At 48.3% G+C, this 55,135-nt stretch overlaps 1 protein-coding gene, 1 long non-coding RNA gene and 2 pseudogenes across 4 annotated transcripts; 1 reads left to right on the top strand and 3 right to left on the bottom strand.

Moving 5' to 3' along the window:
- Positions 1-4,581: 4,581 nt before the first annotated feature.
- Positions 4,582-20,388, bottom strand: LOC144339713 (uncharacterized). Its single transcript, XR_013415070.1, has 3 exons — positions 20,258-20,388; positions 5,509-5,718; positions 4,582-5,246 (listed from the first exon to the last, which is right to left on the bottom strand). It is a non-coding gene; the product is annotated as an uncharacterized LOC144339713 (long non-coding RNA).
- Positions 20,389-24,181: 3,793 nt separating this feature from the next.
- Positions 24,182-24,933, bottom strand: LOC100424772 (gap junction gamma-3 protein pseudogene; annotated as a pseudogene).
- Positions 24,934-29,707: 4,774 nt separating this feature from the next.
- On the bottom strand, positions 29,708-34,874 carry LOC144340187 (zinc-alpha-2-glycoprotein-like; annotated as a pseudogene).
- Positions 33,519-53,483, top strand: AZGP1 (alpha-2-glycoprotein 1, zinc-binding). 3 transcript variants are annotated; one of them, XM_077995098.1, is made up of 6 exons: positions 33,519-33,634; positions 42,323-42,430; positions 44,178-44,368; positions 47,989-48,249; positions 51,779-52,054; positions 52,925-53,480. In XM_077995098.1, exons 3-6 carry the CDS (start codon positions 44,293-44,295, stop codon positions 53,206-53,208), a joined length of 897 nt encoding a protein of 298 aa, XP_077851224.1. In that variant the 5' UTR covers positions 33,519-33,634; positions 42,323-42,430; positions 44,178-44,292; the 3' UTR covers positions 53,209-53,480.
- Positions 53,484-55,135: the final 1,652 nt, after the last annotated feature.

Raw genomic sequence — 55,135 nt, 5'->3', positions numbered from 1 at the left:
TCCTGGGAGGGAGGGTCTCCTGTCCCTCCAACTTGGAAGGAGTGGGGGCGCCATGTGTTCCCAGCTCCCTCCAGCTCCGTGGAGTGCTGCGGTCCCAGCTGTGGCTCCCCCATTGCAGCCAGCATCATGGCAGTGGCCACTCCAGGTGGGGTGCTGCTGCTATCACTTCCAGTTGGGAGGTCACAGAAGGCTTGGAAAGGGATAGAGCAGGCTCTGCTCATCCTAGAGAGTTATTTCTGCATGCAATTTCCTCCTTGCCACAGTCTGATAATGAAAGAGAAATGTCCAAAATATGTATTTGAAAAAGTCTCACAGGAAGAGACAAGGGCCCTTTGTAGGAAACTAAGGAATATGTTCCATTTATCCTCAAAAGACAATAGCTTGTAATTTTCATTCCCATAGGTGAACCATCTTCATGGACATTTCAGTGTTGCCTAATAAGAATTTAAAAATATATTGCCGGGTGCGGTGGCTCACGCCTGTAATCCCTGCACTTTGGGAGGCCGAGGTGGGCAGACCACGAGGTCAGGAGATCGAGACCATCCTGGCTAACACGGTGAAACCCCGTCTCTACTAAAAATACAAAAAAAAAAAAATATATATATATATATATATATATATATAAAAGCTGGGCGTGGTGGTGGGTGCCTGTAGTCCCAGCTACTCAGGAGGCTGAGGCAGGGGAATGGCGTGAACCTGAGAGGCGGAGCTTGCAGTGAGCCAAGATTGCGCCACTGCTCTCCAGCCTGGGTGACAGAGCAAGACTCCGTCTCAAAAAAAAAAAAAAAAAAAAAAAAAAAAAAAAAAAATTAAAATATCAATAAGAGAGAAGATTCAGATTGGATGTGGTGGCTCACGTCTATAATCCCAGCACTTTGGGAGGCCGAGGTCGGGAGGTCACCAGAGTTCAAGAGGTCAAGACCAGCCTAGCCAACATACTGAAGTTCCATCTCTACTACAAATACAAAAAATTAGCTGGGCATGGTGGTGTGCACCTGTAACCCCAGGTACTCGAGAGACTGAGACAGGAGAATCACTTGAACCCAGGAGGTGGAGGCTGCAGTGAGCTGAGATTATGCCACTGTACTCCAGTCTGGGTAACAGAGCAGGACTCTGTCTTAAAATAAAAAACAATAGAGAGAAGATTCAGGAAAGAAGGGATATTGACTCTCTCTCTCTCTCCAGATATATAGATATATATATATATATTTGAGACAGGGTCTTACTCTGTCTCCCAGGCTGGAGTGCAGTGGTCACAGCTCACTGCAGCCTTGAACTTTTGGACTCAAGTGATCCTTCTGCCTCAGCCTCCTGAGTAGCAGGGACTACAGCCATGCGCCACTACACTTGGCTAATTTTAAAATTTTCTGTAGATACGGGGTCTCACTATGTTGCCCAGGCTAATCTTGAACTCCTAGGCTCAAGCAATCCTCCCATCTCAACCTCCCAATGTGCTGAGATTACAGGTGAGAGGCACTGTGCCTGGCTGACAATCTCTGAATGTACATAGCTTGGAGATCCAGGTGAACAGAGAACACAAACTCCCACTCCTTCAGCCAGATCTTATGTACTCTACCTTTTGAAATAAACATTCCCACTGCCCCTAAGCATGGTGCCCATACTTAGTTGTTGGGTAGGAATAAATCTGATTACATGACAAATATAATCACTTTATTGGGCAGTCTCAATTCAGAGATGCTCATACATGAAATAGTTTTTTATTTTTCACCCATGATTGCTCCCCTCTGTATTGTTGAATCTCCCATTTCCCTGGGTAATGCATTTTTTTTTGAGACGGAATTTCACTCTTGTCACCCAGGCTGGAGTGCAATGATGCAATCTCAGCTCACTGCAACCTCCACCTCCCGGTTCAGGCAATTCTCCTGCCTCAGCCTCCTGAGTAGCTGGGATGACAGACGCCCACCACCATTCCCGGCTAATTTTTTTGTATTTTTAGTAGAGACGGGGTTTCCCCATGTTGGTCAGGCTGGTCTCGAACTCCCGACCTCAGATTGGTGATCGACCTGCCTCGGCCTCCCAAAGTGCTGGGATTACAGGTGTGAGCCATTGAGCCCCGCCAGGTAATGGATTTTTAAATGACACCTGGAGAACATTCCATATTTCCTAGCTACTATTAGTTAAGATTCTGCCCAGTTTCAAACCCAAGTCTTAGGCCAGGCATGGTGGCTCACACCTATAATCCCAGCACTTTGGGAGGCTGAGGCGGGCGGATCACCTGAGGTCAGGAGTTCAGGACCAGCCTGACCAACAAGGAGAAATCCCATCTCTACTAAAAATACAAAATTAGCCGGGCGTGGTGGCACATGCCTGTAATCCCAGCTACTCAGGAGGCTGTAGTAGGATAATCACTTGAACCCGGGAGGCGGAGGTTGCAGTGAGCCAAGATTGCACCATTGCACTCCAGCCTGGGCAATAAGAGCGAAACTCTGTCTAAAAATAAAAAAATAAAAAAATAAAACCCAAGTCTTATATCTGATTCCCAAGGTCCCATTTTGCTGAGTTTTCTTCTTCTTCTTCTTTTTTTTTTTTTTTTTTTTTGAGACAGAGTTTTTGCTTTTGTTGCCTAGGCTGGAATGCAATGGCATGATCTCGGCTCACTGCAACCTCTGCCTTCCAGGTTCAAGCGATTCTCCTGCCTCAGCCTCCCAAGTAGCTGGGATTACAGGTGTGTGCCACCACGCCTGGCTAGTTTTTGTAATTTTAGTAGAGACGGGATTTCGCCATGTTAGCCAGGCTGGTGTCGAACTCCTGACCTCCAGTGATCCACCCGCCTCGGACTCCCAAAGTGCTGGGATTACAGGCATGAGTCACCATGCCCGGCCTGAGTTTTCTTCTTTACTGTCGGCTAGGGCTGTGCTGGCGAACCTGCTGTGGGAAGGGTACTGTGATCTGTGCTTTTCCTCCTCTCCTTCCCTCTCCCTGTGGTGGCAGGAGTGAGTGATCTGACTCTCGGAGACACTTTCCCCCTCTATTTTCCTGTTGGAAGCTGTGGCTTCTCTGTTGTGTTGAGCAAAGTGGACGGACAGGGAAAGGGTCAAAAATCTCTTACTTATCTGGCTATGAGTCTGTTCTCTCTGTTGGTTGTTATTCTTCCCTCGGTAACACAGTGTTCCAGCTACTTAAGCTGCAAAACAAATTATTCAACAATTTTGTGGGTGAAAGCAATGAAAACATTGTTTATTTTGCTCCTAAATCTTCCATTTGGCGAAGGGATCCGCATGGATGGCTCATCTATGCTCCACCCAGCTCCTCTGGGGGGGCCTCGAAGGTTGGACCACCTGAAGGCTCTCCAGCTCCTAAGATTGGTGATTGGTCTGGCTGTCAGCTGAGATCTTAGCTGGGGCTGTGGATCCAAACACGTGCAAGTGGTCTCTTCATGTGGTCTGGGCTTCCTCACAGGATGGTGGCTGGGATCCAAGGACAAGTATCCAGCGAGAGAGGAGAAAGGGAAGGAAGGAAAGAAGGAAGGAAGGAAGGAAGGAAGGAAGGAAGGAAGGAAGGAAGGAAGAGGGAGGGAAGAAGGAAAGGAAGGAAGGAAGGAAGGGAGGGAGGGAGGGAGGGAAAGAAGAAAAGAAAGGGAGGGAGGGAGTGAAGGAAGGGACAGCCATGTTGGCCAGGTTGGTCTCGAACTCCTGACCTCAGGTGATTCACCCACCTTGGCCTCCCTAAAGTGCTGGGATTACAGGCATGAGCCACGGTGCCCAGCCAGATGACACCTTTTGATAGGAAGTGGTGTGGTTCTGGAATTGCATGTGAGACCAAAAACACTGCCATGGTCACTTTTGGAAAACACAGTCTTACTGCTACTGTGTGTCAGCCACACAAACGTTGGCTTGTGGAGTTCAGGGATGAAACCCTCAGGGGGCCTTGGGGGCCTGCTTACTACTCAGTCCCCTGTCCCGGTCGATCTGCCTTCTGCCCCTAGCAGGGCACTGCACAACCTCCTTTTGTGGGGATTCTTGGGTGGGGGCACCAGTTGGACCGCTCAAGCCCAGTTCCCTGCTTCTGGGTCCATTTGATCTGTGAGAAACTCAGGCACCTTTGGCCACTCAAATGGCTGGAACGTGGACCTCCTCCGGTGCCACTGCCCCTCCCTGGCCACCTTCCCCTCTGAGTGGATTGTTGAATCACCCACCACCTGCCTAGGCGGGAGAGTCTCCTATTTTAAAAAATGCTCAACTAGAGGTTGAGTTTATTTATTTATTTCATTTTTTCCGGAGTCTCGCTCTGTCGCCAGGCTGGCGTGCAATGGCGTGATCTCGGCTCACTGCAATCTCTGCCTCCCAGGTTCAAGTGATTCTCTTGCTTCAGCCTCCTGAGTAGCTGGGACTACAGGTGCGTGCCACCACACCTAGCTGATTTTTGTATTTTTAGTAGAGATAGGGTTTCACCATGTTGGCCAGGATGGTCTTGATCTCCTGACCTTGTGATTTGCCTGCCTCGGCCTCCCAAAGTTCTGGGATTACAGGTGTGAGCCACTGTGCCCGGTCGAGGATGAGGTTTTTTGTAGATATGGGGTCTTCCCAGTGACTGGGACTCCTGCCCACCTTGCCCCAGGTCTTTTTTTTTTTTTTTTTTAAGATGGAGTCTCCCTCTGTTGTGCAGGCTGGAGTGCAGTAGTGCAACCTCAGCTCACTCCAACCTCTGCTTCCCGGTTCAAACGATTCTCCTGCCTCAGCCTCCCCAGTAGCTGGGATTACAGGTGCCCACCACTACGCCCAGCTAATTTTTTGTATTTTCAGTAGATATGGGGTTTCACCATGTTGGCCAGGCTGGTCTTGAACTCCTGGCCTCAAGTGGTCTGCCCACCTTGGCCTCCCAAAGTGCTGGGATTACAGACGAGAGCCACCGCACCCAGCCTCTGTCCCTAGGTTTTGAAGACATTCTCACTTGTCTTCATGGTGAGGGGTGAGGGAACCAGTCATGGAGGAGGAGAGGGAAGCCCCCACCAATAGGCAGAAGGCATTTGACTTCTACAAAGTCCTGTCTCTCCTTCTTGCTGCTTTCATCCAGACTTAAGGAGCAGAGAAACTGGCTGAGCAAGCAAAGCACGCAAGCATTTCTGCCTGTCACGTAGGTGGCATCTGGGATCTTTGATGTGCCGTGCTGTGGGCCGGGAGTGTCCTCCTGAAGTTTTTCCTTCTTTGTTCTCAGCTTTGGACTCCAGCCATGGACAACAGAGTCCTAGCCCATGTCCAGTCACACGACTGCAAAAGCACCTGCATCTGAATAAGGATGTTTATGAGAACCTTCGTGCCTAATCAAATAAAATCAAAAGAAACCACCCCCCCACCACCAGCCTTGTGGCCTCATTCCCAAGTCAGCCCAAGCCATATCCTTCCTAGCTATGGTGTATAGTAGAGGGGTGCAGGACTCAGATGGCCTTGGTTCTCATCTTGTCTGTACCATGTACTCTTGGTCTAGTTACTTGAACTTTTGGAGCCTCAGTTTCTCTGTGTGTAAAATGAGGATTCAAACAACACCTACCTCATTGGGTTGTCATGAGGCTTGCATGATGGAGTTGATTCATGTGAATCAGCAGTCGCCGAACCTGATGTTGGACACAGATGAATTTAGGGCTCTGGGCTGTTGACGGACCCTTGGGCTTGAGTGGCATGTGTGGCTCCATCCTGAAGCTCTTTTCCGGCAGTGCTGAGGTGGGAGGAGGGACTTGACTCTGCAGGTGGGGCTTGGACGCTGGACCAAATTGAGAATTAGCTAAAATGGGGCCAGGGTAGAAGTGGCTTTCCATAAGACATGCCCACCAGTGTGCCATGTCAGTTTACCATTGCAATGGCAACACCCGGGAGTTACCACCCCTTTCCATGACAATGAGCTGACAACCTAGAAGTTCCTACCCCTTCCCTAGTAATTTCTGCACTAACTGCTCCTTAATCTACGTGAAATTAAAAGTAGATAGGCCAGGTGTGGTGGCTCCCACCTGTAATCCCAGCACTTTGGGAGGCCGAGATAGGTGGATCAGTTGAGGTCAGGAGTTTGAGACCAGCCTGGCCAACATGGCAAAAGCTTGTCTCTACTAAAAAAATACAAAAACTTAGATTGGTGTGATGGTGTGCACCTGTAATCCCAGCTACTAGTGGGGCTGAGGCAGGAAAATTGCTTGAACCTGGGGGGCGGAGGTTGCAGTGAGTGGAGATGGTGCCGCTGCACTCCAGCCTGGGCGACAGAGTGACAGTCTCAAAAACAAAAACAAAAGTAGGTATAAATATGACTGCAAAACTGTCCTGAGATACTATTCCCTGCTCTGCAGGAGCAGTCACGGAGCTATAACACCCCCAACGCTGTAACACTGCCTCTTCCATAAAGCAATTTTCTTCCCCCTCTGGCTTGCCCTTGGATTTTTTTCCTGGGCAAAGCCAAGAAACCTTGTGGGCTAAGCCCCATTTTGGGACTCGCCTACTTTTCATCAGGGCCAATAAGAGGGCATCCTCTGTCTACAGTACACAAAGTGTAAATGCATCAGATCAATCTGATTCGACTTTTACGTAACAAAATTGTGATTTGTTTTTCAGTTGCCACGGACCCCTAGGTGAAAGTTAGGTAACCTGAGCATGTCCAGATGAATCAAGCATGCAACCACACGGCGGAACCTAAGTGCTCGAACTGAAGAGGGGACTGAATTAAGAAGTGAACATCACATGGCAGGATCCAGGATCCAATCAGATTGAGTGCTGGCATCATCCCAAGACAGGACACAGTCAGATCACACCTCCTGGCATCACCTCATTTCAAGAGCCAATCACTCTCATTACCCTATGCTTATAAACCTGACTTATGAGGCCGGGCACGGTGGCTCATGCTTGTAATCCCAGCACCTTGGGAGGCTGAGGCGGGCGGATCACGAGGTCAGGAGATAGAGACCGTCCTGGCTAACATGGTGAAACCCCGTCTCTACTAAATATAAAAAAAATTAGCATGGTGTGGTGGCATGCACCTGTAGTCCCAGCTACCCAGGAGGCTGAGGCAGGAGAACCTGGGAGGTGGAGGTTGCAGTGAGCTGAGATAGCACCACTGCACTCCAGCCTGGGCAACAAGAGCAAAAACTCTCTCTCAAAAAAAAAAAAAAAAAAAAAAAAAAAAGCCACACTCTATAGATTTTGCATGACTCTCTGAAATCCTGGGATTCCATTTAGGATGCAATGCTCAAGCTTCTGTGATCCCTGGGGTTTCCATCACATGCAAACTGGGTCATTTCTAGAAGGGCCTCCCCAGTTTTGCCATTGGTACAGGACAAATGTAAGAGGACAGAGAACACACAGTGTGGGGACACATCTCAGAGTTGGGCTGGAATCTGGACAGCAGTTGGATCAACTTGAAACTTCCTCTAAACATCTGAATAGTTTATAAAGGAAAAGAACTGTCATTGCTCCAAGGGGCATATGGCATAAGGCAGCGCAGGGTGGATGTGCAAACATATCCAGGCAGCCCAGGGCGGTGGCCAGAAAGTAAGCTGTCATTTACCTGCAACATGATCCTTCCAGCATCTGGTTCCAGGAGTCACTGTCTGATTTTAATGATCTATGGTGGATCAGGTGCGTGGCTCATGCCTGTTATCCCAGCACTTTGGGAGGTTGAGGCAGGTTGATCACTTGAGGCCAGGAGTTTGAGACCAGCCTGGCCAACATGGTGAAACCCCATCTCTACTAAAAATATAAAAATCAGCCGGGTGTGGTGGTGCATGCCTTTATTCCCAGCCACTCCGGAGGCGGAGGAATGAGAATCGGTTAAGCCCAGGAGGCAGACGTTGCAGTGAGCCAAGATCGTGCCACTGTACACTGTACTCCAGCCTGGGCAACAGAGAGAGACTCTGTCTCAAAAAAAAACCAAAACAACCCCCCCCACCCAAAAAAAAAAAAAAAAAGGCAAAAACCAATCCGTGGTGGTACTGAATGTAGAGAGAGAAGAGAGCCAGTGTGGTTGTTCATGTCTATAATCCGAGCTACTCGGGAGGCTGAGGTGGGAGGATGGCTTGAGCCCAGGAGTTTGACACCAGCTTGGGCAACACAGTGAGACTCCATCTCAAAAACAAACAAACAAACAAACAAACAAAAACAAAAACAAAAAAGCAGTGACTGTAGAGAGAGAATAAAGAAGGATATGGGGCCGGGCGCAGTGGCTCAAGCCTGTAATCCCAGCACTTCCGGAGGCCCAGGCCAGTGGATCACAAGGTCAGGAGATCGAGACCATCCTGGCTAACACGGTGAAACCCTGTCTGTACTAAAAAAACAAAAAAAATTAGCCAGGCAAGGTGGCTGGCGCCTGTAGTCCCAGCTACTCTGGAGACTGAAGCAGGAGAATGGCGTGAACCCGGGAGGCGGAGCTTGTGAGCTCACTGGAGTGCAGTGAGCCGAGATCGGGCCACTGCACTCGGCCTGGGCGACAGAGCAAGACTCCGTCTCAAAAAAAAAAAAAAAAAAAAAAAAAAAAAAGAGAATAAAGAAGGATAAAGGAGAGGGCTACTTAAAATGTTTGGGTGGGGGGAAGAGAAGTTAGGGCTTCAAAGTAGAAAGAATACTGAAAACTTACAAATAACACTTTATCAGGAAGGTAATGAAAGGTCTGAATGTAGGTTGGTTAAAAGCATGATAGCAGGAAGAATCCAGGCACATTGAAGATGAAGACAGAAAAAACAAAACAGTCCCGTTTAGCGGTTAAGGCAGGAAATGCACACAGATCCTATGGGAAGGTGAAGTTAACTTGTAAACGAGACTCTATATGAAGGTACCTCTATATACATGTGTGTAAAACTATTTTAAAAGCTGCAAAACACAAGCACACAGTTGTTACAGAAAGGTCATCACTAAAGAATAAATTGGGCTTGGGGCCGGGCATGGTGGCTCACACCTGTGATCCCAGCATTTTGAGAGGCTGAGGCAGGTGGATCGCTTGAGTTCAGGAGTTCGAGACCAGCCTGGCCAACATGGCGAAACCCCGTCTCTGTCTCCACTAAAATACAAAAAAAAAAAAAAAAAAAAAAAAGCCAGGCGTGCTGGTACATGCCTGTAATTTCAGCTACTTGGGAGTCTGAGGCACAAGAATCACTTGAACTAGGGAGGAGGAGAGATTGTGCCACTGCACTTTAGCCTGGGTGACAGAGTGAGACTCTGTCTCAAAATAAATAAATAAATACAGGCTGGGCGCAGTGGCCCACGCCTGTAATCCCAGACTTTGGGAGGCTGAGGCGGGCGGATCACTTGAGGTCAGGAGTTCAAGACCAGGCTGGTTAACATGATGAAATCCCATCTCTACTAATCACATTTAAAAAATTAGCCAGCTGTGGTGGCACGGGCCTGTAGCCCCAGTTACTTGGGAGGCTGAGGCAGAAGGGTCACTTGAACCCAGGAGGTGGAGGTTGCTCCAGCTTGGGCAACAAGAGCAAAAACTTAAAAAAAAAAAAAAATGCCAGGCGCGGTGGCTCATGCCTGTAATCCCAGCACTTTGAGAAGCTAGGGCGGGGGGCAGATTATGAGGTGAAGAGATTGAGATCATCCTGGCCAACATGGTGAAACCCTGTCTCTACTAAAAATACAAAAATTAGCAGGGCGCGGTGGCGCGTGCCTATAGTCCCAGCTACTTGGGAGGCTGAGGCAGGAGAATCACTTGAATCTGGGAGGCAGAGGTTGCAGTGAGCTGAGATCACGCCACTGCACTCCAGCCTGGCGACAGAATGAGACTCTGTCTCAAAAAAAAAAAAAAAAAAAAAAATATATATATATATATATATATATACACACACACACACACACACACATATGTGTGTATATATATGATAAATACATAAATTGAGGAGAAGGCAGGGAAACCCGGATTTGACAGTGACAAGAAAGAAAAGCCCAGGAGGACCTGGTGGCTGAGCCAGATGCTGGGGCTAGACTAAGGGTGATGGGAGCAGAGCTGGGAACTTTGGGTGGCAGAGAAGTTCTAATCAGTGAAACTGAGCAAAGCTATATGGATGGTGCAATAGAGTTGGGGTTAAGAGACAGAGACAGGCCGGGTGTGGTGGCTCACACCTGTAATCCCAGCACTTTGGGAGGCCAGTGTGAGAGGATCATTGAGACCAGGAGTTCGAGACCAGCCTGGGTAATATACTGAGGCCTTGTCTCTACGAAAAATTTAAAAAATTAGCCAGGTGTGGTGGTGCGTGCCTGTGGTCCTAGCTACTCAGGAGGCTGAGGTGGGAGGATCGCTTGAGCCCAGTAGATTGAGGCTGTAGTGAGACATGATCGTGCCACTGCACTCCAGCCTGGGCCACAGAGTGAGACCCTGTCTCAAAACAAAACAAAACAACAACCAAAAAGGCAGAGACAAAGGTGGCAAAGAAGATGGAATGATGATGCCTTTCAGGTAGGTTTGGTGTTTTGGGTTGTAAAAGGGAGGATAAAGAACAGGGAGAAAGTAGATGGAGCACTAACTGGGACTCAGGTAATGGCTTCAGGTAAATTGTGCAGGTTTGAGTGTGGGGAGACAAAGCCCAAGAGGAGACAAGAGGAAACAAACTTGGAGGAAATTTTCTGTGATTCTAAACATGTTCCCTTTCTTGTCTCCATGATTTCAGCTAGTGGTTGGATGCTCTGTGTATGTTTCATGTAGTTTCACACAGTTAGGGGCTCAATCTCTCCATGTAAATTTTTTTTTTTTTTTTTTTGAGACAGAGTCTTGCTCTGTCGCCCAGGCTGGAGTGCAGTGGCGTGATCTCCGCTCACTGCAAGCTCTGCCTCCTGGGTTCAAGTGATTCTCCTGCCTCAGCCTCCCGAGTAGCTGGGACTACAGGCGCCCACCACCAAGCCTAGCTAATTTTTTGTATTTTTAGTAGAAATGGGGTTTCACCGTGTTAGCCAGGATGGTCTTGATTTCCTGACCTTGTGATCCACCCTCCTCGGCCTCCCAAAGTGCTGGGATTACAGGCGTGAGCCACCGTGCCCAGCCCATGTAAGGTTTTTTATTTATTTTCTTGTGGTTTTTTTTTTTTTTTTGAGACGGAGTTTCATTCTTGTCACCCAGGCTGGTGTGCAATGGGGCGATCTCAGCTCACTGCAACATCCGCCCCTCAGGTTCAAGTGATTCTCCTGCTCAGCCTCCTGAGTAGCTGGGATTACAGGTGACTGCCACCACACTTGGCTAATTTTTATATTTTTAATAGAGACGGGGTTTCGCCATGTTGGCCAGGCTGCTCTTGAACTCCTGACCTCAGGTGATCCACCCGCCTCAGCCTCCCTAAAGTGCTGGGATTACAGGTGTGCGCCACCGCGCCTGGCCTCTCCATGTAAGGCTTTGAGTGGCGTGCAGAGAATGCCCCGCTGGTGGTGTCCTTGGGTGGACCGCAGGGCCCTCAACAGTGCCCCCTGAGGCTGACCACTTTGGCTTCCAGCATGTCTGAGATGAGATGTGACACTCTCTCCTGGGGGCCACCTGCAAGGCGATTATGTATTGGAACAAGCTCTCTTCTCGCCTTATTTTGCAGCCCAATGGAGAGGAAGGTGTCAGAGTAGAAGGGGCGTAAAATCTGGAGTCACTCTCTAGCCTCTGCTTCTTGTCGAGAGTGTGGTTTGTGCAAATGACCTGACCTAAGTCTCGACTCCCTCATCTGTAAAATAGTGATGATTTTGGCAATAGCTACCCACTTAGCTACTCTGAGGATGGTATGACATTGTGCAGGTGGCAATGCTTTGTAAACTGCAGAGGACTTTTAGGTGCCAGCCATCGCCATGTTTTAAACGCGGAGAACCGCATTTCTCACCACCTTGCAAAATAAAACTTCACAGTTTATTTGGGCTGGGTGTAATTACTGGGCGAAAAATGTAAAAATAACAATGTTTTAGAAATTTCCCCAAAGAAGAAACAGTATTGGCTGGGGCTGCCTTCCCAAGGGCCCTGGAACCCTGAGGGTGCCTGACCTGCAAATGCCCAGCGCTTAGCAGGAGAACAGCCAGATGGCCCTGCTAGCTCCCTCCCTATGCAAACATCTCACCCAGCCGAGTCAACAATCCTCCCTGGGTCAAGAGGTTCCTCCATGCTGCTTCTGTGTGGTGTAGCCTAGAAACTGGGCAGCTGGGGCAGAGGGCTCTGGACTTTGGTTATGTGTTTAATCTAGGGCCCTGAGCTACAGGGTCATCTGTTTCAGCTCCTTCTCTGCTTATGTAAACAGGGCTGGTGGGCCCATCAGTACAGCCAGGCCCCGCTCTCACCCCCTCCTCCTGTAAACACATTACAAAGAATCTTTGTAACTGCCCAGGCAGAGCAGCTCTTCTGCTCAGGCGAAGAGAGCCTGCATCCGGAGGGGGTGAGACTGGGGGTGGAGATGGATGGGGAAAGAGTGGGGAGGAGGGGTGAAGGTGGAGCAGGAGCGGTGCTTGCCAATACCTCCTGTACTATGCGGTACAGAAAAGCCACCTTTGCCCAAAGTCTGGCCGTGATAGGAGGGGGCCTGTTGTGTGCAGCAGAAACCAAGGTGGTAGGGAGGGTGGTGTTGGAAAAGGGGAGAACTGGTGTGGGGCATGGTGGCTCACATCTGTAATCCCAGCAATTTGGGAGGCTGAGGCGGGAGGATTGCTTGAGGCCAGGAGTTTGAGACCAGCCTGAATAACGTGGGAGGATTCTGTGTCTACAAAAAATACAAAAATTAGCTGAGCATGGTGGCATGTGCCTATAGTCCCAGCTACTTGGGAGACCGAAGCAAGAAGATTACTTAAGGCCAAGAGTTGGAGGCTACAGTGAGGTGTGATCACGCCACTGCGCTCCATCCTGGGTGTCAGAGTGAGATTCTCTCTCTAAAAGAAGAAAGAAAAGGGGAGAACCTTTATTTCCTAACATCCTACAGCCCTGACACTTTTCTTACCTTAGCAATTCAAATGTGCTTAAAAAAAAAAAAAAAAAAAAAGAGGCTGAGCACGGTGGCTCACGCCTATAATCCCAGCACTTTGGGAGGCTGAGGCAGGTGGATCACCTGAGGTCAGGAGTTTGAGACAAGCCTGACCTACATGGTGAAACCCTGTCTCTACTAAAAAAATACAAAAAATTAGCCGGACCTGGTGGTGGGTGCCTGTAATACCAGCTACTCTGGAGGTTCAGGCAGGAGAATCACTTGAGCCGGGAGGCGGAGGTTGCAGTGATTTGAGATCGTGCCATTGCACTCCAGTCTGGGCAATAAGAGTGAAATTCCTTCTCCAGAAAAAAACAAAAAAAACCCCAAAACAACAACAACAACAACAACAACAAAAAACTAGGCTAGGTGGGGTGGCTCACGCCTGTAATCCCAGCACTTTGAGAGGCTGAGGTAGGTGGATCACCTGAGGTCAGGTGAGACCAGCCTGGCCAACATGGTGAGACCTTGTCTCTGCTAAAAATACAAAAATTAGCCAGGCATGCTGGTGTGCACCTGTAATCCCAGCTACTCGGGAGGCTGAGGCAGGAGAATGCTTGAACCCTGGAGGTGGAGTTTGCAGTGAGCCGAGATGGTGCCATTGCACTCTAGCCTGGGTGACAACAGCAAAACTCCGTCTCAAATAAAAAAATAAATAAATAAAATAAAAAGAACTAAAGCCTCCTCTTCAAGTAGTACAGGGTAGAAGTAAGAATACTAGCTGGAGAGTCAAGAAAACAAATTGTATTCCTGCTCCTACCCCTAATGAGCTGTGTGTCCTTTGGATGATGCCTTAATGTCTTGGAGTTTCTTTGTCTAGATAAATCAGAATGATAATATCTGCCATTTTTTGAACACCCTAGATGTGACAGGAACTTTTTATGTGTTATTTTATTAATCTACACAAATACCCAGTGAGGTAGGGTGGATTATCCCCATTTTAGAGATAAAGACATTAAGGCTTAGCTAGGAGAACTGACTTGCTCAAAAATATGCATGTGTAAGTAGCAGGAACAACAGCTCTTTTGTATTCCAAATCCCCATTCTGCCCCGGCAACTAAGAAAGGTGGGGGCAGCGTGGTGGCTTAAGCCTGTAATCCCAGCATTTTGGGAGGTCGAGGTGGGAGGATTGCTTGAGCCAGGAGTTCAAGACCAGCCTGGGCAACAAAGCAAGATCCTGCTTTTTCTTTTTCTTTCTTTTTTTTTTTGAGGCAGAGTTTTGCTCGCAGGCTGGAGTGCAATCACATAATTTTGGCTCACTGGAGCCCTACCTCCTGGGTTCAGGCGATTCTCCTGCCTCAGTCTCCTAAGTAGCTGGGATTGCAGGCATGTACCACCATACCCGGCTAATTTTTTTATTTTTTAGTAGAGATGAGGTTTCGTCATGTTGGTCAGGCTGGTCTGGAACTCCTGACCTCAGGTGATCCACCCGCTTCGGCCTCCCAAAGTGCTGGGTTTACAGGCATGAGCCACTGCACCCGGCCAGCAAGACCCTGTTTCTACAAAATATAAGATATCAGCCGGGTGTGGTAGCATGCACCTGTAGTCCCAGCTACTTTGGAGGCTGAGGCAGGAGGATCACTTGAACCCAAAGGTGAAAAAAAAAAAAAAGAAGAAAAGGAAAACAAAAAACTATTTTTTATTGCTCAGGGACAAAGTTTCTGACTTTGATAAGGTCAAGATCAGCTGGGCGCGGTGGCTCATGCCTGTAATCTCAGCACATTGGGAGGCTGAGGCAGGCAGATCACTTGAGGTCAGGAGTTTGAGACCAGCGTAACCAACATAGTAAAACCCCATCTCTACTAAAAATACAAAAATTCGCTGGGAGTGGTGGCGTGCACCTGTAATCCCAGCTACTTGGGAAGCTGAGCAGGAGAATCGCTTGAACCAGGGAGGCGGAGGTTGCAGTGAGCCAAGATCGTGCCACTGCACTCCAGCCTGGGAGACAGAGTGAGACTCTGTCTCAAAAAAAAAAAAAGAAAAAAGAAAAAAATAAGCTCAAGGTCTGGAGTCAAAGCCTCTACCTCTCCCAGATACCTCCTCCCACTGTATTTATTTATCACCTTGGTTAAAATCCAGGGAAAGGAAGAATCAGCAACTTGTTCCACTCGGGGCAGAGCTTGGCAGGAACTCTCGGAGCTGCTGTTACTACCTTTTCCATGGCAAGGCAATTCATAAATGTCTAAATTTCCATAGTACATCTTGGAGGCTGCCTGAGGGAGATAGAGCCAGCGACCCTTACACCTACAGACAAAAATTAGTTGTCTTTTATTTTTTTTTTTGAGATGGGGTCTTGCTCTGTCACCCGGGGTAGAGGGCAGCGGCATGATCTCGGCTCACTGCAACCTCTGCCTCCTGGGTTCAAGTGATCCTCCTACCTCAGCCTCCTGGGTAGCTGGAATTACAGGTGTGTGCCACAATGCCAGGTTAATTTTTATATTTTTATTTTTTGAGACGGAGTCTTGCTCTGTTGCCGAGGCTGGTGTGTGGTGACACAGTCTTGGCTCACTGCAACCTCTGCCTCTCAGGTTCAAGTGAGTCTCCTGCTTCAGCCTCCTGAGTAGCTGAAATTACAGGCGCCCACCACCACACCCGACTAATTGTTGCATTTTTGCTAGAGACGGGTTTTCACTTTATCAGCCAGGCTGGTCTCAAGCTCTCCTGACCTCAGGTGATCCACCCACCTTGGCCTCCCAAAGTGCTGGGATTACAGGAGTGAGCCACTGTGCCCTGCCAGAATTTTACGTCTTTAAATATTGAAAAAAATTTAAAAGAATAATTGTTTATGACATGAAAATTATATGATATTCAAATGTCAGCGCCCATAAATAAAGTTTTTTGGAACACAGCTATACTTGTTCATTTACATATTGTCTATGGTTGCTTCTGCACTTACAATAGCAGAATTGAGTGGCTGCAACATTGGCCATGTGGCCCAAGAGGCCTAAGTCATTATATCTGGCCTTTTTTAATTTGAGATGGAGTCTCACTCTGTCGCCAGGCTGGAGTGCAGTGGTGCGATCTTGGCTCACTGCAACCTCTGCCTCCTGGGTTCAAGCGATTCTCCTGCCTCAGTCTGCTGAGTAGCTGGGATTACAGGTGCCTGCCACCAGGCCCGGCTAATTTTTTGTAATTTTAGTAGAGATGGGGTTTCACCATGTTGGCCAGAATGGTCTTGATCTCTTGACCTCGTGATCCACCTGCCTTGGCCTCCCAAAGTACTGGGATTACAGGCGTGAGACACTGCGCCTGGCCTATCTGGCCCTTTACAGAAAAAAGTTTGCCATCTCCTGTTCTAGATAAAAGTAGCCACCTGAGCAAGGATCGGGGAGGGTCTCACCATTCAGGAGATAAATATCTATTTAATCCTCTTGTTTTCTCTGTAGCATCCACATCCTTAAATGTGTCCGGTATTCCTCAGGTCAGTGGGGTCTGATTGCTGGCCTGAGGGGTGTGGGATCTCAGACCCACCGTGGATGGGCAGCCTTAGCCTTCCTTCTCCCACATCCAGTGGTTAAGTCCTTACTTCTGTTGGTACAGAGTGGTGGCTGGGCTTGGACTTTTCAGGAAGGAGACGGAAGGGTGTTCCTCTGGAGAAACTGACCCAGGGGTAAGAGCTACAGATACTGACTGGGTGTGGTGACTCATGCCTGAAATCACAGGACTCTGGGAGGCCAAGGCGGGTGGATCACCTGAGGTCAGGAGTTTGAGACCAGCCTGGCCAACATGGTGAAACCCTGTCTCTAATAAAAATACAAAAATCAGCCGGGTGTGGTGGCAGGCGCCTGTAATCCCAGCTCCTTGGGAGGCTGAAGCAGGAGAATGGCTTCAATCTGGGAGGCAAAGGTTGCAGTGAGCTGAGATCGCAACACTGCACTCCAGCCTGGGTGACAGAGCAAGACTCCGTCTCAAAAAAAAAAAAAAAAAAAAAAAAAAGTCACTTTATACCATACTTTGCTCTTGTTAGTCAGATTCTGCAAATGGCAAGTGACTGAACCCTGGGATTCAGTTACAACACAGACAACACAGACATGTGAATGGACAGAGAAGATGTTTGAGGAAAGCTCCTACTTTTTTTTTTTTTTTTTTTTCAAGACCGAGTCTTCCTCTGTTGCCCAGGCTGGAGTGCAGTGGTGTGGTCACAGTTCACTGCAGCCTCAAACTCCTGGTCTCAAGCAAACCTCCCATCTCAGCCTCGTGAGTAGCTGGGACTACAGGCATGTGTCACTATGCCCAGCAAATTTTTGTATATTTTCTTGGTAGGGACGAAGTTTTGCCATGTTGCCCAGGCTGGTCTGGAACTCTTGGGCTCAAGCCATCCTCCTGCCCTGGTCTACCAAAGTGTTAGGACTACAGGCGTGAGCCACAACACCTGGCCAGTGCTAACATCTTTAATGAGGGTTGTTACTGCTTTTTCTTGAAGTTTTGATTGCAAATATATATAATTTTGAGTAGTTTGCCCAACTCTATTAGCTTTGGTCTTGTTTTGAGTGCCAGGCAGGGGCTTTCAAACAGAAAAATACAGTTCATAAAGAACAGAGGTTTAATAATTGCTCAGAGGAAAAAAGACCTAACTGGTCCCCTCTCCACAAAGATAAATCTAAAGACACAAAAGAAAGGGAGAGCTGGGCATGGTGGCTCACACCTGTAATCCCAGCACTTTGGGAGACCAAGACTTGAGCCCAGGAGGTCGAGGCTGCAGTCAGCCGAGACCATCACGCCACTGCACTGCAGCCTGGGTAAAAGAGCCAGGCTCTGTCTCAAAAAAAAAAAAAAAAAAAAGTGATTTGCAAAGTATAATTATTTTTTAAAATATACATTATCATGCTTGCTTTCACTCAGATAAAAATGCTACAAGATATTTTATGGGTATAATAAGAGAGAGTATGAAGCCCCATTGAAATTTTGTGAGAATTGAATAGGTTACTATCATTTCTGCATACATCTTTTTAACACTTTCTGGAATTTACTCCTTCTCTTCCTCTTTCCACATTGCTTACTGTACAGAGAAGGAGGCTCCATAATGGGAAGGGATACTATCACATTTTTAATGATTATTAATACTAAAAACAATGATAAACCTCCGAAGTATTAGTACTACCTGCCATACACACTGTGGTGGGTGCTTTATACAAATTAACCTCATCCATTCCTCTCTATTACAGATAATATTGCTATCCCCCTAGAAACAAGGGATTTGAAAGTCAGAAAGGTTAAATAAACTGGTCAGTAAGTGGCAGTCAGTTCTGCTATACTATTTCTAGAAAACAAACCCAGAGGTTTTAACCTTTATTTTTAATTATTTATTTATTTTTTGAGACGGAGTCTCGTTCAGTCGCCCAGGCTGGAGTGCAGTGGCTCGATCCTGGCTCGCTGCAAGCTCCGCCTCCCGGGTTCACGCCATTCTCCTGCCTCAACCTTCTGAGTAGTTGGGACTACAGGCGCCCACCACACCCGGCTAAATTTTTGTATTTTTTAGTAGAGGAGGGGTTTCACCGTGTTAGCCAGGATGGTCTGGATCACCTGACCTCGGGATCTGCCCGCCTTGGCCTTAACCTTTATTTTTTAAGGGGCTTGGTTATTTTTAGCAGAAGGAATCTGTGGTCACACAGATCTTAATCACCACTCCCTGGCAGAGAATAAACATGTATCAGGATGAGGCCCGGCACGATGACTCACGCCTGTAATCCCAGCAATTTGGGAGGCCGAGGTGGGAGGATCACTGAGGTCAGGAGTTCGAGACCAGCCTGGCCAAAATGGCGAAACCCTGTCTCTACTAAAAATACAAAAATTGGCTGGGTATGGTGGCAGGCGCCTGTAATTCCAGCTACTCGGGAGGCTGAGGCAGGAAAATCGCTTGAACCCGGGAGGCAGAGGTTGCAATGAGCCGAGATCCTGCCACTGCACTCCAGCCTGGGCAACAGAGCGACACCGTCCCCACTCCCCAAAAACAAAAAACAAACAACTATTTATCTGGATGGTGTCGAAATATTTACCACTTCCCCTGCACTTCTGACTTTTCGAACTTTGTGCTTTTGCCTGGACTCCATCTAGAATATTCTTGGATGGTGGAGCATGTCGTCCACCTACTCAATTCCTGCCTCTCCTTTGAATACACACCACTTGGTGGAAGTCTTCCCTGATCCCTGCTGACAAGCTTTTCAACTGCATCTCTCTCTTAAGCTATCTCAGAGTAAACTGAGAACCCAAGTCAGTACTGGCACCCTTGCTGGAGTGTGCCATTCTGGGAAAGGCAAAATTTCTTGTCCGAATCTTCATTTGCCCTCTACTGGGGGTAAGTGCACATTGGAGAATAACGAAAACTTCAAGTCAAGAGATGCAGAGTGCGTTTTCCAGTTCAACAACCTGGACTTTCTACCAGGCCATTTTCGAAAGGAGCTACCACGGCCAGCGGCATGGATTTTGATGAGAGCGGGGTCGGCCTGAAATCTGCAGCCTGCATGCTCCAAGGACGCCTGAAAAGAGGGGTCTAACCATGGGCCGCTCCCAGCCCCCACCCTTTTAGTCTTCCCAGCTGGCTCGGGGAGCAAAGTGGGGCTGTAGAGAGGCGGCGCCCAGGGCGCAACAGCCCGAGACCGGCGCTGAGTGCCTGGGGACAGAGGCCTCGTGCTGGAAACCCCAAGTGACCACACACCCAGCCACTGGCAAGAACAAACAGCACTGACAGCCGCAGACCGCCGTCCCAGCAGCCCACAAAGGCCGGAAGTGCGGCTGGCGTCGGCGGCCAAGGCGCCTTCTCTAGGACTTCGGAGGTCCAGCATCTCGGTGGTTCCCTTTACTGGAAGACCCCCGACTTCCAGGGCGTGTACCCTACGACAGGGGCCTCAAAATGAGGCAAAAGGGAGAAAAGCCTGGGCGCGGTGACTCATGCCTGTAATCCCAGTCCTTTGGGAGGCCGAAGTGGATCGCTTGAGGCCAGGATTTCGAGACCAGCCTGGGCAACATAGCGAGACCTGGTCTCTACCAAGAATTAATAAAATGAGCCGGGTGTCGTGGGGGCGCACCTGTAGTCTCAGCTACTCGGGAGGCTTAAGTGGAAGGATCACTTGACCTCTGGAGTCAGAGGCTGCAGTGAGCTGTGCTTGCATCATTGCACTCCAGCCTGAGAAACACAGTGAGACCCGTCTCAAAAAGGAAAAAAAAGGAAAGGAGGGAGGGAAGGAGAGAGGGAGGAAGGACGGAGGGAGGGCGGGAGAGAGGGAAGGAAGAAAGGAAGAAAAGGAAGGAAGGAAGGAAGAGAGGAAAGAAGAGAAGGAAGGAAGAGAGGAAGGAAGAGAGGAAGGAAGGAAGGAAGCGAATTCAGTGGCTCACATGGGGAAGAAGAAATCCATTTACCATGCATCCAGGCCTGAGTTTCAGCTGAGGGGTTGGGGCATGGCTGATTATCATGCTGGCTTCCCCTAGAGACCAAGGAAACTTGAGTCCTGGAGCAAGTTCTTGCTTGCTCAGGGTCTCACCGCGACCTGGGTCAGAAGCCAGGATTTGTGGGACCACGGTTTGCGCCCTTTGCACTGCCTGGACTGCCTCTCATCAGAAATAAACACTGATAAAATTCGTTATGCTTTCAAAATGGTGGGAAACACGTGACAGATCAAAGCAGACAAAATAGAGTGTGCAAGACTTCCGAGAAGACGCCTCACACTTGTCGGGATGGCTACAGTTTAAATATCCCTTATCTGATATGCTTGGGACCGGAAATGTTTCAGATTTCAGATTTTTTTTTTTCTTTGGAATATTTGCTTTACTGGTTGAGCAGCCCTAATCCCAAAATCCTAAGTCTGAAATGCTCCAATGAGCATTTTCTCTCAGCGCTATGATGGCCCTCAAGTTCTGGTTTTGTAACTTTCGGAGTTCAGCTATTTGGATTAGGGGTACTCTCCCTGCACTACAAACAAACAAACAAACAAACCCCACCACCACCAACAAAACAAACCAAAATAGCAGGTGTTTGGTGAGGATGTGGACAAACTGGAATCTTTGTGCATTGCTGGTGAGAACATAACATGGTGCACCCCCCCTCCTCTGTGGAAAACAGTACAGTGCTTCTTCAATAAAATTAAAAATACAATCTGCCGGTGCAATGGCTCCTGCCTGTAATCCCAGCACTTTGGGAGGCGAAGGCAGGCAGATCATTTGAGATAAGGAGTTCCAGACCAGCCTGATGACATGGCAAAACCCTGTCTCTACTAAAAATACAAAAAAATCAGATGGGCGTGGTGGCTCATGCCTGTAATCCCAGCTACTCAGAGGCTGAGGCAGGACAATTGCCTGAACCTGTGAGGGGGAGGTTGCAGTGAGCCAAGATGGTGCCACTGCACTCCAGCCTAGGTGACAGAGCTAGACTCTCCCCCCCAAAATAAAATAAAATAAAATAAAAATAAAAACCTGAAGGCTAAAGAGAGAAATTGGGTCAGCTGAAGAGTTTACAGATTTGCAGAGAATAGAGGCAAGGAAGCTTTGTGAACTACTTTTAGGTTGTGAAACTTGGTCTTGATTCAACTCCCACATGGTCTTCATATATGAAGCTTCTTTGCAGAGGAAGCTCTTTGGAGAAAGATAACTGGTGAGATAGAAAGTACAGCCAAGAGATGACAAGGAGACTTCTCTAGAGAATTTTGTGGATTAAAAGGAAAAACAAATTCATAAGTTCATGGAGATAATGAGTTATTTGAAATCAGAAAGAGTGATTAACATGGAGGCTGGGTGTGGTGGCTCATGCCTGTAATTCCAGCACTTTGGGAGGCTGAGGCAGGCGGATTGCCTGAGGTCAGAAGTTCGTGACCAGTCTGGCCAACATGGTGAAACCCCATCTCTACTAAAAATACAAAAAAAAAAAAAAAAAAAAAAAATAGCCGGGCATGGTGGTGTGTGCCTGTAATCCCAGCTACTCGGGAGGCTGAGACAGGGGAATTGCTTGAACTAGGGAGGTGGAGGTTGCAGTGAGCCGAGACTGTGCTACTACAGTCCAGCCTGGGCAACAGGGTGAGACTCCATCTCAAAAACAAAAACAAAAACAAAACAACAAAAAACCGAACCAAAACAAACACATAAACAAACAAAATCATAGGGCGACTCTCTACAAGGTGTTTTACTGCTAGAAGATCATGCTCCTCATTTCCCAAAGACTCACAGAGAACAGAAGACTGGTTGCATGAGAAGTGAATAACAAGAGGTTATAGTGCTTATTTGGGGTGGGGGCGAACATGACATTTCAATATTAACTTGTTTTTTTAATTTAATTTTCTTGGTTATATATCATTGCTGGTATATGTACTTTATTTTATTTTTAGAGATGGAGTCTCGCTATTGGTCTTGAACTCCTGGCATCAAGCCATTCACCCATCTTGGCCTCCCAAAGTGTTGGGATTACAGGTGTGAGCCACTGTGCCCAGCCTAACTTTTTTTTTTTTCTTTGGTCTAGCAAGGGCTTGTGAGTGTGTCTGGGAACAACGTAAAATCTGGCTTGAAGAAAACCCACTCAACTCAAAGCCCCAAAACAGAGCTGAGATGCTTTTGACGGAGAGAGCCTCATTGGTCTCCTTGTTGGAGAGGCCCCAACTTATCGATAAATATTAGTTAACATCTCTCATCCAGTAGGACTAAACATAGAACCAGTTGCCCTTGCACAGAAGGCCCTGTATTGTATTATTCAACCTCGATGGAATGACCAGAAAAGGCAAAACTATAGAGAGAAAAAGTCGATTAAGGCCAGGCGCTGTGTCTCACCCCTGTAATCCTAGCACTTTGGGAGGCCAAAGTGGGCGGATCACCTGAGGTCACCAGCCTGGCCAACATGTTGAAACCTCGTCTCTACTAAAAATACAGAAATTAGCCCGGCATAGTGGTGTGCGCCTGTAATCCCAGCTACTTGGGAGACTGAGGCAGGAGAATCGCTTGAACCTAGGAGGCGGGAGGCGGGGGTTATAGTGAGCCGAGATGGCACCACTGCACTCCAGCCTGGGCGACAGAGCAAGAAAAATAAATAAATGAATAAAAAATTGCTAAGATTGTTATTAAATCCGGGGGGAGAGCCTTTCATTATGCTAGCAGGATCATAGTGTCCTCTGGTGGCAATAACACGCAACTGCAACTGAGTTGCCTGTGCAGAAAAATCTTTCCTGAATCCTGAAAGCTGCTTTCTGTTCTATTAGCTTAAGAAGGAAATCTGACACTGATCCGCACAGTGTGTTTTACGATCCTGCCCATGAAGATTAAATGATCAAGGATCTAGAGAAGCCCAGTGCTCCCAGAGCAAGTGCCTGAGCCTAGGAGGCTTCTGACCGGCGTCTCTGTCACCCAGGCTGGAGTGCAGTGGTGCGATCTTGGCTCACTGCAAGCTCTGCCTCCCCGGTTCAAGCGATTCTCTTGTCTCAGCTTCCTAAGGGGTTGGGATTATAAGCGCTCTGCACCATGCCTGTACTTTTTTGTATTTTTAGTAGAGACGGAGTTTCACCATGGTGGCCAGACCCGTCTCAAACACCTGACCTCAGGTGATCTGCCTGCCTCGACCTCCCAAAGTGCTGGGATTACAGTGTGAGCAACCGCGCCCGGCCGAACAACAGGATTTTAAGCCTGAACTCAGAGGCAGCGCAGACTGGGGATCTGCACTGGGAAGTCATCTGCAAGGACGTGGTGGCTGGAGCTACAGCTAGAGGGAAAGTTATCCAGGGAGAGTGAGGGTGTGGGACGGGGAGAGAGAGGGACTGCAACACAGTCCTAAGGAACACCAGCATTTTTTTTTTTTTTGAGACAGAGTCACCGAGGCTGGAGTGCAGTGGCACCATCTTGGCTCTTTGCAACCTCCACCTCCCAGGTTCAAGCAATTCTCCTGCCTCAGTCTCTCAGGTAGCTGGGATTACGGATGCCCGCCACCATGCCCAGCTAGTTTGTGTACTTTTAGTAGACACGGGGTTTCACTACGTTGGCCAGGCTGGTCTTGAACTCCTGACCTCAAGCGATCCACCTGCCTAGGCCTCCTGAAATGCTGGGATTACAAACGTGAGTCACTGCATCTGGCCCAGTTAGTGCTTTCTATGAGAGCAATTTCTCCAAAGTTTTCAACTTGACATAATCAACATAACCATCCTGTGTATTAGGGGATGGCAGGTCCTTCACTCCTTCAGCTCCTTTGGTTAACCGGTACCTCGACTTGGCCATATCCACAGGTCGGGGAGGTCAGGAGATGTCACCCCTAGTCACTGGGGCTGTAGGGCACATGGTCTCTGAAATGGAACAAGGCTGACCAGGCCGATGGATGGCTCACAGTGTCTGCTGGAGGTTCCTTTTGCTGCTCAGGGCCAGGGCATGCCTGGAGGAAGAGGCCCCACCCAGGAAGTTCTGCAGGGGCTTACACAGTCTTCCCAGACCCAGAAGCACAATCTCCAAAAGAGTGAACAAGAGATGGAACCCACTGACTCTAAAAATGGCTTTTAGAAAGATGATCTTCTCCGAGAGGCAGAAAAGGTGCAGGTTAATCTATACGGGCAAGGCTCTTGGCCACATGCAAAGGAATTGGGCATCTGGAACCCATACAGGTGGTACTGCAACCCTGGTGCTGTCCCCTCCAGGACCAGCTGAGCTCCTAGCTGAGCCACGTAAACCCAGAGCAGCGTGAGGCTTCCAGCCCCTGGGGTATCTCTGCTGCTCTCCCCTCCCTGGATCAGGGTCTCCTCCTCCTTCCCCTTTCCTGATAATTCTCAGTGCCAGATCACGTGATACAGAGTGAAACCCATGTAGAGGACGCTGGGTACAGCCACCAAGATGACCTGGAAGACCCAGAAACGCAGCGGGGAGAGGGGGTGGAAGGCATCAAAGCAGGCAGCCTTGCAGCCCGGCTGCTGGGTGTGACACCCAAATTCACTCTGCTCATCGCCATAGACTCCAGGCCCACTGGCAGCCAGCAGCACAAGGCGGAATCCCAGGAGCTGGGGAAGCAGGAGGCGCCCCCCAGGGGAGCGGGGGGAGTGCCAGCTCTTCTCCGCCAGCAGCCGCCGCAGGAACCTGCTACACATCCTGTTAGGGAGCTTTAAAAAGGTGATTATACATTATTGATTTTTTGTTTTTAAAGACCTCTTTTGCCCCAGGCTGGAGTGCAATGGTGTGATCATAGCTCACTGCAGCTTCCAACTCTTGGGCTCAAGCAATTGTCCTGTCTCAGGTTCCTGAGTAGCTGGGACTACAGGTGCATGACACCACGCCCAGCTAAGTTTTACTGTTTTTATAGATACGGAGTCTTGCTATGTTTCCCAGTCTGGTCTCAAACTCCTGACTTCAAGCAATTCTCCTGCCTCGGCCTCCCAAAGTGCTGGGATTGCAGGTGTGAACCGTTGCACCAGGTTACCAGTGTTTTTTTTTTTTTTTTTTTGACAGAGTCTTGCTGTGTTGCCGAGGGTGTAGTGGAGTGTCACCATCTCCGCTCACTACAACCTCTGCCTCCTGGCTTCAGGCGATTTTCCTGCCTCAGCCTTCTGAGTAGCTGGGATTATAGGCGTGCGCCACCACACCTGGCTAATTTTTTGTATTTTTAGTAGAGATGGGGTTTCACCATGTTGGCCAGGCTGGTCTTGAACTCCTGACCTCAGGTGATCCACCTGCCTTGGCCTCCCAAAGTGTTGGAATTACAGGTGTGAGCCACTGCACAGGGCCATGTATTGATTTATGACTTTGCCTGTAACTTCCGCCTCTCTGCCTTTGAAAACCCTTACCTGCAAGCCACTGGGGAGTTCAGGTCTTACACTTGAGCTGGCTGATTCTCCTTGCTTGGCACCCTGCAATAAATGCCTCAGTTTCTCTCACTGGAATCCAGACATCAGTGTTTGCAGCACCCGGTGGGCGGACCCAAGTTCGATGAGGTAACAGACGTCCAGTGGGGGTGCTGTCATCCCGCGGAGGTTTTCCTCCATAATAAAAGGCAGGAATTGGCCGGGTGCCGTGGCTCACGCCTGTAATCCCAGCATTTTGGGAGGCCGAGGCGGGTGGATCACCTGAGGTCAGGAGTTCAAGACCACTCTGGCCAGGATGATGAAACCCCGTCTTTACTAAAAATACAAAAAATTAGCTGGGTGTGGTGGCGGGCGCCTGTAATCCCAGCTACACGGGAGGCTGAAGCAGGAGAATCACTTGAACCCGGGAAGTGGAAGTTGCAGTGAGCCGAGATCGCGCCATTGCACTCCAGCCTGGGCAACAAGAGTGAAACTCCGTCTCAAAAAAAAAAAAAAAAGAAGACGGGAATTGTGAGAGTTGTGCGAGGAAGACCGGATGACCGTTATCTCATGGCCTTTGCATCCAGGCTTTGAGCCAAATTCCCAAGGACTGGATCCTAACACTTGGCTGCAACTATTTATTTGACCAGTAGGGGGCAGGCAAAAGCCATAGAGAATCCGGCCCAGAGCTGATTGGAACCCCTCTGAGAAAAAGACCTCTTATTGTTTAAGCCAGCGGTCCCCAATCTCTTTGGCACCAGGGACCGGCTCCGTGGAAGACAGTTTTTCCACGGATTAGGGAGGGGAATGGTTTTGGGATGATTCCAGCGCATCCCGTTTATTGTGCATTTTATTTCTATTATTACATTGTATTATATAATGAAATAATTCTACAACTCTCCATGGTGTAGAATCAGTGGGAGCCCTGAGCTTGTTTTCCTGCGACTAGACAGTCCCATCTGGGGTTGATGGGAGACAGTGACAGATCATCAGGCATTAGATTCTCACAAGGAGCGTGCAACCTACATCCCTCGCATGCACAGTTCCCAGTAGGGTTTGTGCTCCCATGAGAATCTAATGCAGATGCTGATCTGACAGGAGGTGAGCTCAGGCGGTAATGGGAGCAATGGTGGGGTGGCTGTAAATACAGATGAAGCTTCGACCCTGCAGCTCACCTTCTGCTGTGTGGTTCAGCTCCTAACAGGCCATGAATGGGTACCAGGGGTTGGGGACCCCTGCCTCAGACTATCTTGTCTCTGCCTGGCAGACTCTCCTGGTGATAGTTCCCAGGTAGGCTGGAAGAATGATGCACACTGAATCAGGCAAAATACATCAATCAGGTATAGCCAGGTATACATATGTTAAGGTCCTCTTCCATTTCTCTGAGCTTTGCTTTTTCAACCTTCTTTCCCAGTAGAATTCACTGTCCCAGCCAAGGGGTTTTTCCTGGTCATCAGAAATATTTAGTGTTTTCTATTGCCTTTGCTTATGCATTTATTGATTCATCCAGAAATTATGTATTAATTACCTGTTGTATTAATATGTGTATTTATTTATTTTTTATTTTTTGAGATAGGATCTTGCTCTGTTGCTCAGGCTGGAGTACAATGGTACAATCATAGCTCACAGCAGCCTTGACCTCTCATGCTCAAGTGATCTTCCTGCCTCAGCCTCCCAAGTAGCTGGGTCTACAAGTGTGTGCCACCATGCCTGGATAATTTTTTATTTTTTTAAATGTAGAGCCGAGATCTTGCTACGTCGCCCAGACTGATCTGGAACTCCTGGCTCAAGCAGTCCTCTCACTTTGGCATCCCAAAGAGCTGAGATTACAGGCACGAGCCACCGTGCCTGGACTTATTGTATATTTGATTCTCTGGTAGACACTGGAGACTCAAAAGAACGTGGTATGTAAAATCCCATTCTGTATGGAAATCTTTTGACCTCGACTTGGCAAGCTCTCTTAGGCCTCCACATCTCTCTGAAATCTGAATTGCTCCAGGAAGTTTTCCCTGGGTATCTCAGTAGCCCTGTGTCCCTCTCCTCCTGCCCCACACCTGACCAGGACTTGAATCCTGCAGCTTCTCGCTCTTCCTTCATCATCATCCATGTTTCTTGTTATAGATGAGGTCACATCTCCTATTCCAATTTTCCTTAGCCCTGGTCTGATCATGTGGATTTTGGTTTCTTCATTGATCTGAAATGTTTAACTTTCATCTTTTATTTGCTCCAAGTGTCCTCATATTTTCACATACCACATGCTGTATTTTTCCCTCTTATTTGCATTTTCTGTTTTTGAGACAGAGTCTTGCACTGTCGCCCAGGCTGGAGTGCAGTGGCGAGATCTCAGCTCACTGCAACCTCCACTGCCTGAATTCACGTGATTCTCCTGCCTCGGCCTCCCGAGTAGCTGGGATTACAGGCACACATCACCAAACCTGGCTATTCTCCTGCCTCAGCCTCCCGAGTAGCTGAAATTACAGGCACACACCACCACACCCAGCTAATTTTTTGTATTTTCAGTAAAGACGGGGTTTCACTATGCTGGCCAGGCTGGTCTCGATCTCCTGACGTCGTGATCCGCCCTCCTGGGCCTTCCAAAGTGCTGGGATTACAGGCGTCAGCCACCGCGCCAGGCAACTATTTGCATTTTCTTTCCTGAACTTGGCTACTGTTCAGATAGGATGTTTTAGCCCCAGAAGGGGAAAAGGTGGATTTTATGTAGACTTTAAAAAAAAAAAAAGTAATTTCTCGGCTTTGATTTTCAAATTGGAGTCGAAGTGTTAAAACAAAAAATTGTAGTCTTCAAAATTAGGCTTTCGTGAAAGATAAGATGATTAACTCAGAATCATCTTAAGGCCGGGAAGGCTGGGAATGACTCCTCTATGGAACCCAACTTGGAAGATGGGGTTGGAATAATCCGGAGTGGGAGGCTGAGTATAGAATATAAAGAAAGTTCTTGTAACTAGATGCAATGGCTCACGCCTGTAATGCCAGCACTTTGGGGGGCTGAGGCAGGCAGATCACTTGAGGTCAGGAGTTCAAGACCAGCCTGGCCAACATGGTGAAACCCTGTCTCTACTGAAAATATAAAAATTTGCCGGGTGTAGTGGCTGATGCCTGTAAACCCAGCAACTTGGGAGGCTGGGGTGGGAGAATCGCTGGGACCTGGGAGGTGGAGTTTGCAGCAAGCTGAGATCGCGACACTGCAATCCAGCCTGGGCAACAGAGCAAGACTCCTTCTCAAAAAAAAAAAAAAAAAAAAAAAGAGAGAGAGGGAAAAAAAAAAAAAAGAAAGTTCTTGTCCCACAGGAAGGAAAAGCACAGACATAGGCAGGTGAGGCTTCATGAGAAGGTCGAGGTGAGAGCTCTGCTGTGTGTTTGGGGGTGATAACTGTGTGTGGCGGTTGGTGACTCATTTGAGGACACTCACTCTCAGGGACTCAGAGGGAGTCTGAGAACCTCAGGGCCAATTCCTGCTTCATTGAGCTGTACCCTAGAGAACTGAGGGCTCTCAAATAAGCTTTGGCTGGTGGGCCAAGGCCAACATGGTGTGGACATGTGGAGCAGCTGGAGTGGAGGGCCTGGTCTCCCAGAGAGCCAAGGAGTGGGGGGAAACTGAGGCACAGAAGAGGCTTGGGTTTGTGTGAAAGAGCTTGCAGGGTTCTAGCACCTCACAGCCAGAGTGGCCATGGCCATGCCTGTGGATGTCAGCAGGGGACACCTGAACAATCCCTAAGGGACAGCGGGTCCGGGCCATGCTTGGAATTGCCCAAGTCAGAGTGTCAGGAACCGTGACCTCCAGGGGAAACCAAGAGTTTCAGATGAATCCAGTGCTTGGGAGCGGGACCAGTGAGAAAATCAAGTCACATTTCTACAAGATTTTACAGTTAATACTGTTCTCTGTCATGCTAGACAAAGAGAGATGATTATTTACTAGCTTCTATAGATTAGACAATGGCAGGCGGTGGTTCGAGGCGAGATAATTTTTGAGTCCGAGTCAGCTCAGGGCAGGCATCCCAGTCTTTGGTCTCCAAATCCACCTCCTGTCTGTCTCCCCACACTCTTCCTTGGGCCTTGAGGATCCATTGACAGTGATTTCTGTGGTTCAGCTCCCATGTCAGGCAGGAAGGGCAGCTACTAGGGCTGAGATCCCACATTGCCTCCAGCCCTTGCTTCCTACCTGGCCTCCCCGGACCCCACCAGGGGCTGGGCCAGGCTGCTGTGCTGCACATGGCAGGAGTAGGGGGCTGTGTCCTGCGGGGGCCGCACACACCAACAACCAGGTCAGGTAAGTACCATTTCCACCGTGAAGAACATCTCCCCGTAACTCAGGCTCCTGCACCTTGCCGGCCTGAGTCCAGTGCACATCAATTTTCCCTGGGTAGAAGTTGTAGGCCAGGCACTTGAGTGTCCTGTTTTCTCCTGGGGCCTGGTGGCTGGTGTCCATCACAGAGGGAGGATTTGTGGAGGGAGAGAGCGTGACACCGCAGGCTTGAGTTCGACTTCTCCTGGCCTAGGTCTCTTCCCACCCTCACCCCTGGCTGTCAACGATCGATTGGCAGAGCTCTAAGCTCTGTTCCTGCCACTGCCTTCCCCTCCTCCCTCGCCCCCCGCCCGGATCACTTTCCAGAAGATCAGTGAAGGCTGACGCTTTCCCTCATCCTTCTCCATTGGATCATGGAATGTCCCGGCTCCCCTCTCGCCTATTCCCCACCCCACTCATGTATCGACTCTGACGGCAATAAGTTGTGAATGCTCTGTGCACTTTCCAGTGTTTTCCCACATCTCAGTGGGCTTTGGAGTTCTCCTCTCCCCAAGTCTTAGTCCAGCTGCTTAGGTCAGCCCATGTCTCTATCCAGCAACCGCTTCCCTGTAGCACTGCACAATCCTGAGTCTCACTACGTCTCCAATCCAAGTCTCAGCTTGCAGCCATCAGTCCCGCTCACACTGGCTCGCTCTTGTCCTTCCGGGGCTGACATTTCACACATCTCCCTTCTCTCCACCACCTAGTTGGGAGGCATCATTGTAGAGAGAAACAACGATGGGATTTGGAATCTGAAATCTGGAATCTGGAATCTGAGTCCTAGCTCTGCCTCTTCTTTTTTTTTTTTTTTTTTTTTTTTGAGACCGAGTCTTGCTCTATTGCCCAGGCTAGAGTGCAATGGCATGATCTTGGCTCAGTGCAATCTCAGTCTCCTGGGTTCAAGCGTTTCTCATGCCTCAGCCTCCTGAATGCTGGGATTACAGGTGCCGGCCATCATGCCAGGCTAATTTCTGTATTTTTGGTAGAGATGAGGTTTCATCATGTTGGCCAGGCTGGTCTCGAACTCCTGACCTCAAGTGATACGCCCGCCTTGGACTCCCAAAGTGTTGGGATTACTGTGTGTAAGAGGCAGAGCTGAGCTAGCACGCCTGGCCCCAGCTCTGCCTCTTACACACAGTGTTACCCTCACCTCTCTCACCTCCAGCTCCTCTTCTCTCAGTGGGTGATATTTTGGGAAGCCTACCAGTGAATTGGTGGCTTTCCTGGCCTGTTCTGCCTGAAATTTTGATGTCCTCCCAGGAAAGAAATGAATCCTAGAAGTTGAAAATTGGGGGTCTGCGTGACTTACATGGATGGAGGAGATTGGCCTAAGATGTTCTCTGAGCTCCCAGCCTGAGATCATGTTGGTTTTTCCCAGCTCAGTACTGGGGAGCAGGAAGCAGTGAGTACGTTGCCGGTCCAGGATATTTTTGCTGTATTTCAGGTATTTCCGCAGAGTCTCAGGGCACTCCTCCTCCAGGTATGCCTTTGCCCGCTGCACGTACACTGGTTCTGCCTCCCACTTCTGCTTGGTGTTCTGGGCTTCTGGGACCAAGGGGACCCAGGCTGGGATTTCTTTGTTGAATTCAACGTAGTCCTTTCCATCACAGGCATTCTTCCAGAACACTCCAGTGCTTCTGTTATTCTGGATCTCACAACCAAATCTTTCCTGCAAGGCATGAGACCCTGAAACGCCCCCTGACCCCACAGGGAGCCAGTCAGCCTAGTGCCAACTCCATCTGAATAACTCTTAGTCCTGCACTCTTCACACCTCAATAGGAGGAAAGGCTTTTGCAATCTAAGCATGCAGTTCCGTAATCACGGCATATGATTTTATCTGGATGTACAGTTGGCAGAGAGTGGCAAAGACTATATGGATTGGCATTTCAGGCCAATTGAGACGAAATATACGTTCCTCCCAGCCAGGGAAGTTGAGAGAGCTACAGGCTGTGGGTAGATTTCTATCTCTTCTGTAGCATCTCTTTTTATATGTTTGAACTTACAGGGAGTGCTTAGGAACCTGTCACAACCACACCAAAGTACGTTTCTGAATTTGATTTAAATTATTTGTGATTTCATACGAGGAAAGGAAGGCTCTCCTTTTCTTTCAGTTTTAGGTGGAGTTTATATCGTCACCTAAATCAACCTAATCTGATCTTTTTTTTTTTTTTTTTTTGAGACAAGTCTTATTCTGTTGCCCAGGCTGGAGTGCACTGGTATGATCTCGGCTCACTGCAACCTCTGTCTCCCAGGTTCAAGCAATTCTCCTGCCTCAGCCTGCCGAGTAGTTGGAATTCCAGGCATGCAACACCACGCCAAGCTGATTTTTGTATATTTAGTATAGACGGGGTTTCGCCGTGTTGGCCAGGCTGGTCTCGAACTCCTGACCTCAGGTGATCTGACTGCCTCGGTGCCCCAAAGTGCTGGGATTACAGGCATGAGCCACTGCGTCTGGCCTGATCGCTTCTTTCTTCCTTTTTGGTGTTTGATATCTTTATCTCAAATCTCTAAAGTCCCAACCTTTTTGCCCATTAGCAACAACTCTCAGAAATGGACCTCATAGGGTGAGGGACACATCCTCTTCATTCTGATTATAAAAGCAGGTGTTTACCCAGCACTGGTTGGTGCTGTTGGCACAGACACTGACAGCTCTGAAGCTGTCTGGGCTCATGTCCCAGGTCTCTCCTTGCCCCCACCTGGCACGTTGCATGAGCTGGAGCCAGTCACCCACCTGGGCCTCTATTTCCTCACCTCCGAAACAGCAATGCCAAGAGCACGGTTTCAGGGGGCTATTCTGGAGCATTAAATATGCTCATATATGGACCTGGCACAAAGTAAGTGCTCAGTAAATGTCAGTTACTCTTATTTCCTAATACCCTGTGTTCATCTCTTCATCCTCCTTCCTCGTAATTATCCACTTTGACATTTCTATTCCTGTCCATCAAAGCTTCTCCCAGTGTCTTTCCTGATCACCTGTGCCCCCTCCTCTCCTATGGCTGTCACACAGCCCGGGCCATTTTCCTTACCAAGACCTCCCATCCCTCATCCTTCAAATGTCTGCTTATCTCTTGCCTCCTTTTGGAAACCTTCAGATCCCATGTAGCACCTTGGGCAATTTTTTACTTAGGAGCCCATCTTTTGACACCCACTCTATGATAATTTAACACCAGCAGTTCACCAGGCCTGGCTGGCTGCCTTGGGGCTGGCAGTATGGTTTAGCAGAAAGAGTGCTGGGCCAGGGGCACAGGGACCATCTCTGTGGGGGCTCTGCTACCAGCTCCTCCAACCACAGTGCAGGTGGCCCTTCCTGGGTCTGCATCTTATGGACAGGAGGAACTTTAGGAACAGCCTGTGGTTTTGAATCCAGCACTTCCTGAGCCCCCAGCATGGGCTACGGTGTGTGCCACATGCTTTCGTCTGTTCATTCCACAAATTTCAATTGAGCCAATACTGGCTGGACCCTGTCCCAGGCGATGGAGCTGCAAGGGAGATTAGGACAGACTGTGACATCCTTCATAGAATAGACATAGTTAAATATTACAAACTTGTTTGGAGGTAGGTCTCAATGCTCCAGTGTTTGCAAATTTCGACCAGATATTTTGGGAATGTTTCACTGTCAACAGCTAGGACTGGCGGAGCCACCAGGTGAGCCCAGGTCTGAATGACTTTGAGAGCGGCTCACTCTCCAGGCAACCTCTCTGAACAGGGGTGAGTCTGATGCCTGCTCACTGGGAGATCAGCCTCTGACGGGTGGGGTGTGGAGGTGAGAGGTCAGAGGTGCCTGGATAGGAAGTGACTCTGCCATCACTTCCTGTGTGAGCTGAGGCCTGGGATGAGGATGGGGCAATCGATGGGGAAGTGGGGAGCACCTGTGCTGTGGTGTGGGCGGGATGTGGACATGTCTGCATTTCTGCTGTGCCTCCTGTTCCTCTGCTGGGATTGGGACTATTTCCATCCTGCTGACCCCTTGTGACTCACACTTGAGGGGCTGCGTCTTGGGTTAGACCTTCCACCCCCGCGGTCTGTTGTTCACTGACCACTACTGTTGTTGTAATACTCCATGATGTTATTCAGGGTCTCCATAAAGATGTCCTCCCTGGCCTTCTGAAGTTGGTTCTGCTTCTCCCAGTCCTCTACTCCTTCCACGTGTCTCCATGATCCCAGGGCTCAGCCTTCCCGTCTTCACTGTTGTAGTGGAAGAATGCACGGTCATTGAGGAAGACAGTGCCCTGCAGCCTGTGGGTGCCTTTGCTAGGCCTGGACAGCCCAGTGTAGAGATAGGTCAGAGAGTAATGACCTGCAAAAGAAAAGACTCTGAGGGCTGGGGTCCATGCAAGGATGTCCCACTGTGGGGCTGCAGAGGGCCAGGAGGGGAGGCCTGGCCACTGGCCTCTTCCTCCCCACTCTCTCCTCTGCTCTCAGCTTCACACCATCAAAGCTTCATTCAAGGAAACAGGCTCTGCTTTCATGCTGGGGATGATATTTCAGAGACCATTCTGTGCCTTCACTACAGAGTTTAATCTGCTTGGCACAGAAGAAGATAACGTTTTTCAACCTCCTTATAGATACATCGGAACCATGTGACTGAGTTTTGTCAAACAAGAATGTGAGTGGAAGTGACTGTTGTCTTTCTTCTGGTCCAAGACCCTACCACCTGGCTTGCCCCTACTGCCTCTTATCCCTTTCGTTGATGACTATGGAGGCCACAGGATGAAACAGAAGAGTCCCAAGATGCAAACAGCCTGGATCCCTGAGTCACCCTGTGGAGGAGAGGAACCTTGCCCAATCTGCATTGAACGTGACATGAGAAATAAACATTTCTAGTCTAACTGGACAAATACATATAGTTAGAAAGTGTAGGAAGGCGAATTTACTAAACAATTCAAGAAGCGACCCAGAATGGATCAGCATAGGGTAAGGCTAGGATACCTCTCAGAATTCCTGGCATTGTACCTTGCAGTTTGGTACAAGATGGAAGCTGAGAGAGTGGGACATTTCCACAATTAGTTCCATAGTTAATTTAGAATATAATTTACATGAGTGTTAGTAATGTTGGAGGTCATATGGCAGATTTCTAATTTAAGTACTGAAGTCATTCTTGCTCATGATTTTCTGAATGTGATTAGCCTTTAAATCAGACCTTGAGTAAAACAGATTACCCTCTACAATGTGGGTGGGTCTCATTCAATCAGTGGAAGACGTCAAGAGAAAAGGCTGAGGTACCCCAGAGAAGAAAGAATTCTGCCTCCAGAGACTACCCTTGGACTCAGGACAGCAACACCAACTCTTTCCTGGGTCTCCAGCCTGCTGGCTTGCTTTGCTGATTTAGGACTTTTAGCCCTCAGAATTGTGTGAGCCACAAGAAATATTAAATAAAACTCCTCCCTTTTTCTGTTTTGTATATACATACACGTATATATGTATACATATATACTATATACATATATTTAGTGTATATAATATATTTATATATGTATAAAATGTATAAAATTTATCTATGTATAAATATATACATATATTTAGTGTATATATGAATATACAATGTATATATGAATACATATATGAATAAAAATTTAGCCAGGCATGGTGACATCTGCCTGTAGTTGCAGTTACGCAGGAGGCTGAGGCAGGAGGATCACTGGAACCCAGCTGTGATGGTGCCACTGTATTGCAGCATGGGTGACAGAATGAGACTCGGTCTTTTTTTTTTTTTTTTGAGAGGGAGTCTTGCTCTGTTGCCCAATGTATATGAATATACATTATATATTCATATATACATATGTGCATGTTTATACAATATATATTAGTTTTGTTTCTCTGGAGAACCCTGAATAATTCAGATTTGAGTGCAGAAAGGGATTAATATTATAAATGTGATTATTATAAAACTAACATGAAACAACTATTCTGACAATTTGTAAATGAGACAGCAGGACAGCCACCATTCTTACCATCGTGTCTGCTTGGAGGGTTCTGGGCAAGAGGCACAGGTATTATCCTGGGTCCTGGGGCCCTGCCCAGGGGAGGTGATTCTATAGGCCAATGGGAGTGCCAGGACGGGCTCCTCTCCTGACAGTAAGAAAGAAGTATGCACAAGCCAGGCTGGGCAGAGATTGTGATCAGTGAGTCTACACACAAGTTATACAAATTCAGAGGTAAGACAGTTGATCTCTGGACTGAGGCTTTGTGTGTGCCTGGGGCGGAAGGATGCCAGTGGGTGGGAGGTGTGTGTGATGGGTGGAAGGTGTCTGGGATGTGTCACCTTTCCAGTCTATTATGACACCCTCTGGGGTCACTTGGGTGTGTCAAACCAGACTTCATACCTGCCTTCTGGAAAAAGCCTCGACATGTCCAGGACGTGGACCTGGGTAGTCCCCAGCTGGTATGTATGCCTGATGTGGTGGTAGGGTATTCATAGTCAAACAGAAGATAGGAGGATTTATGAATATTCAAGAAGGAGACCCACATGCATGCAAATTAGTTTCACATGTATGAAGCATACAAGTAAACATGCAACCTGTGACTGTTAATCCTCAGTGTCAGCCAGGCATGGTGGATCATGCTTGTAATCCCAGCACTTTGGGAGGTGGAGGGGGCCAGATCACCTGAGGTCAGGAGTTCGAGACCAGCCTGGCCAAAATGGCAAAACCCCGTCTCTACTAAAAAACTACAAAAATTAGCCAGGCATGGTGGTGGGGGCCTGTAATCCCAACTACTCAGGAGGCTGAGGCAGTAGAATTGCTTGAACGTGGGAAGCAGATGTTACAGTCCATTGTTCTGTCTCAAACAAAACTGTCAACTTGATTGGATTGAAGGATGCAAAGTATTGTTCCTGGGTGTGTCTGTGAGGGTGATGCCAAAGGAGATTAACATTTGAGTCAGTGGACTGGGAAAGGCAGACCCACCCTCAATGTGGGTGGGCACCATCTAATTAGATGCCAGTGTGGCCAAAATACAAAGCAGGCAGAAGAATTTGAAAAGACTAGACTGACCTAGCCTCCCAGCCTACCTCCTTGTCCCATGCTGGATGCTTCCTGCCCTCGAACATCAGACTCAAGTTCTTCAGCTTTAAGACACAGACTGGCTTCCTTGCTCCTCAACTTGCTGATGGCCTATTGTGGGACCTTGTGATCGTATGAGTTAATACTCCTTAATAAACTCCCCTTTACATATACAACTATCCTATTAGTTCTGTCCTTCTAGAGAATCCTGACTAATAAATAACCCATGTTCACTTTAGGGTGGAGAATGAACATGTAAATCCATTTTAATTAGGTCCTATATGTAAAAAGGTAAAATGTAGGGCAAAAGTCCTCTTTCTTTCTTTTTTCTTCCTCTCTCCCTTCCCTTCCCTTCCCTTCCCCTCCCCTCCCCTCCCCTCCTCTCCTCTCCTTTCCTTTCCTCCCTCCCTCCCTCTTTCTCTTTCTCTCTTTCTCTCTTTCTTTCTTTCTTTCTCTTTCTTTCTTTCTTTCTTTCTTTCTTTCTTTCTTTCTTTCTTTCTTTCTTTCTTTCTTTCTTTCTTTCCTTCCTTCCTTCCTTCCTTCCTTCTTTCTCTCTTTCCTTTCTTTTTTGAAATAGGAGTATCACTGTGTTGCCCAGGCTGGTCTTGAACTCCTGAGCTCAAGCAATCTTCCTGCTTCAGCCTTCCCAAGGTGCTGGAACTACAGATGTGAGTCACCATGCCTGGCAGAAATCTGCTTTCTGTACATTCTCGGGGAACCGGTCAAAACTACTCTGAATGTGGTAGTCATTGATCAAGAGGAAACTCTTTTTGGACCAGACTGTCATGTTGGAATCATGAAAATAGAAGGAAGGTGCTGCGTGGTTGGATGAAGGAAGCAAAGGGGTCTTTGGGTCTTTCATTCTCTCAAGCTTGCTTTTGAGAAAATCTAGTAATGATTAGTAAGGGAAAGGCATTGAAGTCTAATGGGGGCATGATCAGTCTCCGGTCTCATCATAGCCAGAACTTAAAATTATGGGATCTTTTACCCACACGAGGGTTCGTTAGTCTGTCTGAGGGGTTTAGGACTTTTATTTTGGTACTTAAAGGCAGCACCTCATGTCCCAAGTGACTGGATAGCGTGAAGAGCACGAGGAATTTCAGGACCAAGGGCTGGAATGTTTGAGTTCAAAAGTGGTAGAAAGCTTAAAGAAAAGAGAATAAGCTCAATTGCAGAAATTATTGACTCAAAGCACCATCTGAAAATCAGGCAATTTCTGTAATAGGGCAGAAAGAATTCCCTTATCTTTTGCAGTTACCAGGGTAAAACAGACAAAATAAATAAATAAATAAATAAATAAATAAATAAATAAACCTTAATAGACTTGGTGTGGTGGCTCGTGCCTGTAATCCCAGTACTTTGGGAGGCCCAGGCAGGTGGATCACTTGAGGTCAGCAGTTAGAGATCAGCCTGGCCAACATGGTGAAACCTCCTCTCTACTAAAAATACAAAAGTTACCTGGGCATGGTGGTGCGTGCCTGTAGTCCCAGCTACTTGGGAGGCTGAGGCCGGAGAATTGCTTGAACCTGGGAGGTGGAGGTGGCAGTGAGCCGAGATCGTGGTACTGCACTCCAGCCTGGGTTACAGAGTGAGACTCTGTCTCAAAACAAAACAAAAACCAACAAACAAAAAACCCAAAACCTGTAATAATGCCTAATTATTAAACCTAATAACAAAAAAATGGGTTTTGTAACCTGATTACCAAAACCTCATAAATCGAATAACAAATTGGGCTTCCAACATTCCTGTTGTTGGTACTGATGGTCAGTGTTACCAAGAGCTTTGTTGGAGAAAGAAGGAAAACCTGAAATGGAATTGGGAAGGGCTTTGTGGGAGGGGTTGTGGGTGAGCAGGATGCTTGAACAGGGATAGAATTTCTGCTGGCAGATGGGGACACGTTACATAAGGACAGGGATGGGGTTTACCCTGCTCCTTTCTCTGTCCTTAGGGCTTAGCCCAATTCTTGGCAGGAAGAAGACAATCAACGAACACTTCCAAAAACAGATCTCCGGGTGAATGAGCAAAGACAAGAAGAAACAGTGCCAGACATATTTGAGGGTTATTGAAGCCAATCTGGTGGAAACAGAGTTCCTGAAGACAGTTGAGGTGTGGGGTAGGTGGGGGCGATCAATGCAAAAGGGAGGTTGAAATCAGGTTCTGGGAGCTTTAGTCCAGTGGATGTGTCTAATTGAGACAGGAATAGCACTGGGTGGGCGCAGGAGGATGGAGAACCCAAACAACAGTTGAAATAAGAACTAGGCAAAGAAACCACAGGATAACAGAAAACCCCAAATAATGGAGAGAAAATGGCCAAAATCCCGGCCAGGGTGACATGTCCATGACTCTTCTGGACAAGCCTAAATAAGGGAGAAAGGGAGTAGTAATGGGGGGGGGGGTCCTGTACTTCCCTCCTTTTCTAGAATATCTCATTATTATTCTTATTTTTTTGAGACAGGGTCTCACCTGCCTCTGTCACCCAGGCTGGAGTGCAATTGTGGCTTACTGCAGTCTTGAACTCCCAGGCTCAAGCAATCCTTCTGGCTCAGCCTCCCAAGTAGCTAGGACTGCAGGCATTCTCCATGACATGTGACTAATTTTTGTTCATTTTTTTTATAGAGATGGAGTCTCACTATGTTGCCCAGGCTGGTCTCAAACTCCTGGGCTCAAGCGATCCACCCACCTCGGCCTCCAAAAGTGCTGGGATTACAGGCGTGAGGCACCGTGCCCGGCCAGAATATCTATGTTTATTCTACTCCCTAATTAAAGAAACACCTGTAAAATTAGAAACTAACTGTGTGTGTGACTATTCTCACGAGTATGCCTGTGTGCACTTTCACTTTGCAATAAAAGCTTCTTGCCTTTCGCTTCATTCTGATTCGTCCCTGAATTCTTTCTCTAGATGGTGTCAAGAACCTGGAAACTGGCTGAGGCTGGGGTCTTACTGGCATCTGGAGACCCTCCTGAGCCCTCCGGCAATGCAATGCCATGCACTGAATGGTGCACGGCCATTAGTGTATCCGTTCCATCACAGCCTGTGTTCTCTGACTGCCCCTTTCCTCTCGGACAGGGGTTCTCCATCTTTCTGTGCCATCTCCCCTTTTGCCAATTTTTCTCAAGATATATATATATTTTTTTTCTTTTCTTTTTTTTTTTTTTTGAGACCAAGTCTTGCTCTGTTGCCCAGGCTGGAGTGCAGTGGTGCAATCTCAGCTCACTGCAACCTCTGCCTCCCAGGTTCAAGCAATTCTCTGCCTCAGCCTCCCTAGTAGCTGGGATTACAGGTGCCCACCACCACGCCCAGCTAATTTTTTTGTATTTTGAGTAGAGACAGGGTTTCACCATCTTGGCCAGGCTGATTTTGAACTCCTGACCTCGTGATCCACCCACCTCAGCCTCCCAAAGTGCTGGACTTACAGGCGTGAGCCACTGCACCCAGCCAAGATAATTTTTAAAGCATACAATAAGACTCGTTTTACACAGAGGAAGCCAGTTATTTGGAAACCAGGTCTTTCCAGGTACGCTCATGGTTGATGGGCTATTTGCAGAGAGACCCTCCAAATTCTAAAGTGACTGGGGACCGGGTGCGGTGACTCACGCCTGTAATCCCAGCACTTTGGGAGGCTGAGGCGGTTGGATCACTTGAGGTCAGGTGTTCGAGACCAGCCTGGGCAACATGATGAAACCTCATCTCTACTGAAAAAATACAAGAATTAGCTGGGCGTGGTGGCACGTGCATGTAATCCTAGCCCTCGGGAAGCTGAGGCAGGAGAATCACTTGAACCTGGGAGGCAGAGGTTGTAGTGAGCCGAGATTGTGCCATTGTACTCCAGTCTGGGTGACAGAGCAAGACTCTGTCTCAATAAAATAAAATAAAGTGACTGGGACATTATTAAAGAAGGAGATAATTTATGGTAATGGGACTCTTTGGGTTGGAGCTTCCTCCAATTGCACTTGAAGTTGGTCTTGGCTGTAGGAGAACCTGTGGGTCGTCCTCTGTTGGGGAAACAGGAAATGACCGTGGAAGGACCCACCTGTGGTTCCCTGGACCCCTTTATCATCCCTGGTGTACCGAGCTGATGCCCCTGGCACAGCCTTACTCCCAGGTCGCCTCTCTTGTTGGGCCTTTGTGACCTCCTCCTCTCAGCTGTCCCATGCCCACCTGGTTAGGAACAATCTTTCGACATATTCTGGACAAACTGCCTTAGGCCTTCCCATTGCCTCTGAACTCTGACTTCTTGCAAGACGTTTTCTCCAACTGCTTCATGGCTCTGAGCCCCTCTCCTCCTCTCCCACACCTGGCCTGGACTGGGTTTCCTCTACCTTGTCCACCCCCATCCCTCTCTCTGGTCACAGATGAGGCCAGATCTCATATTCAAATCTTCCCTAGCCTTGCTCAGCTCACATGGATTTTGATTTCCTCATTGATATGGAATGTTTATCTTTTATATTTTACTTGTCCAAGCTGTCATCATATATATCAAAATATTGATTCTGTATTTCCTTCTCTTGACAGTTTGTTTTCTTCCCTGGGGCCCTCTATATTCGGATAGAGCTTTTTACCCCAGAAGAAGGGAATGTGAATTATATATAGGCTAAAGGAGTCACTTTTCGAGTTTAATTTTCTTTTTTTCTTTTTTTTTTTTTTTGAGATGGAATCTTGCTCTGTAGCACAGGCTGGAGCACAGTGGTGCAATCTCAGCTCACTGCAACCTCCGCCTCCTGGGTCCCAGTTCAAGCAATTCTCCACCTCAGCCTCCCAAGTAGCTGGGATTACAGGCACCTGCCACCATGCCCAGCTAACTTTTGTATTTTTAGTAGAGACGGGGTTTCACTATGTTGGCCAGGCTGGTCTTGAACTCCTGACCTTGTGATCTGCCCGCCTCAGCCTCCCAAAGTGCTGGGATTACAGGCATGAGCCACTGAGCCCAGCATTGAGTTTAATTTTCAAATGGAAGTCAAAGCATCAGAGAAAAAAAAAAAAGAAAAAAAGAAAAAAAAAAGGTAATGCTGGGTGCGGTGGCTCATGCCTGTAACCCCAGCCCTTTGGGAGGCAGAGGCGGGTGGATCATTTGAGGTCAGGAGTTCAAGACCAGCCTGACCAACATGGTGAAACCTCATCTCTACTAAAACATAAAACATTAGCCAGGCGTGGTGGTGGGCGCCTGTAATCTCAGTGAATTGGGAAGTTGAGGCAGGAGAATCGCTTGAACCCAGGAGGCAGAGGTTGCAGTCGGCTGACATCGTGCCACTGCACTCCAGCTTAGGCGACAGAGTGATACTCCCTCTCAAAAAAAAAAAAAAAAAAAAAAAAAAGGTATAGCCTTCAAATTTGGGCTTTCAAGAAAGATGAGATGGTTGGCTTAGAATTCTGAAAACTGAAAATGATTTTCTTCAGGAACCTGGCTTGAAAGATGGATTTTGGAGTAATACAGAACGAATGGCTGAGCTTTGGATGTAAAGGAAGCTCTTGTCCCACAGGAAGAAAAAGCAGGGGCATAGGCAGGTGAGGCTTCATGAGAAGGTCAAGGTGAGAGTTCTGCTGTGTCCTTTGGGGTTGAAACCTGTGCATGGCGGTTGGTGACTCAGTTGAGGAAACTCACTCCCAGAATTCTGGCACCTCACAGCCAGAGGGGCCATGGCCACACCTATGTATATCATGCATATTCAGCAGGGGACGCCTGAACAACCTCAAGGGACAGGGGGCCAGGCCATGCTTGGGATTACCTAGGTCAGAGTGTCAGGAACCATGGCCTCCAGGGAAAACCAAGAGTTTCAGATGAATCCAGTTCTTGGGAGGAGAGCCAATGAGAAAATCAAATTACAAAAAATACCATCTCTGTTGTGCTAGGCAAGAAGGTTACTGCTTGTAAGGCTCTACAGTTTAGACAGTAGGAAAGTTTTCAAGGAGAGGCAGTTTTGGGGTGTCAGTCAGCTGAGGGCAGGCATTCCAGACTTTTGTCTCCAAATCCACCACTGTCTGTCTTCATGCACTGCTCCCCCAGCCTTGATGATGCCATTGAGGGTAATTTCTTTCTTTCTTGTTTAGAGACAGGGTCTGGATCTGTTGCCCAGGCTGGAGTGCAGTGGTGCAATCCAACACATCACAGCCTTGACCTCCTGGGCTCAAGCGATCTTCCTGCCCCCGCCTCTTATGTAACTGGGACTACAGGTGTGCACCACCATGCCTGGCTAATTAAAACAATTTTTTTTTTTTTGTAAAGACTGGGTCTCCTTTTGTTGCCCAGGCTGGTCTTGAACTCCTGGCCTCAAGCAATCCCCCTGCCTTGGACTCCCAAAGTACTGGGCTTACAGGTGTGAGCCACTGCGTCCAGCTTGGTGAAGGTGATTTCTGAGGTTTATCTGTCTCATGTCAGGCAGAAAGGATGGCTTCTGGGGCTGAGACCCCATGCTGCCTCCAGCCCTTGCTTCCCTAGTAAGACTGGGAATCTAGGCTCGCGATTTGCAGAAGCAGACCAGTCAAAATCACAGCGGGACCCAGCCCTGTAAACACACGACAGCAGCCAGCAGGGGACATTAGAGGCCCAGTGCGGACCGAAGACACCACCTGGAACTGGAACCCAGACGCCCCCATAGCTACTGCAGCCCCACTGCCCCCAGGAGCAGGCAGTTGCGACCACTGTCAAGACCACCAGAAGGCATTGTCCACTGCACCTGCCTCTTTGTTTCCCAGACACTTGACCTGATATCCATGGTAGTAGCTTCGACTTGCTGAGCATAAACCCCGTGCACACCTGCTCGTTCTATTGCCAGGGAGGCTGCAAAAGGAGGATGCGGCTATTTCTCCTTTGATCATGGAAGGCTGGGGTTCCACAGGCACCGAAAGGAAGAAGGGAGAGATGGGAATGGGAATGTCCTCCAGACAGCTCTGGCGGGATCGGGTGAGGGAGAGTGAGGGTCCCGCCCCAGGTGGGGACTAACCAGGTCCGTATCCTGGACATGTTGAGAGTTTTTCCAGAAGGCAGGGATGAAGTCTGGTTTGACAACACCCAAGTGATTCCAGAGGGTGTCATAATAGACTGGAAGGGTGACACATCCCAGACACCTGCCACCCATCACACATACCCCCCACCCATTTGCATTCTTCTGCCCCAGGCACCCACAAAGCCTCAGTCCAGAGATCAACTGTCTCAGTTCTGAATTTGTATAACGTGTGTGTAGACTCATTCATCACAACCTCTGCCCAGCCTAGCTTATGTATCATGTGTTTTTTTTTTTTTTTTCTCTATTAGGGGAGGAGCCCGTCCTGGCACTCCCATTGGCCTGTAGATTCACCTCCCCTGGGCAGGGCCCCAGGACCCAGGATAATACCTGTGCCTCCTGCCCAGAACCCTCCAAGCAGACACGATGGTAAGAATGGTGCCTGTCCTGCTGTCTCTGCTGCTGTTTCTGGGTCCTGCTGTCCCTCAGGAGACCCAAGATGGTGAGTGTGGAAAGCAAGGGATGGGTGCTGGAGGGGACTGGAAGAAGGTGAGGAACAGGACACCTTCCTCACACCTGGCTGGGAGAAGGGCTGGATGCGCTGGGATTCCCTGGCATATGGCAGGAAAGGGTGCCCAAGGCTGTCAACTCACTCAGCTCATACACTTCCACAAGCATTCAGGGAGCCTCTGCCCTCACCTGAAATAAGACCTTCAGGAATCTGAATCTAAAATCCTTAGTTTACAGTGAAAACAAAGACTCCAAAGACCAAGCGACCTGCTTGGGGTCAGACAGCCAGGACGGAGCAGGAACCGTGCGCCTGGAGCTGCTTCTGCTCCTGTTCCTTCCCTCCTTCCAGTGGCTGGGTACACCTGCCTGACGCTGTTGGAAAGAGAGAGTAACCCCAAGGGGAAAGTGGGAAGGCAGGTCGGCTGGAGGGATGGTGCTAGAAGGAAACCCGTGCCCTCAACCCACACTCAGACACAGCTGCAGTAGGTCTGGAAGGTGAGTGGCCAGAAGAGAAGGCAGTGGGAGCTTGGGGAGATCAAGAGTCACTTCTAGGACAGGGGAAGGAGGCTGTTTGTGGCATGAGAATGTGCAGGATAAAGACATGGAAGCAAATGGCTTTTCAGTTGTGTAAGTTTAAAATTGGTGACATTTACAAATTGTCAGAAAAGGTGTTTCATGTTCGTTGTATAACAATCACTTTGGAATGTTAATCCCATTCTGCACCAAAATCTGAATTATTCAAGGTTCTCCAGAGAAACAGAACTAATAGGTTGTACACATATACATATATACGTACATACACATACATACACACGCATACACACACACAAGAAGAGATTTACATTATATATATGCAAAAGAGAGAGAGAGAGTGAGAATAGAGATTTATTTAAGAAATTGACTGACACTATTGGGAGGAGTAACAAGTCCTAAATCTTCAGAGCAGGCCAGCAGGCTGGAGGCCCAGGAAAGAGTGGATGTCTTAGTCTTGAGTCTGAGGGCAGATTGTAGGCAGAATTCTTTCTTCTTTAGCAGACCTCCGAAGCTTTTTCTCTTAAGGTCTTCAACTGATTGGATGAGGCCCACCACTATGGAGAATAATCCACTTTACTCAAGGTCTACTGATTTTTTTGTAAATTAAAAAAAATTGTGGGTGCATAGTATGCGTATATATTTATGGGGTACATGAGACATTTTGATTCAGGCATGCAGTGTGAAATAATGACATCATCGAGAATGAGGTATCCATCCCCTCAAGCTTTTATCCTTGGTGTTACAGACAATCCAGTTATACTCTTTTGGTTATTTTATTTTAAAAATTTATTTGATTATTTATTTATTTATTTTTGAGACACAGTCTCAGTCTGCCGTGCAGGCTGGAGTGCAGTGGCACGATCTTGGCTCACTGCAACCTCTGCCTCCCAGGTTCAAGCTATTCTCCTGCCTCAGCCTCCCAAGTAGCTGGGACTACAGGCACCCACCACCACACCTGGCTAATTTTTTTGTGTTTTTAGTAGAGACGGGTTTCACCATGCTGCCTAGGCTGGTCTTGATCTCCTGACCTCGTGATGTGCCTGCCTTGGTCTCCCTAAGTGCTGGGATTACAGGCATGAGCCACTGTACCAGGCCTCTCTTTTGGTTATTTTAAAGTGTACAATTAAATTACGATTATTATTATTATTATTTTGAGACGGAATCTTGTTCTATCATCCAGGCTGGAGTGCAGTGGCGTGGTCTTGGCTCACTGCAACCTCCGCCTGTTGGGTTCAAGCAATTATCCTGCCTCGGGTGTGCACTGCCACATGGCTAACTTATGTATTTTTAATAGAGATGGGGTTTCACCATGTTGGCCAGACTGGTCTTGACCTCTTGACCTCAAGTGATCCACTCACTTCAGCCTCCCAGAGTGCTGGAATTACAGGCATGAGCCACCGCACCTGGCCCCAATTAAATTATTATTGACTATAGTCACCCTGTTGTGCTATCAAATAGTAGGTCTTACTCATTCTTTTTTTTTTTTTTTTGGTGACAGAGTTGCCCAGGCTGGAATGCCATGGTGCAATCTTGGCTCACTACAACCTCTGCCTCCCGAGTTTAAGCGATTCTCCTGCCTCAGCCTTCTGAGTCGCTGGGACTACAGGCGTTTGCCACCACTCCCGGCTAATTTATGTATTTTTAGTACAGATGGGGTTTCACCATGTTGGCCAGGCTGTTTTCGAACTCCTGACCTCAAGTGACCCATGCGCCTCAGTCTCCCAAAGTGTTGGAATTATAGGCATGAGCCACCACACCTGGCCCCAGCTAAATTATTATTGACTAGAGTCACCTTGTTGTGCTATCAAATAGTTTTCTAACTTTTTTTTTTATACCTATTAACCATCCTCCCAATTTCCCCCCACCCCTGCCACTATTCTTCCCAGCCTTTGGTAACCATCCTTCTACTCTCTATGTCTATGAATTCAATTGTAAGGTCTACTGATTTAAAGGTTAATCACATTTAGAAACTCATGAGCAAGAATAATTTTAGTAATTGAACTAGGATTCTGCCATATGACCTCCAACATTATTAGCAGCTGTATAAATTGTATCATAAAATAATTATGGAACTATTATGGAAATGTCCCTCTCTCCCAGATTCCACCTGTACCAAAATGTAAGGTATAACCCCAGGAATTCTGAGCTCCATCCTAGTCTTATGCTGTGCTAATTCAGTCTGGGTCATTTCTTGAATTTTCTAGTAAATTCTCCTTTCTACCCTTTCTAACTATATGTATTTGTCAGGTTAAGCTAGAAATGTTAATTTGTTTTTTTGAGACGGAATCTCACTCTGTCGTCAAGGCTGGAGCGCAGTGGCATGATCTTTGCTTGCTGCAACCTTTGCCTCTCCAGTTCAAGTGATTTTCCTGCCTCAGCCTCCCACGTAACTAGGATTACAGACCCACACCACCACACCCAGCTAATTTTTGTATTTTTAGTAGAGATGGGGTTTCACCATGTTGGCCAGGCTGCTCTTCAACTCCCGATCTCAAGTAATCCTCCTGCCTTGGCCTCCCAAAGTCCTGGGATTACAGGCATGAGCTATGGAGCCCAGCCTAGAAATGTTAATTTCTAACGCATGTCAGATTCCATGCACATTGGGCAAGGTTCCATTCCTCCATGGGGTGACTCAGGGATCCAGGCTAATTGCATACTGAGACTCTTTCATATTATCCTGTGGCCTTCAAAGTTGTTACCTCAAGAGATGAGAAACAAAAGCGACAAGCCAGCTGGTAGGGTCTTGGACCAGAAGAAAGACATCACTTCTGCTCACATTCTCTTTTGACAAAACTCAGTCACATGGTCCCAATGTATCTTCGAGGAGGCTGAGTAATGTTATCTTCTTATGTGCCAAGCAGGGGAAACAATGTAGTGAAGACACAGGATGGTCTCTGAAATATCATCCTTAGCATGAAAGGAGAGCATATTCATTTGAGAGAGCCTCCAGTGGTGTAAGGTTAATGACAGGAGAAAGAGCTATGGAGGAAGAGGCCAGTGGGCAGGCCTCCCCTCCTAGCCCTGTGCAGCCCCACAGTGGGACCCTTGCATGAACCTCAACTGTCTTTTCTTTTGCAGGTCGTTACTCTCTGACCTATATCTACACTGGGCTGTCCAAGCTTGTTGAAGACATCCCCCAGTTTCAGGCCCTTGGCTCACTCAATGACCTCCAGTTCTTTAGATACAACAGTAAAGACAGGAAATCTCAGCCTGTGGGACTCTGGAGACAGGTGGAAGGAATGGAAGATTGGAAGCAGGACAGCCAACTTCAGAAGGCCAGGGAGGACATCTTTATGGAGACCCTGAATGACATCGTGGAGTATTACAACGACAGTAATGGTCAGTAAACAACAAACCACGGGGGAGGAAGGTCTAACCCAAGAGGCAGCCCCCCAAGTGTGAGTGGCAAGGGGTTAGCAGGATGGAAATAGTCCCAATCCCAGAGAAGGAACAGAAGACACAGCAGAAATGCAGACATGTCCACATCCCGCCCACACCACAGCACAGGTGCTCCCCACTTTCCCATTGATTGCCCCATCCTCATCCCAGGCCTCAGCTCACACAGGAAGTGATGGCAGAGTCACTTCCTATCCAGGCACCTCTGACCTCTCACCTCCACAACTTATGCATCAGAGGCTGATCCCCCCGTGAGAAGGCATCAGACTCACCCCTGTCCAGGGAGGTTGCCTGGAGAGTGAGCCACTCTCAAAGTCACTCAGACCTGGGCTCACCTGGTGGCTCTGCCAGTCCCAGCTGTTGACAATGAAACGTTCCCAAAATATCTGGTCGAAATCTGCAAACATTGGAGCACTGAGACCTACCTCCAAACAAGTTTGTAATATTTAACTATGTCTATTCTGTGAAGGATGTCACAGTCTGTCCTAATCTCCCTTGCAGCTGCATTGCCTAGGACAGGGTGCAGCCAATATTGGCTCAATTGAAATTTGTGGAAAGAACAGAGAAAAGCACCCGGCACAGACTGTAGCCTATGCTGAGGGCTCAGGAAGTGCTGGATTCAAAACCACGGGCTGTTAGTTTCCTGCAGCCCTAAAGTTTCTCCTCACCGTAAGATGCAGACCCAGGAAGGGCCACCTGCACTGTGGTTGGAGGAGCTGGTGGCAGAGCCCGCGCAGAGATGGTCCCTGTGCCCCCGGCCCAGCACTCTTTCTGCTAAACCACACTGCCAGCCCCAAGGCAGCCAACCTCTGGCCTGGTGAACTGCTGGTGTTAAATTATCATAGAGTGGGTGTCAAAAGGTGGGCTTCTAAGTACAAAAATGCCCAAGGTGCTACATGGGATCTGAAGGTTTCCAAAAGGAGGCAAGAAAGAGATAGGCAGACGTTTGAAGGATGTGGGGTGGGAGGTCTTGGTAAGGAAAATGGCCCGGGCTGTGTGTCAGCAATAGGAGAGGAGGGGGCACAGGTGACCAGAAAAGACACTGGGAGAAGCTTTGATGGACAGGAATAGAAATGGCAAAGTGGATAATTACGAGGAAGGAGGATGAAGAGATGAATACAAGGTATTAGAAAATAATATTAGGCAGGGCTCAGTGCCTCACACCTGTAATCCCAGCACTTTGGGAGGCTGAGACAGGTAGATCACCTGAGGTCAGGAGTTCGAGACCACCCTGGCCAACATGGTGATACCCCATCTCTACTAATAATACAAAAATAGCCCGGCATGGTGGCGCACATCTGTGGTCCCAGCTACTCAGGAGGCTGAGGCAGGAGAATTGCTTGAACCCGGGAGGCAGAGGTTACAGTGAGCTGAAATCCTACCATTGCACTCCAGCCGGGATGACAAGAACGAAATGTCATCTAAAAACAAAAAACAAAAAAAGGAAATAGGAGTAACTGACATTTACTGAGCACTTACTTTGTGCCAGGCCCATCTATGAGCATATATAATGGTCAGAATAGTCCCCTGAAACAGTGCTCTTGCCATTGCCGTTTCAGAGGTGAGGAAATAGAGGCCCAGGGAGGTGACTGGCTCTGGTTCAGGCAGCACACCAGGTGGGGGCGGGGAGAGACCTGGGTCGTGAGCCCAGACAGCTTGAGAGCTGTCAGTGTCTGTGCCAACAGCACTAACCAGTCTGGGTAAACACCTGCTTTTAAAATCAGAATGAAGAGGCTGTGTCCCCCACCCTAAGGAGATACATTTCTGAGAGTTGTGGCTAATGGGCAAGAAGGTTGGGACTTTAGAGATTTGGAATACAGATATCAAACACCGTCTCCACTAAAAAATACAAAAAACTAGCCAAGCCAGGTGGCGGGTGCCTGTAGTCCCAGCTACTCGGGAGGCTGAGGCAGGAGAATGGTGTGAACCTGGGAGGCGGAGCTTGCAGTGAGCTGAGATCCGGCCACTGCACTCCAGCCTGGGTGACAGAGCGAGACTCCGTCTCAAAAAAAAAAAAAAAAAAAAAAAAAGATATCAAACACCAGAAAGGAAGAAAGAAGTGATCAGATTAGGGTTACTTAGGTGATGATATGAACTCTTCCTAGAACTGAGAGAAAAGGAGAGTCTTCCTTTCTCATATGAAATCACAAATAATTTCTAGCCAATTTGGAAGTACACTTTGGTGTGGTTGTGACAGCTTCCTCAGGACTCAGCATAAATTAAAACAAATAATTCTCCTTAGAAGAGATGCTGTAGAAGAGATAGAAATCTATCTATATTCTGTAGCTCTTTTTTTTTTTTTTTTTTGAGACGGAGTTTTGCTCTTGTTGCCCAGGTTGAAGTGCAATGACGCGATCTTGGCTCACTGCAACCTTTGCCTCCTGGGTTCAAGCGATTCTCCTGCCTCAGCCTCCTGAGTAACTGGGACTACAGGCTACAGGCATGTGTCACTACAGGCATGTGTCACTACGCCTGGTTAATTTTGTCTTTTTTTTTTTTTTTGAGACAGAGTCTTGTTCTGTCATTCAGGCTGATGTACAATGGCACCATCTCAACTCATTACAACTTCTGTCCCACAGGTTCAAGTGATTCTCCTGCCTCAGCCTCCTGAGTAGCTGGGATTACAGGTGTGTGCCAGCACACCCAGCACATTTTTGTATTTTTAGTAGAGGCGAGGTCTTACCATGTTGGCCAGGCTGGTCTCAAACTCCTGACCTCAGGTGATCCTCTGGCCTCAGCCTCTCGAAGTGCTGGGATTACAGGTGTGAGCCACTGCACCCAGCCTAATTTTATATTTTTAGTAGAGATGGGGTTTCACCATGTTGATGGGGCTGGTCTCGAACTCATGACCTAAGGTGATCTGTCCTCTTCGGCCTCTCAAAGTGCTGGGATTACAAGTGTGAGCCACTGAGCCCAGTGGTTTTTTTTTTTTTTTTTTTGAGATAGGGTCTCACTCTGTCACCCAGGCTGAAATGCAGTAGTGTGATTTTTGACTCATTGCAGCCTTGACTTCCCAGGTTGACGTGATCCTCCCACCTCAGCCTCCTGAGTAGCTGGGGCTACAGGCATTGCACCACCATGCTGCGCTAATTTTAAAATTTTTTTAGTGGTGGAATTTTGCCATGTCACTCCGGCTGGTCTTGAACTCCTGGGCTCAAGCGATCCACTCGCTTCAGCTTCTCAAAGTGCTGGGATTACAGGCATGAGCCACAGCACCCAGCCTGTAGTTCTCTTAAGCAGGAACATATCTCATCTGAGACAAACCTGAAATGCCAAACCAAACTGAGTTAGCCCCTCTCTGTCTGCTGTATATATTGGAATAATAACCTATTTGTCTTGATAAAGGGATTGCATGCTTGAATTGCAAAAACCTTTATTTCTTTTGGGATGCCCAGTGTGCAGGACTAAGAGTTATTTCGATAAATTTCGCACCAGGCTGACTGTCTCTCTGTGGGGTCGGGGGAGTTTTCAGGGTCTCACAACTTGCATGGAAGGTTCGGTTGTGAGATTGAGAATAACAGAAGCAGTGGATCATTCTGGAAGTATTACTACGATGGAAAGGACTACATCGAATTCAACAAAGAAATCCCAGCCTGGGTCGCCTTGGACCCAGCAGCCCAGAACACCAAGCAGAAGTGGGAGGCAGAACCAGTCTACGTGCAGCGGGCCAAGGCATACCTGGAGGAGGAGTGCCCTGAGACTCTGCGGAAATACCTGAAATACAGCAAAAATATCCTGGACCGGCAAGGTACTCACTGCTTCCTGCTCCCCAGTACTGAGCCCAGAATAAAAGATGATCTCAGGCTAGGAGCTCAGGCAACATCTTAGTCCGGTCTCATTTGTTCCTGGATGTCCCTCAGGCCCCCAGCTTTCATCTTTTAGGATTCATTCCTTCTCTGGGATGATGTAATTTGTGGTCCAAAAAGAACATCTCAAAATTTCACTCAGAATGGGCCAGGAAGGCTATTCTTTCTTGATGGGTGTCCTCAAATCATCTCCAATTGACAGACAAGGAGCTTGAGATCAGAGAGGTGAGGTTAACACTGTAAGATGCAGAGCTGGGACTCAAATTCCAGATTTCAGATTCCAAATCCCATCGTTGTTTCTCTCTACAATGATGCCTCCCAAATGGGTGGTGGAGAGAAGGGAGGTGTGTAAAATGTCAGCCCCGGAAGGACAAGAGCGAGCCAGTGTGAGCGGGACTGATGGCTGCAAGCTGAGACTTGGATTGGAGACGTAGTGAGACTCAGGATTGTGCAGTGCTGCAGGGAAGCGGTTGCTGGATAGAGGCATGGGCTGAACCGTGCAGTTGGACTGAGACTGGGGGAGAGGAGAACTCCAAAGCCCACTGAGAAGTGGGAAAACGTGGAGAAGTGCACGGAGCATTCACAACTTATTGCCGTCAGAGTCAATACATGGGTGGGGGGGGACTGGGCAAGAGGGAAAGCGTCAGCCTTCCCTGATATTCTGGAACGTGTCCTGGGGCCGGGGGTGGGGTGGGCAGGAACAGAGCTTAGAGCTCCGCTGATCGCTGACAGCCAAGGGTGGGGGTGGGAAGAGACCTGGGCCAGGAGAAGTCGACCTCAAGCCTGCGGTGTCACGCTCTCTCCCTCCACAGATCCTCCTTCTGTGGTGGTCACCAGCCACCAGGCCCCAGGGGAAAAGAAGAAACTCAAGTGCCTGGCCTACGACTTCTACCCAGGGAAAATTGATGTGCACTGGACTCGGGATGGCAAGGTGCAGGAGCCTGAGCTACGGGGAGAGGTTCTTCACAATGAAAATGGCACTTACCAGTCCTGGGTGGTGGTGGCTGTGCCCCCGCAGGACACAGCCCCCTACTCCTGCTATGTGCAGCACAGCAGCCTGGCCCAGCCCCTGGTGGTGCCTGGGGAGGCCAGGTAGGAAGCAAGAGCTGGAGGCAATGTGGGATCTCAGCCCCAGTAGCTGCCCTTCCTGCCTGATGTGGGAGCTGAACCACAGAAATCACCGTCAATGGATCCACAGGCCTGAGGAGCAGCGTGGGGAGACAGACAGGAGGTGGATTTGGAGACCGAAGACTGGGATGCCTGTCCTGAGCTGACCTGGACCCAAAAAATCATCTCACCTTGAGCCCACCCCCACCCCATTGTCTAATCTGTAGAAGTTAATAAATAATCATCCCTCCTTGCCTAACATAACAGAGAATGCTATTTTTAACGGTGATGTGCTGTAGAAATGTGACTAGATTTTCTCATTGGTTCTGCCCTCAAGCACTGGGTTCATCTGAAACTCTTGGTTTCCCCTGGAGGCCATGGTTCCTGGGCACTTTGACCTGGGCAATCCCAAGTGTGGTCTGAACCCCCTTTCCCTTGGGGACTGTTCAGGCGTCCTGTGCTGACGTACATAGGTGTGGCCATGGCCTCTCTGGCTGTGAGGCGCTAGAACTCTTCAAGCTTTCACACAAACCCAAACCTCTTCTGTGCCTCAGTTTCCCCATACTCCTTGGCTTCCTGGGAGACCCCTCCACGTCAGCTATTGCATATTTCCACACAATGTTGGTCTTGGTCCAGATAGCCAGAGCTTATTTGAAACCTCTCAGCTCCCCAGGGCACAGCTCAAAGAAGCAGGAATTGGCCCTGAGGTTCTCAGACTCCTTCCGAGTAGAGTCCCTGGGAGTGAGTTTCCTTAACTGAGTCACCAACTGTCATGCACAGGTTTCAACCCCAAAAGACACAGCAGAGCTCTCACCCTGACCTTCTCATGAAGTCTCACCCGCCTGTGTCTGTGCTTTTCCTTCCTGTGTGACAAGAACTTCCTTTATGTCCTATGCTCAGCCTCCCACTCTATATTATTCCAAAATTCATCCTCCAAGCTGAGGTCCTTAACAGAGTCATTCCCAGCCTGCAGAATTCTGGGTTAATCATCTTATCTTTCAGGAAAGCCCAAATTTGGAGGTTAAATTTTTTTTTTTTTTTGAGGCAGAGTCTTGCTCTGTCGCCCAGGCTGGAGTGCAGTGGCGTGATCTCCACTCACTGCAAGCTCCACCTCCTGGGTTCACACCATTCTCCTGGCTCAGCCTCCCGAGTAGGTGGGACCACAGGAGTCCGCCACCACCCCCGGCTAATTTTTTGTATTTTTAGTAGAGACGGGGTTTCACTGTGTTAGCCAGGATGGTCTCGATCTCCTGACCTCGTGATCTGCCCGCCTCGGCCTCCCAGAGTGCTGGGATTACAGGTGTGAGCCACCGCACCCAGGCAATTTTTGTATTTTTAGTGGAGATGGGGTTTTACCTTGTTGACCAGGCTGGTATCGAACTCCTGACCTCAAGTTATCCTCCCATCTCGGCCTCCCAAGGTGCTGGGATGACAGGTGTGAGCCACCATGCCCAACTCTTTTAATAACATTTAGGGCAAACTATTACCAACAATATTACGGGGGTTTCCATCCCCTGCGATATTGGGAGTAATATCATCTTCTCCTCCCCTAAATCTTAAAAACAGTATCACAGGGGAATGTACACCCTGTCTGATACTGGGAGTAATATCATCTTCTCTTCCGGTGGATATTGGGAGTAATATCATCCTTTCCCTCCCTGGATGTTACAAACGATATCACAAGGGGGTGTACATCCTCTGCGATATTGAGAGTAATACCATCCTCACCCCCTCTGGATATTACGAACAATAGCACAGGGGGGCTGTACACTCCCTGCGGTATTGGGAGTAATGTCATCCTCTCCATTCCTCAATATTAGGAACAGTATCACAGGGTGGGTGTACACCCCTTGCGATATTGGGAGCAATATCATCGTCTCTGCCCCTGGATATTAAGAACAGTATTACAGAATGGG

The sequence above is a fragment of the Macaca mulatta genome, chromosome 3 (genome assembly GCF_049350105.2).
Source record: "Macaca mulatta isolate MMU2019108-1 chromosome 3, T2T-MMU8v2.0, whole genome shotgun sequence".
Taxonomy (NCBI): Eukaryota; Metazoa; Chordata; class Mammalia; order Primates; family Cercopithecidae; genus Macaca; species Macaca mulatta.
This window is presented reverse-complemented; position numbering and strand designations above follow the sequence as displayed.

What these genes read in the sequence shown, in the direction of transcription:
- AZGP1 (XM_077995099.1), top strand. Translation starts at nt 44,293, where the DNA reads ATGGTAAGAATGGTGCCTGTCCTGCTGTCTCTGCTGCTGTTTCTGGGT. An exon ending in GTATTACAACGACAGTAATG is followed by an intron (nt 48,250 to 51,778) that starts GTCAGTAAACAA and finishes GGGAGTTTTCAG; the next exon opens with GGTCTCACAACTTGCATGGA. An exon ending in AAATATCCTGGACCGGCAAG is followed by an intron (nt 52,055 to 52,924) that starts GTACTCACTGCT and finishes CTCCCTCCACAG; the next exon opens with ATCCTCCTTCTGTGGTGGTC.